Genomic DNA, 62,073 nt, shown 5'->3' on the forward strand with positions numbered 1-62,073 from the left:
TAATATACACAATATGTAACTACAATATAAGGCAAGTCCATGTAATATACACAATATGTAGTTACAATATAAGGCAAGTCCATGTAATACACACAATATGTAGCTACAATATAAACCAAGTCCACGTTTTACACACAGGACATGTGACACGAGCACGGTCTGCGTGGCGTGACACTGACACTGACTGTGTCTAGGACTGTGATGTTCTTCGACAAATGAAGAACCGGAAGATGAATCTCTGCACTCTCTTCCGCAGCTTCTCTCTGTAGGGTGTCTTCGTCTCCACCTACACACAGGAAACACTACTTCAGACAATGTGCTCTGGGAACCAACGACTGAATTGCTCTTGGAATCGTGTTTCGTTTCTGTCGTATAATTTCGACCATTAACGCCTAGAGATATCCATGTTGATGGGCAGGATGCAACAAGTTTTGGGCACAGGGTTCCGTTGTGCAAAACAACCTCAGCGCTACGACTGTCGTAAGTCTATGTTAAGGTATGGGAGCTACGATCACCTTGGCGCTTAGGTCGCTTTGTACAACGCCACCCTAGTATCCGGGATTTCGATATTTTTTTTTATTTCGCTCCATTAAAAGGTAAAAGTAGGACGTTTCTTAACCTTGTTGAAATACTAAAAGGATTGCCCTGCCTTACTCACTGATGCCGCCTGAGGGCGATTTCTTGAGAATCTGGAGCCGAGTTTCCCTGACCCTCGCCAGGCTCCACCACGTGCTCTGATGAGAAGAGGAGTATCTTTTTCAGTGGAGACCCGTGAAGATTCCGGGGTAGAATAGGTCTTCAGCAACCCATGCTTGCCGTAAAAGGCGACTATGCTCGTCGTAAAAGGCGACTAACGGGATTGGGTGGTCAGGCTCGTTGCCTTGGTTGATGCATATCATCGATCCCAGTTGCGCGGATCGATGTTCATGATGTCAATCACTGGATGTCTGGTCCAGACTCGATTATTTACAGACCGCCGTCATATAGCTGGAATATTGCTGAGTGCGGCGTTAAACAACAAACAAACAAACAATTTTTTTCAGAGGATATCTTCATGACGAATATAACATCACTGGGTAGAGGCCGACCATTTGGTATTCTGGGATTTTACCCACAAATAGTAATTGGAACAATCTTCCGAAAAAAATTAATAAAGTCTCCGGTTTTTACTGGGTGTCCTGAATAAACTGTGCTGTGTCTCCACTACTTGTCGCGAAGCATTTAGTGAAATATATATTCGGTATACAACTGAAATAGCAGAGGTGCTCGGGCAAAGAAGCTTGTCATCACTTGGCGACCTCATGGACTATGGCACGGACATCACTGTGGTCACCTGAAACCGGTTCTTGAGTCTGGTCAGGAGAGAGTCCACGCCCAAGTTGCTTGCGACTTTTTAAACAGAAACATGAATGTTGAAAACTACCACACAGAGAGATGTCTCTTATTGTCTATGTACCCGTGAAGATCCGGGGTAGAATAGGTCTTCAGCAACCCATGCTTGCCGTAAAAGACCACTATGCTTGTCGTGAGAGGCGACTAACGGGATCGGGTGTCAGGCTCGCTGACTTGGTTGAAGCATGTCATCGTATCCCAATTGCTTGGATCGATGCTCGTGATGTCAATCACTGAATTGTCTGATCGGGACCCGAATATTTACACACCGCCGTCATATTTGAACTCGAATGTGCGTACGTGCGTTCGTGCGCGTGTGTTTGTTGGCTCTTAGGGGTAACGGTCCACCTAGTTGTCTAAGGCGCCGCAATACGCTGTGCAGAGTTGCGTCCCTTGGGCATGCCGGAAACCTATGGTTTGGGGCTCGAATCCCGGTTTGCCCCGATTATGTTTCCAGTTTTGTAAACACATACCCATGCTCGTGGGTTTCTCTAAAGTAGAACACGTCTGAGACCTGGTCACTTCAAGCTTTCCTCCCGCATTAAGCAGACACGTCGTGATACGACTGCAATACTGTTCAAACCGGCATTAAACCCAACTCACTCACTCTTAGACTGTTAAGTCACATTTTATAACAAATTCACTTTGTAGAGGTGGTTCTGGTAAAACACGAACAAACTTGAATAGATTCAACGAATATTTTAGTGGTTTTTTTTCTGCGTTTCATAAACACCTATGTTTCGAGGATGTACTAGAACAGTACCGACTCGAGTTTGTTAAGAGTTTTTAATCAGACAACTGATTTTTGTCTCTACTACAAGAGGCAAAATCCGAATTTCATAAGAGGGCAAAACTGTTATAAACTGAAAAGTGCATAGCGACATTTGAATAGTACCGCGGCGTGGTCATGGTATAGAGAATATCTAAGTTACCATTCTATAACTTGATTTCACAGAGGGTAATACTTCATTAAATTGACAAATGCATGATATTTGAACAGTAAGTTGGCGGGGCCATATCGAAGTTACCATTCTGTAGCTTTATTCAATTCTGAGGGGGGTACGGGTGGCACCGGACAAATGATGGTCCCATAGTGGTAGGGGCCACGGGTGGACCCGTCATCTAAGGCGCCGCCTTTCGCCGTGCAGATTTGCGTCCCTTGGGCACGCCAGAAACCTATGATTGTGGGTTCGAATTCCGGTTCGCCCCGATTATGTTTCTAGGTTTGTCAGCACCATACCCGTGCTTGTGTGTTTCACCGAAGTGGTAAACGTCTGAGACCTGCATCACTTCGGGATTTCCTCCCACATTAAGCTGACACGCCGTGATATAACTGGAATATTGTTAAAAGCGGCGTTAAACCCAACTCACTCACTCACTCTCTATTCTGACTTGGCTGTGCTGACTGCCTTTCAACGTACACGTATTTAACCCACATTACAATTCCCTATAGTGACCTCAGTGACATTGGTTCACCTGTCGTACCCAGCCTTGAACTTTATAATGGTGTTGCTCTCTTTGTTAACGAGAATGAGTCAATAGAAACTCTATATCTCGTATTCAAGGATAGAAAGTAGGGCGATACTTCGGGGTGTTGACCCAGTGTTTCGCGTTGAGTAAACGTGGCTTTCTTTTTGCAAAGTCGGCAATCTTTTTTAAACGTATCCCATCTGTATGTGTCTTAGTTTTGCATTAACCATACTTATTGACTGAATCGAAACAAAATAAAAAATGTCATTTGTCATATATGAATAATCTGACTTTATTTTCTCTTGTTAAATTATTTTATGATTTTACCAGTAAATGCGCTTCCCAAAGTTATCTGCCCTTCAAGCACTTGCTACCGTTAGATGGCTCTGACACCATAGCAGCCGTACATTTCGCCGGTAACGCCAAGATTTTCGGCTAATCTACCGAAATGGCAGTGAATCTTTCGCTTCGAGTTGCCAAAAAGGTGGCACCATCAGTGGTACAAAAGTAAGTAGATATTGTGTGTTATATGCGTAGTTAAACAGAACGTCATTGTCTCGCCTTGACATTATTGACCCCATTACCCTCTCAATGTCATTCTCTCAGCTGATCCTCGAACAGCCTATGTGCATTTGCAAGTGAAGGTTACAGTTAAAGTTTCTAGCGTTAAATTATACTATTCCGTGATTTGTTCACTGCAGTAGCGATTTGAGCCCTGGTATTATTTTTGATTTTCATATCGATCGTACACATCTTGCAAGAGCTTGCCTTGTGTTTATTGAATGTGCGTAGATGCTGAGGCCTCGTACTCAAATCTCGATATTGATAGTTAAGACTACAGTAGCCCCGACCCAAATAAGCTCAGGTAAACCCCAGCATATGGGTATGCGTAGTCCTGCACCATGACCGTGGAATATATTTATTTTATGAAAAAATAATATCTAAAAATGCATACAAAAGCAAGTCTAGCCAGCTCAAGAAATCAGCATAGGGATTTTTTAAATTATTTTTAGAGTCAAGAAGGATATTGTGTAATATAAGATTTCAGAGACTGAATGTTAGTCTAGGGTATGCGTGTTCACCCGTATGTGTGATTGGCTTAAAAGTAAGGCAGTGCTCACCTGAGATCAGAGAAACAATTTCTTTCACTAGATGTTGAAATGTTAAAGGTCAAAGCAATTTATTACTTGGGTGTCACTGAGAGGGGGTGACTGGCGTTTGGATCACAGTCAGTAATCTTCCAACTTCCTTGCCAGTGATTATTTGAGTCTACACCAGAGAAACTGACCTGTTGATATTCAGAACAGACTACTGGGGCACAGCAACCCTCAGCCATGTCACAGAAATTAAGTTCCGAAGTGGGGACCCAAATACTGCAGTCTACTCGAAATTAATACTCCATATAGAATAGGTCTTCAGCAACCCATGCTGGCCGTAAAAGGCGACTGTGCTTGTCGTAGGAAGCGACTAACGGGATCGGGTGGTCAGGCTCGCTGACTTGGTTGATGCATGTCATCGATCCCAATTGCGTGGATCGATGCTCGTGAGATTAATCACTAGATCGTCTGGTCCAGACTCTATTATTTACAGACCGCCATCATATAGCTGGAATATTGCTGAGTGCGGCGTTAAACAACAAACCAACAACCAACCTAATACTCCATGACCACCTGTTCCTATGTATGCAGGGATTGCAGTAATTTCAGAAAAAGTCATACCCCTAGAAAAATTGTATCCCTGGAAAATTTGTACCCCCAATAAAAAGAAAAGCTGTACCCTATTCAGTATTTCTAAGTACATCTTTATAAGGTTATTTTTGCTTCCAATTAATGAATCATACTTTTGTTTAGGTTTCTAAGCATCTTACGTTTTCAAGCACCCATGTTCATTGTGATTTCTTACGATTTGTGTCCAGTTCATTCAGTCTTCTTCGTTTGTCTTCACTCCAGTTGCCCATCAGTAAGCAGATGGACTTTGGGGGCACATGGTCTGATTCCTTTTTGAGAAAAGGCACAACATGTAAAATTACAATCTCTTCCTACCCTGTATTGAGACATCTATGCCAGCCCTCTATCATGTGTCTATGTCATTATTCGTGCTGATGTTTGATCCATACACTGACTAGTTGGCGCCTGCGAGAAGTTCTGTTTGTCTGGGCCCGGCGTCGAGAAAAGTAGATGGCTGCACCTTACATACAATACATAAAGCCATTATGCAATGTATCGGAATGAAATAATCATCACTTTATATACCTTCATCAGGTATTCTTGTAAAATAAACATCTCCATCTCAACTGCTGAAAGTTTTTTTTTACAGATTAGCATCGGTTTATAGTTAAGTCCCATATGTTAATCTTGAAATAGCTTTGTCCCATCAATTTGGTTTCACTTGACAAGGTGTTCTAGTTCTCTAATCTCCATCTCAGTGTTTTCATATACAATAGCATCGGTTAGAAGATTGTTCAGATCACCTATCGCCCCTATGCATTTACATTGATGGACTCTTCCATTCAAGTCAGGTCGCTCTGTTATTGAGATCGAAGTCTAGTCTGTGATCTGATTACCTCTGACTGACCAGTCAGAATTAAGTAATTTCCAATTTCATTGTACAAATATGTTTATCTTTAAACTTTGTACCCAGAATTAGTTTGACCATCAGTGTCAACTTTTCACAAATCAATAGGCAGTATCTCCAGTGACACCACCAATCTGATGTAATCACTGTAAATCATTAAATTAATATGAGCAGGAAATCAATGCAAAAAATGCAACCTTCAGTAGCTCGCATAAAAATAATGCCACATTTATACTATGCACTTTGCCTGTCAAGTTCGCTAAACTCTGTTTGTGATTACTTATTTCTTGATGCCCAAAACACTTGTAATTAAACAAAACAGCATTCATACATGAGTATTTATTCAATCAATGTATGAATGACATAACATACAAATACCTATAACACTACAAGCACTAAGCGGGGACGTTTTGTGAATTCTGCTCACTGTCAGATGTCAACAACTTTGATTTTGTCACGCTTACACATGCAAGACAGTTTCTTGGCCACTTCATCTTAAACAGACAGTACGTCAACGGTTCTGTGTGTTTTTAAATCATACATGAAATAATTTCCAAGTGTGACATCACTCGCCAATAGAGGCAAATTGAAGAGAAAGCTTGTGTGTTTTCTTACGGCTGAGTTACAAGATACTAATTGACAGCTTGATTAGATTAGAAGCCAGTGCTAAGCAAAGCCTAGATTACAGTATAAATATACCTCCGTCACATGAAGCCAATCACACTCCTACCCAGGGTCCTTTATGGCCAGCCAAGTACCTCTGTCACATCCTCACATCTTACAGTCCGTTTATCTGTTTCAGTTATTACGAGCCTACACCTTTAATGAATATACGCCATATTTACGAATATATCCCAAAACATGAAAAACTATTTCCATTTTCTCACTGTCGTAGTTACAGTAGTATATCTATATGGTTATACAATGAGGGTGCCTCGCATTAATTAAGTGACACATTTTAGTGTTGGTGCTTTTGCTCGCATTATTTTTGTGACACATTAATTTCATAAATTTACATTATTTAGCCTTAAGTCAGTTATTTTGATCAGTCTATGGTTCACTGGTCAGCTTATCTAAATGTTATGCAGACCAAATAGATGTGTTCACATTCCTGAACATTGCTTAATACATGCTTAAGGCAATATCTTTTTTTTTAAATATGACAGCCCTGATCTGACAGCCCTACACAATAGAAAGGTGGAAAGATATTAACTTTGAAAAGAAACATATTTATTATTCAACTGAATTTTAACAAACCACAAAAACATTGTGCATACCACAATATGTTAAACAAGAAGACTGATGTGATCAGCTTAACAAACAAACACACACATAGCAACAGAAACAGTTTTGAAACAGAACCAAAATTGAAACGTCTCTTTGAACATATTATGTTGTATGTTTTTCCACATATCATTCCTACTGACAAGTAGAGGGCCAGCTATTGATGAAAAGAATAGGCCCTCCAAAATTCACAGAATCTCACTAGCCCAACACAAGGAGTGATTGATATGTTCTGAGTCTCACATAGAAACATTTACCCTAATGACATAAAAATGATTTATCGTTCAACAACTTTCTTACACTGTTTCCAACGATGTTGGAGAGATATCATGGATTTAGTCCAAGTTTTCTTCTCTTCTCCAAGTCCTTCTCTTGGCTGTCCAAAAAGCTCCACAGTTGCTATGACATCATCAGGGGATTTGAATTGGGTTCCCGCTGAAGCTTTCTTCATCATTCATGTTTGGGAACACATGAGAGTCTGCTGGAGCCAGATCAGGAGATCAAGGAGGGTGCCGAAGGAGTTCAAAACCACACTCGTGGTGTAGCCATGGCAGTGACTGATTTGTGCACGGGCGCATTGTCCTGATGGAAGAGCACATCTTTTCTCAGTTTCCCACGTCTCTAAGTCTTAATTTCATCCCATAATTGCCTCAAAAGAGCAGCATAATATGCTCCGTTTATTATCTGGCCTTTTGGAAGATAATCCACCATAATGACACCATAAGAACACGGAGGTCATGACTTTTCCAGCTGATGGGACAGTCTTTGCCTTCTTTGGTGGTGGTTATGTCAAATGCTTCCACTGTTATGATTGTTGTTTGGGCTCTGGCTGGAAGTGGTGAACCCATGTTTCATCCTTAATCACTAATCGTTGCAAGAGTCTTTTAAGGATCAGCTTCAAACAGAGCTAGATTATCATGAGACATGTTGTCCAGGGTGCCGTTGTACAAAACAACCTTCTTGCTACGATGATCGTAAGCCTATGTTAAATTATGGGAGTTACAATCATCTTGGAGCTAAGATACCTTTGTACAACGGCACCCTGGTGCCAATTTGATCAGATGTCAGAAGCTTTGGAACCCAAGGAGCTCATACTTTCTTTATTGGGAAAGTATCTGTGATAATAAGATATGTTTAGTTTACTCTCTCCCAGTGTTTGACAAAAAAAATTGCCATGCTGTCATCAGGACACACAGACTATAGAAGCTGTAGGCCCTGACTAAACTCTTCAGGTCCTCATTGAAGAAACTGTAGCTTATTGTGAGAAATATATTGACGCATAAATTTAATGCAGGCCTTAAGGACCAATACAAATTTGAAACAACGGGCTCACCTCAAGCTTTACCTGCCACAGGCCTATGGAAGGCACTTACTTCGAACAATGCTCTCTTGTGAAATGCCTACTGAACTAGCAATATGACGCGTAGTCATTCGCGGTCGGTCATGAATTCTCTGGACATTTCTGTTGCTGATGGGACAGATTTTCCAGGACGGTGGTTGTATTAAAGGCTCTACCTGCCACGCTTAAACATGGTTGACTGTGCTGCCTACCTATTTACAGTGTTACAAGAAGGAGCACCTTTCCTAGTGGTGTACCCATACCTTCATATGACCCGTGAAGATCTGGATTAGAATAGGTCTTCAGCAACCCATGCTTGTCGTAAAGGGCAACTCTGCTTGTTGTAAGAGGTGACTAAAGGGATCGGGTGGTCAGACTCACTGACTTGGTTGATGCATGTCATCATATCCATATTGTATGGATGTCACATACTGGATTGTCTGATCCAGACTCGATTATTTACAGAGTGCCGTCATATAGCTGGTATATTGCTGAGTGCGGCGTTAAACAACAAACGAGTGAACTTATCTTCATGTATGGCTTTTGGTGTTAAATCCTTTTTCTTCAAGTACTTGATCACTGCAGATTCCTCAAGTTTGTCAACTTTCCAAAGATCACAGACCCCTGCTTATTTTCCTGACAAACAATATGCTGAATTGAAGTTTTTGTGGATATACCTCAGTGGCATCATGTAATGTTGACAAAAAACAATTTCACTCTCACACAATTCCTTCAATCTGAGGCTCAGGACTTATTCAGTGAACCCTTGTAATATTATAAACAGTACAACATCAGTACAGACTGTCTACTGGCCCACCTGGCATCTGACCTTTAGTACCAGCATGCCCCCTGATATTTCTTTTGCCATAGGCTAAAAGACCAGCAGTTAAGTCAACACTGATTCCCACTCCCAGCAAGCAGTACATTCATGCCACTGATATCACTTTCCTTGTTGGGGATAGAATATTTTATACATGATGATTTGGTTTCTGTTTCCCAATCATTTTTATCAAAGCAGTGTTTTTATTGCATGAATATATAGTGCTCGATGTTCTAAGGTTTCAGTTTCAGCCCTTAAGTCTGTACATGGTAACCGCCTCCGTGGTCTAGTGGTTGTGCGTCCGCCTGGAGAGCGGAAGGTCTGGGGTTCAATCCCCGGCTGCGGCATACCAAAAGCCGTTAAAAGATGGTACTTGTTGTTTCCCTGCATTAAGAGGCTAAAACAAGGACTGGTCAGCTCAGAGTCAGTATGCTGTGTCGGAGTGGGGTATTAATGTTAATTTGCAGCATGGTATCTCAGTGAGCAAGCACTATAAATCCGCATCAGTCCGGACTAGTACAAGCATCCACACACACAAACACGTGCATGCATGCATGCCGCTATATAAGTTCAATAATCTTGGATGCGAACTTAAACCCCATTTCACCTCACCTATACATAGTAGGGTTGGCATATTGATACATAAATTGAATTGCAATTTATCACAATACAGAGAGCTGTATCATGATACATATTGCAATGTGTTTTGGGACCTAAATTATGAATATTTATACTGTTCAGAGTTTGACCTTCAAACGGTCTGCTTCTCTCAATAATCCAGACTTCAGATTGCGGTATGGATTTTGATAGTATGGATAAATGAGACTACCAATTACATCATAAATATGGAATGTTAATGTGAACAGCGTGAAGCATGGGCTGTTTAGATAGGAACATAGTCCATCCAAGTTCTCTCATAATAGTATATGATTATATATTAGTTCTTCTGTGATTGTAGTGGAAAGTATCGAAACAAGGGTTGGATTGCGATATGTTAACATCAGTATTGCAATTTACCGGTATACCGGTTATATCGCACACCCCTAGTACATAGTATAGTTAAACAAATAATGAATGGATAACGATGAGATTGAAGGACAAATGACTGAAAAAAGCCATACCAAAATCTGTTATATTCCAGCCTAAAGTGCCCCGTTCATACAGTGATGACTCTGTCAAGGTTCTTTACTCAAACATGGTAGCCCACAAGTTCAGTTTAATGACACATGACAACCCATGCTTGCAGTAAAAGGCGGCTATGCTTGTTATAAGAGGCGACTAACGGGAATCAGATGGTCAGGTTCACTGACTTGGTTGATGCATGTCATCGTGTCCCATTTGCATAAACGATGTTAATCAAACATTTTTTGCAAACTTAATGTCACTGGCTTCTGAAAATAAACGTGCCTGGCCTAAGTTATTTTTATTTTGTTTTAGATGTATCCCAGCAAGTTCAAGCTTACACACGAGCACCGAAAAGAAAGCAAACAAACCACATGTGTCAACAAGGCCAGCAAAGTACCTTATCAATCACTCCAAGGTCCGAGGGATGGACATTCTTAGGAACCCAAAACTGAACAAGGTATGGAGACGTTTCCAAGTGTTCAACCAAACTTTTCAGGGATTTTTTGTTCTATGTGACCATTGAACCCAAGAAGATCTGGGTTAGAATATGTCTTCAGCAACCCATGCTTGTCATAAGAGGCGACTAACAGGATCAAATGGTCAGACGTGCTTCTTGGTTGATGCATGTCATCGTATCCCAATTGTGTAGATCGATGCTCATGATGTGAATCACTGGATTGTCTGGTCCAGACTCAATTATTTGCACATCGCCATCTTTAAGCTGGAATATTGCTGAGTGTAGTGTTAAACAACAAACAAACAAATGTTTAAAGTACTGATATTTCCCTTACAGCATGTTTAGTAATCAGTACAAGTGTGTGTATGTCGTGGTTTCACTGGCTTTTTCATGTTTTGGTTTTATAAATTTTACTTAATGTCTGCATTTGCTTCCTGTATTGCTTATACTATGAAAAAAAAGAAAGAAGGTCCCTCAATTTTGTTTAAAACCTAATTTCAAAGGATGCTATGTGAAACAGAATTGATGAATAAATTGGTGGTGGTCCTTTTAAGGTTCTCATGTCAGCATTAACTTCAATGAATTCACATAATTTTAACAGTGCAGGTCTTGTTTTCTTAGGGAACATCGTTTTCCCTGAAGGAACGCCAGTTGATGGGAATCCATGGACTTATTCCGCCAGCAGTCAGAACGCAGGATGAACAAGTTGTCAGAGTCATGACAAACTTCTACAAACGAGCAAATGACCTTGACCGCTATGTGTACCTGACGGCCCTGCAGGATCGTAATGAACGCCTGTTCTACCGTGTGTTAACAGAACATACAGAAGAGATGATGCCCATCGTGTACACTCCTATCGTTGGTCAGGCTTGTCAGGAGTATGGTGTTGTGTTTCGGAGACCTAGGTAAAAATTAAGGCTGGTGCAACTTCATATCGTATTTGTTGTTTGTTGATTAACTCTGCACCCTGCAACATTACAGCTAAAATGACAGCAACCTAAAAATAACCAAGCCTGGGCCAGACCATCTTTCCAAGACAAGAGCATCCGCTAGCTTATTTATCAATCCTTGTCACATCAAGCCCACTTTCCTGAAACATTGCCTCTGCCATATAGCTTGTCAAAGTTCTTTCAACAATTAAGCAAAGACAAGTATTTTCTAAGTCTAATCAAGTTTTAAATCAATTCGCCCAAGTACTGTGTGATGATGAGAACAGTCATTAAACATGACTGGTACTCATTCATAAGAAAGTAATATACTGCTGCCTGTCTTTGTTGACACAATTATTTCTATTCCATCTTTTAAACCCCTCAACAATTGCCTTTGTTTGTCTGTCAGGGATGAAATTGCGAATGTTTTCGTTATCTGATTGACTTAGGTGTCGTAAATGGTAGTTGCCATCTTTGAGAAGTCACACGAGCTAAGAACAGCAATCTGATAGGATATCGTATTTTCATTAAAAGGGACACAACTCTTGATATACGTGAGGTGGCACCATGATCGAGCCAAGAAAAGCTGGCTTGATGTGTCAAGGGTAGAAACTAGGCTTTGAATATAGGCTTGTGGACAAGCTTGCCTCGGGAAGTTGAGGCCAGACAAACCATATATTGTGAGTCCCACACTTTGAGGGTATGATGCAGTGTTCGAAATACCTGCCTGCCCGACCGTCCGAGACGGGTTGATTTCAACTCGGGCTGCCAGATTTTCAAATCCCCCTGCCCGACGGTCGGGTTATATTTCATATGTGAAAATATTCAAAATATTTCCCGATGATAAGCATTAATTCACATGTAAAGATGAATGATAAAATGTAACCAAAAAGAAACCCCGTTAGCTTATCCTGAGAAACATATGATTATAGTGGGCAGGCAGGTTTTGGTCAGGGCTGGCAAGTATTTCAGCTAGCCAGTCCTGTGGTCTGGCTGAAATTTTTGTGAGTTTTATACCCTATATGATGGCATGCTATCAACCAAATCTGAACACTCGATCTAAAGATCAGCTTGTACGACAAGCATAGCCTGCTGGGAAACCCTCTCAATCCAGCAGAGCCCACTGGGGTTATATGCAGTAGATTGATAAACAAGTACAGGAGTTGAAAAAAATTGTAAACCAGTACCCAAAAACAGATTTCAGCCGACATGCTTACCATGACTTCTTTCCTATATTCATGCCAATAGCACTGCCAACTATGACTGTATCCTTTTACACAAGTTTTCAAGAATGATTTTAGGAAAATGATGAATCCTTTTTCCATGTTTTAGGGGCTTGTTTCTGTCAATCAATGACAAGGGCCATCTGTATGAAATGATCTGTAACTGGCCAGAGAAAGACATTAGGGTGAGTGATTATTTGTTACGCAATTTTCAAAAATGTGTTATTCAGAGTTATTTTACCTGCCTTTTTGAGCTCACCTGCCTTATTTAGTTGAGGAATGTCCAGAATACATAACAGGTGACTCTCAATCCACCTGAAGCAGCTGGAGTCTTTGATGATGTTTTTTTAAACTATTGTCAAATTGTTCAAAGTGTGTTTTTATCTTTTGGTTTGGCATGTAATGTGTTGTCAAGTGTCAAAAAATACTTCATTTCCATTCTTGCTCAATCTTTATCATAATATTGAGGAAATGTTCTTAAGGCATGTTAAGGCAAAGTACCAACATTCCTTGTGTGTAACAAAGTAGAAAGAGTCGGTAGAATTTTTTATTGTTCGTCATTTTTGTTTCCAAACCACTAAAGTGTTAAATTTAATTTTAATAGCCCCTCCAAGGCTTCAAAACCTTGAGGTCTTTCCTAATTTACAGAATCGGGATGAAACCAATTGCTTGTCATTATGGCGGGTTACCTCAAAAAGTGCAACTTCGAAATTGAAAATAAACAAAGTGTGAAACCTTTGTACATATGTGTACCGGTACATACATGAAATTAAACTTTTACACAGTCTGTACAATGTTTTAGAGCTCAGTCAGTGATCAGACACAAGAATATTTCAATGTTGCATAATAAAATTCCTTTTTTTTTCAGGCAATTGTTGTTACTGATGGTCAGCGTATCTTGGGTCTGGGTGATCTTGGTGCTTGTGGGATGGGTATCCCTGTGGGTAAACTGTCACTGTATACTGCCCTCGGTGGAATCCCACCCGATCAGTGTCTACCCATCACGCTTGATGTCGGCACAAATAATGAGGTGAGTAAAGGAGGGAAACAAAAGACTATTCCTCTTTAACATGTTTATGGGTCCTTTTCTGATGAAGCCGTTAAATTGGTTATAAGGATACGGTATTAACCTTCTAGTGCCTCACAAGGCAGCTTGGGTTGTATACTCCCCAGGGAGCTGAGAATGAAAATCGAGTGCACACTGATCCAGTGACCGGGAAATAATGTTAACGCTTTGAGCATGCACCTTGTGTATGGAGTAGAGCGCACACATTAGAGTTCACACATTATTATAATGATTTTATGGAGATTTGCTGCAGACTTGAGATTGAATATCAGCCTCTGAGCAGGTGTTGTTAAACCGTTGATATATAATTTGTTTTTAAACAGGCAAACTATAAAATTGTTTTTCAACAGCCAAAAGATACATTAGACATTTGGTAGGCTACTTCTGGTATATCTCTGACATTTTCCCTGAAAGTGTGTGAATAAATTGGGTTTAATCCTGCTTTGAACATGATTATATTTATATGATGGTGTCTTAACTGGGTGAAGATTTTGTCAGATCTTCATGCAGATCCAGAAGTATCAAATCGGAGTAAAAGATCTGATTTGAATGGGATTGCAATAAGTTGGACCATGTTGACCCATGTCCTTACTGGCCCATTGACCACACCTACATTCTGTCTATATCCATTGGGGGCGGTCGGGTAGCCTAGTGGTTAAAGCGTTCCCTCGTCACGCCGAAGACCCGGGTTCGATTCCCGACATGGGTACAATGTGTGAAGCCCATTTCTGGTGTCCCCCGCCGTGATATTGCTGGAATATTGCTAAAAGCGGCGTAAAACCATACTCACTCACTCTATATCCATTGCAGAGATACCACAACGATCCCTTGTACATCGGTCTTAACCAAAAGCGAGTGACTGGAGAAGTGTACGATGAATTTATTGATGAGTTCATGCAGGCTGCAACACGGAGGTAGGACATTCAGCAAGGGATGAGGACAGTTTGTTACAGAAAAATGATCATCCTTGTAACATTGCATGACTTGGATAATGATCATTTTTTTATCCTCAAATTGGTGATTATTTTGTTTTGTTGGAAAACTTATGACTGAATCATGTACCTGTGAATTTAAATGAAAAAAAATTATGTCTTAGAATAACTAATTGCAGCCATTTATTTAAGTGAGTATGTATTTTTTGTTGAAATGGGAAAGTTTAAGCCATTATTCAATAAGTTTAAGCTAATGTGTTGAGAAAGGGAAAACCTTGGTATATCTTTATGTACGGGTTAGCTTAAATATATGCCCTATTGTGCCTTTATGGTGTGGTTTTACAGAGATGGTTAAGAAAAACGGGAGATGCCATCAACCTTGTTGAAGGTCTGAATTTGTTATGTGGTTTCATTTGTTTTAATGCCAACTAGTACGCTAGATCATTAAAATAGAAACCAAAGAGGCTGTGGTCCTGTTCCACAAGGTGATCTTAGCAGTCGGGTGATTATAACTCCCATACTTTAACATAGACTTGCGACATTACGAGTGCTACGATCGCTTTGAGGAAGAGGACCTTAGTGAAACAAAGAATATTGGTGTGATGATTTCATAGGATCATATGTCACAAAATGAAAATCTCTTTTTATAGATACGGACAGAATGTGTTGATCCAGTTTGAGGATTTTGCTAATCAGAATGCATTCCGCTTCCTCGAGAAGTACAGGCACAAATACTGCATGTTCAATGATGATATTCAAGGTGAGAAAAGTCTGAAGTATGTACATGATAATGAGTCAGTACAAGCTTCAAGTGGGTCCCCATTGAACAATTGCTTTACTGCTCAGATGAATGGCAGGAATTGTCTAGATCATAGCAGTTTGTGTCCCTTGGCCAACCAGGATCTGCAGATTCACTCAGGCTTATTATACCCCACCACGAGGTAGAAGGGGGATATAGGAATTGGTGCTGTCAGTCCGTCTGTTACGTCACGTTTCGATTCTGGAGCAGAACACAAAAAACATCAGAGATATCTTAACCATACTTGGCACACATGCATTTTGATTGTTTGGGATTTTCTTAAAATGTATTTTTCGAGTTTCCATGGTAACGGCTTTGACCTAGACTGAAAATGGCGGTAGTACACCATACAGTATTCCTTTACCAAACTTGGCACATAAATAGGTCTTGTGGTAAACTGATGCCTTTTGATAGTTTGGGATTTAAAAAAAAATTTTTTTTAGAAATTCCATTGCACCAACTTTGACTTTGAAAATGGTGGCTGTGCTCATGCCTGGAGCGGATCTTGAAAACCGTACAATATTTCTTGCCTTGCACACAACCAGACATGTCATATTGGCGGGGGATATGAGTATTTAAGTATTTAAGTAAGTAAGTAAGTAAGTAAGTATTATAAGCTTCTGTATCTGTGGACCCATGAAGATCCGGGGTCTTCAGCAACCCATGCTTGGGTGGTCAGGCTCACTGACTTGGTTGAAGCATGTCATTGATCCTAATTGTGTTGATCGATACTCATAATATGAACCACTGTATTATCTGGTCCAGACTCGATTATTTGCAGACCGCCGTCATATAGCTGGAATATTGCTGAGTGTGGCGTAAAACAACAAACCAACCAAACCAAATCTGTATCTGTATCTGTGGTACTGATAAGGCTGAAAAAAAACATAATCTTGGTAATCAGGCACCGCCCGCTTCATCACAAAGTCCGCCCCACGTTTCATTTTTATTTCCATTTAAAAATAACCAAATTCCAAATTCCAAATCCAACAATAGTGAAATACTGTATTCCACTATTTTGCTCATCAATGAATATATTGATGTAGGGAGGCACTGTCCCAGGTTGATTGTACACAACTTTTTATTTGTCCACACAACTCTTTATTTGGGTACATACTATTCTCAACAACCCCCCCAAAAAAAATTCAAGAAAAAAAGACACCACCCGCATGCACCATATTTTCAAAAATCATTGCCTGAGAAGTAATTCTTTTATTTTATTAAGCCTAACACCCACTTTTAAAGTGTGTTAGTTTTTTTTGCCATGATGACTTTGCTCTTTTAGGGTCTGATTCAGCCAATACGTAATGGTTGATATCAAGTCAATGTGATATGTTGTTAATAAGATATTGCTGCAAATTTAAGGCGAGAATTCAACATGGTGTTTGTGACAGGAACTGCATCTGTGGCTGCAGCAGGAGTGTTTGCATCTCTACGTATCACCGGGAAGAAACTCATAGACAATACCTTCCTGTTCCAAGGAGCTGGAGAGGTAATTTGAATATTCCTTGTTTACTGCAGGGGCCAGTGGTTGACCATGCTGTTATTAGTTCAGAGCTCCAGATAAGCTTTTGGTGTTGTGGGTATTTTACCCATGCATTTTAAAATCATTGGGTATCAGTAATTCTATCCGGGTATTCAAATTTTTGTTACCCACTGTTTTTTACACATGTGGGTATTTAAGTTAAATATTTAAAAACACTATTCATCTAGTTCCTGCAAACTGATGTCGTGTGGGTTCGAGATGTTTATAGGACTCAAAAATACCACGATACTTCCACAAGAAAGTGTGATGGCAAATGATCATGATGTAACTGTCATTGTGGAGTTTGGCAAGGTTGACGGAATGTCCGTTTATAATTTCAAAATAAGTTGCTGATTTGCTAATCGAATACGCAGGGTTACTTCACAATATTTTGATGATACGCACAAGTTTTATTTTTGTTGCGTATCTGTAATGTTCGTTGCATATTTTACTTTATGGATTTTACTTTACTGCGTATTTCTGCATTTCTGATGTGTATTTCACGCAGATACACAGCTTATCTGTAGCTCTGTAGTTTACAGAGTTCTCCCCCTTAGACTTACCAGGATTTGCAGTTCATTGCCTCTAAATCAAGAGTTTGCCCTGGTTAGGATCCTTGGTGTGTCAGCACATATCAGTGCTCAGTATGTTCGTGAAAGTCTAAGACCTACTTCACTTTGAGCTTCCCACATTACGCTTCACTATGATGTAACTTAAATACTCTTCAAATGCAGACTCACTCACTCCTGATCCATGAATCACTTGCAATGAATGAGACACCTAAGAACCTATCATTAATTATGTAAGAGGTCCGACTGGAGCGAAAATGACAAAAAAGACATGCTCCTGTAATTAATGGTCTGCAGTATTACCGGTATATCGGTAAATTGAGGTTCATTCTTTCAACGATACATATCACAATATCATTTTTTCATGCTTGATATATCAGGTGATGTACAATAGCAGTTTTTATTACGTGTTTAAAGTTGATACATATTTGTCAACTATTTATCCTATAGTATTCCAATCTAGGGACCCCTTGAATCTTTAACTTTTAACATTAGGACAATGACAAGGACCCATCGACTTTCATGGTGAATTTGGCACACTGATATGAAGATGTCAGCATTCCTTCAGTGTGTGGTGATCTTCTTGCAGGCTTCTATAGGCATTGCCTCCCTCCTGGCTCTGGCTATGGAAGAGGAAGGGGCTACCAGAGAACAAGCACTCAGCAAGATCTTCATGGTGGACTCTAGGGGACTTATTGTCAATGTAAGCATTATGAACTGGCTTTATGTTTGTGTGGATATTTAGCATTCATTGGAACTATTTATTCTTCATTTTTATTTGGAAAGGACTAAATTGATTATCAGATTTTCATCCCTGTCTGCCTCACTACCAAAAAGGGTTGGAATTTGGCCCCAACCTACGCAGGTCGTAAGAGGCGACCAAATGGATCGGGTGGTTAAGCTCGGTGACTTGGTTGATTGCGTGTCTTTGTACTCGGATGGCATGGATTGTTGCTCACATGATTGATCACTGCTGGATTGTCTGGTCCAGACTCTATTATTTAAAGACTGCTGTCATATAGCTGGAATCTTGCTGAGTGTCGCATTAAAAATTACATGCGCGCATACACACACACATTGTCAGTTTAGTGATATGGACTTATCAGATATCACTACCAAAATGAAACCAAGGATTGACACTTCTTAAATGAAAAATTTAATATGAAATATATAATATAGGATGGTGCATGACTTTTGAAAAGTGGTGAATTGATGTCATGTCAGTGGTCTTTTATTTATAAATTCTAAACATTTCATGTGTTTGTTTTGTCAACAGAACCGTCCTTCAGGGGGTGTTACGGGACACAAGAAAGATTTTGCCAAAGATATCAAACCCATGACGTCTCTAGAGGAAATAGTGACAGAAATTAAGCCAACAGCGTTGATAGGTAATGACAGTATTCTGATAGGCATGGCCAAAGTGTAAGGATAATATAACAACTTCAGATAATATTATATCACTTTGACATGTTGTAGCCAGTCAGGGATGTAGAGTGTATTGTAACCCCTTCAGCACGTTGACAGTCTTTTCTAACAGGGTAATCTTGGTAGTAACAATAGAAAAACTGATTTTAAAAGCTGAATGGATGAAGGAATGTGGTAACCACGGCAACTAATAGAAACTAACTGTTTTAGTGCCCTATTCCTTAAAATGATAACATAAGCAAACCCCTTAAAAAAGGGAAAATTTCTACTAGTCCTTGTAGATACCTTAACTCAGGTCAGTTTGGCAAGGACTAAAGGACAAGTGCCAATTTCTAACGATGACACGTAGGTACTGGGTACTTAGTTACTTGCATGAGCACTCAAATCAATCTGAAGCTATGCATTAACATGGTACTGTGTAGCAGCACTATTTGATATCACTTGTGTCCTTTTTTATCTTTGCTTGTCTTAACATCTGGGGCAGTGGTAAAAGCGTTCACTCATCACGCTGAAGACCTGGGTTTGATGCCCACATGGGTACAATGTATGAAGCCCATTTGTGGTGTCCCCCTGCCATAATACATGTGTTACTCAAAGCAGCATATTACTATACACACTCACTGTCATAAAATCTAGCCATCTGATTGACCAATCATCATCTTGTAAAGTCTAATGAATCTTCTATATGGATGTAATGAGGTATTAATGTTGAATTTGGCTTACTTGTCAAAATTCAACCTTTTTGTAATTGAAGTTACCATACTGGGGATCCTGTGGAGGGCGCAAGATCTAAATTTCACTCCAACAGTAGAAACTAAACATTTTTAGTGCACTCGTCCTTGTAATGATAACATATAGCAAAACCCTTAAAAATGGCAAATGTTTTACTCGTCTTAAAATACCTACTGGGCAGTTTTGCAGGGCTACAGGACTAGTGGCAATTTCAAACTCTGCACTCAAAGTTATTTTGCTGAAGAACTCATATGATTAGTCTGTTACATGTGTCCAAAGTCGGAAGCAAATGTCAGTACAAATTCCACAATGAAAAATGTCCCAATTCTATTGTTACAGTTATAACTATGGCTTTGTATAGGTGACTTGTACAGTCAAGTCCCGTTAATCCAACATTGTTGGTTGCATATGATAATGTCGGATTAACGGGTATGTCGGATAAACGAAATTAGGTAGTATCAACATTCGTGATTGAAAATCGGACAGGTGACATATATACTGTTGCCTAGTTACAAGAGACTTGAATAAATAACAAGACCTCTCCACTTCAGGAGCTGCCGCTGTTCCCGGAGCTTTCACCGAGGCCGTGTTGACGACCATGGGCAAGATCAATGATAAACCAATCATCTTTGCTCTCAGTAACCCAACGTCAATGGCTGAGTGTACTGCAGAACAAGCCTACACCTGTACAGAGGTACACAGCTTATTTCAACCATTACTTTTAGAATACATGACACCTTTTTATGATGAAGGAGCAGGAGAAGAAACCCTGAAACATTGTACAAAGAATATTGCTATCCATAAAAAGGTGTCATGTATTCATGTTCTCCCAACTTCTAAATGCCTATCAAAAACTTCATCCCTTATATGTGTTGGGAAAAAACAACTGTGATCAAATACATTGACGGATAATTGAAACTTAAGAGTAATTATAATCATATGGAAGATGGCTTTATCAATCTCATAAAAATCAGATCTAAGTTCTCGCTGCCTCTAAACAAAGATCTCAACCGTTCTCGAGCTTTACGACAGTTGTTTCAACCTGGCGACTTCCATTTCAGACTACGCTTGAAAAATATGTTGACACAGTTCTTGATTAAAAATATTAAAACTGAACAAACGAACAATCCGGAATGTCTAATATATGGTTGTGATTTTATGGCAGTGCTTCCCACGTACTGTGCAACGCTTCCTCCATTCAAATGTTTATCCGACGGAAGCGAGAGATAGACGATAATTTTGACAGAATTAGTCGTAGGGTCCGTAACTGTCGTGCGGAATACCCCGTGTTAACGTTTTCCGGGTTGCATGACACTTTCCGACTGTCACTTTATGATCTGGTAAGCGATGCTTTGATTGGTCGGATGAAATGTCGTTCTGAGATGGTAGACATTTACATCCCGTAATGAGATGTCCTCAGATCTTTGTTTAGTGATAGCGAGAAATAAGATAGTGATTTTGATGAGATTGATGGCTTTATAGACTGATCACTCTTTCATATCCACAATAAATTAGTTGTCAAAATGGAGGACATTTTGATGCCGATTAAATGCATACTGGGCTCCAGTTGAAGCCACCTTTTTACTTTGTCTTTTGAAGCTTGGTTCATGGACTGGTATCAATCAGTTGTTTATCACTACCACTCAGTGACTTGATTTGACCAGTTGTATCATTGCCCTCTGTGTTGTCTGGTCCAGAATAATTAGAAAATATGGCTAATTGTGACAAAAAAGAACATTGAATCACTCACTCACTCCATGGGGGTAATTGGGAAGCCTAATGCTTACAGCATTCGTTTGTCACGTCGAAGGACCGGGTTTGATTCAATACAATGTGTGAAGTTTATTTCTGGTGTTATCTGCTGTGATATTGTGGGGATATTGATAAAAGTGTCGCAAAATCCAGCTCAACAACTGGTCCTTCCCGAGGCAAGAGCTTCAAATAGCCTTTTTATCAAAATCCTGTTTCCACCCTTACCACATCAAGCCCACTTTCCTGTGCTAAATGTGATTGGACTATCGCACATATTGATAGTCCAAATAGAGAACGTTTCACATTATCAACATCCACAACTGGTACACCTTAGTATGAAAGTGATTTACCGCAGCCTGTCCTGTCTTTGGTGACACAAATATGTCTTTTTCATCTTTTAAAATCTGATTGGATATCACATTTTCATTACAAGGGGCACAACTCGTGATCTATGAGTGGTGGCACCAGGGTCAAGCTAAGGAATGTGGCCCTGATGTGGCAAGGGGAGAAACTTGGGCTAGTGAACACTCTTGCCTTGGGAAGATGCAGCTGGTCAAGCCAACATGGCCAAAGCAGTTTTGAAATAGCACTTACGGGTGGTCCTGGGGGTCCTTATTAATTTTACTCCTGGAGTTATTAATCCCCTAAATTTGAACTTTCATCATTTGTATTAAAATTATGACCTTGACCATTTTTGTTTGGAATACATCATGACAAATGCTTGTGTCCTACAGATTGTCACCATTGCTTTGTGTCGTGGGTTGCAGGGTCGATGTGTGTTTGCCAGTGGCAGCCCGTTCCCAGCTTTTACTATTGGGGGCAAGACCCTGTACCCTGGTCAGGGTAACAACGCTTACATCTTCCCAGGGGTAGCTCTCGGAGTCATCACCTGTGGGGTCAGACACATCCCTGAGGTTGTCTTCCTGGCTGCTGCTCGGGTAAGTCTGTCCAACCTTATACATCATGTGGCCCATTTCTTATTTTTCTGTTCAGGGATTCGACTGACTGGAGTCAAAAGACACATTCAAAAAATTAATATGAAGTGGTTTTGGCCACAATAATTTAATGTAACTTTTATTGTATGTTTGTTTTCTGTAACGGACTGGCCATGGTATCTGTGTACATCTCCTGTTGGCAGAAGTGACTCACATGATCCATGAACATTTGGTAGGAAAACATGTAGAGATTGTCTGTATCTGTCAGTGCTTTGGGAAAATAAATTGATATGAGGCAGATGTTTGGTAGTGAGGCTGGTGGCAATAAAAATCTAAGAATTTAATATGCTTTAAATTTACGTTCATTTGCCTTACCAGTGCCTTACGTTTTAACTGAATCACTGGTAGATTGGGACAAAACGTGTGCACAGCTGATTGCTATTTCCGGCTTAGTTTACGAGAAAATACAAACGGTCATCTTAATCTCTGCATATAAAACAATGCCTTGGAGAGCAGGAAATACATTTTAACCGGCAAATCATCACAACTAGTGATGTTTTATATCAAATTTCATACTTTTATTGACCAAGTTTGTTTGCCTGATTATTCACCTGAATTTGCTGAAGGGATAGAGATCTACTATAACGCTCATCAATTATTTGGACCCCGAAGGTAGCGTTGTTGTTGTTTTTTAAATGTCCAGACAGAAAAATTTAAATGTCTGGTAAGCAATATTTTAAACCGGACATTTGAGATTCCCAATCGGACATGTCCGGCACATATGACCGTTTCCGGACCCCTGGGGCCGTATTTATCAAACAACTTAGTTTTGGCTTTAAAAAAACCTTAAGTTTCTGAAAAATTACTTAGCCAAGTCAAAAACTTAAGTTGGTATTCACGAAGCGTCTAAGTAAAAAACTTAGCTAAGTCTGCCGTGAGAAACTAAGTCGATTTCACCGAATGCAAACACGTGATCACTAAGGACTATCCCAGCTATTTTTAGCCTACCAGTGGAACTCTTTTCACTAAGAGAGAGAAAAACGTCATCGGGGAATTCCCGGACAGCGCAGACGATAATAAACACCGCTGCGAGCTCCAAGATAGGCCCACGCCATGACCGAAGACGCGAAAAAGAGACGGCCAAACTTTACCAAAGAAGAATCGTTACTACTAGCAGAGCTGGTGGCATCAAACAAGGTGGTGCTTGAAGGAAAGTTTGGCCCCGGCATCACCTCCTTGAAGCGACAGGAGGCGTGGCAGGTACGTGAGGTAGTGAGTGTTTTTTTACTGTTTTTTTGAGAGGTTTAGCTGCTTACATCATTAATTTTACATACATATGTAGCAGACAAGGCCGTAATGCGTATCAAGGAATGCATGTGGTCGAATAATAACCAAGACGTTTTCCAACCTTCCATCATCACACTTCGTAAGTCCAGTACCACGGGAATGATATATTTTGGTCATATTTACACAATGAGACCCAAACAATTATTTTCGTCTTTTTCAAGTTGCACTGTGGTTTGTTTCTTCATCGGGGTAGGCCTATTGTCTGTACCCCTAACAACTTTTACCCAAAATTTTAGGTGATTTTGAACCCAAACCAGTAGCCTAGATCTATGTCATTTTGTACTCCTTTTGGGGCATTTGCATTAGCTTCTAAAGTATACATTAGTCCTAGGCCTCATGTTAGTATCCTAAAGTTACATTACTATCACTTTCATGTCAAAAGCATACAATTAAGTTAGTTTAACTAATTTAACAATAACTTATTACAGGGTCAAGATGTCATTTCCATATCAAGACCAATCAATGTGTTCCTATGCATTAATTAGTAATAAATATATTGTGATGGATCTCATACAACCTCGATCTAGTGCTGCATAGTCATATTATGAACTTGATGAAATGTTATATTATGTAATGCACATATACTCTTGTTTACAATATTAATGTAAAACATATATGACAATATACTGAAATATGAATAATATTATTTTCTTAGTAACACAGTCCCATATAATTTTGGGTCTAAACAGCTTTGCTAAAACTGGGCTTTGGATACAAAATATGATACATATCGCAATACTCAGTTCATGATACACTATGTATCACGATACATAATTCACTTCAATTTTTATATTTCAATGGACATAAAAACTATTAAAAGGCTTAAAACATCATGAATAATTGGTCTCATGTTTAAAAATAAAGATATCTCTTTTCAATCAGTACTTTATTTCAGAAATCAATTTGAGTGTAATACCACAAGGACAGAAATTAAGTCTTAAAACTGGGTACAATGTACAGTGTGCATATAGCATGATTTAATACTGACAAAAATTATTAATGTAATTTGATGTGTTTTTCATTTGAGTTGTTATGTTTATATTGCAGATGATTACAGACACCCTTAATGCAAGCTTAATGCACAGGAGGACCAAGGAGGAGGTTGAAAAGAAATGGAAAAACCTGAAGAGCCAGTCAAAGAAAGCCTTTTCTAATTTCAGGCAGCAAACCATTGCCACTGGTAAACATACTTATGGATACATTAGTTTAGTTATTAAATAGTTTTGATAAAAAAGGTGACCTAAAATGATATAGTTAATGTGAAAGTGGAAAAAGGATATTGTCATCCCTTCACAGTTATTATTAAGACCTACATTGTAACTTGTTGCTGTATATTAAGAGTATAATTATACCAACACAAACCTATCTCAATGTTTGAAGGTCAAAAGAGTACTTGTCTCTATATTGTGTTGGTTTTGTGATAATATGTTTCTAAATACTATAACACCATTCACACTATAACCTATACTGCTTCTTGCACTTACAGGAGGCGGTCCACCTCCCATCCCTGTAAGTCCTGTCACAGATGCAGTTGTAGAGGCCATAGGGAGGGACAACATGTCTTTGACAGGAATATCCAACTCCTGTGATTCGACGGCCCTACAACTGCTTGATGTCATGACATCAAGAGAGAGGTACAAATGACATAAATGTTGATGTTGATATTGTACTAACATTATTGCATCACTTAGTATTTCATGTTTGTCAGCTTTGTTACATACTCCCCAAAATATATTTATGAAATCAAAATTTAAAGTATACTTCTTTAAAGTTCTTTCCCAATGTGTCTGCAACAGGCAGTCAATTTGCAATTATTGACAAGTCTCTGTATAAAAGCAAAACACAAGGCTCCGAATACACAAATAATGTATATATATTTCTTTCAGCGGTGAAGTTGAGGACATGGCCAATGTGTTCAACGTGCCAGAGAGGACTTGCCAGTGCCAGAATCAGACTTCTATGGAAGCATTAAACAAAGAAAAACTTGTATTAGAAATTGAATGTTTAAAATTAAGAAAAGAGTATCTAACAAAGAAAATTTACAAAGTAGAAGAATAGACTGTAAAGCTCATGTCACGCAAGTGGGGACCGACCATTTGATATTTGCTTGGGGGTAGGGGCTAGTATTATATTTTGTATCAAGATTAGATAGATTTTCAGCTACAGACACAGATATCGCTTTATTTAAAAATATGAGCTAAATGTTTTTAGAAAAACACCTTGCAACAATGTATTTTTCCCACCCGCCCCCGAATATCAAATGGGCTGTCCCTTAGGAAAATTTAAATTAATACTAAGTGCATACTTAGAGTAATAGTAATAGTAGCAGGAAATAACTTACATGGAAAGTAGGTGATTGCAAACTGTTCCCGATATCTCAACCCTGTTGCTGCAGGTGCAATGGCTGATAGACCTTGCATCTGTGCCCTTAGCTGTCCGGATTGGCTGTTTCCATGTACAACTGGCATAGGCACATTCCTGTCTTTGCTGAGGTTATGCAGCACTGCACAGGCAGTTATTACCTAGAAAAATGTTTAAAAAGCCTATTCAATACCCTTTCATGAACTGATGTGGCCTTAATCTAATGACAAATATTTCTAGAATGTGTTGAATTTGACAAAGAGTGAAATGTATGGTCTGTATTTCAAATATGTTATACTATGTACTGTTTGATCTCAGATATATTTGCCTAATTTTTTCCCTTAAGCTAGATATAAAATAAGTCAAAAGAAAATGAATATTGAACATCAATACAGATACAGATTATGAAATTGTGTTGACTTTTTTTACAATAACACATGACAGTGAGTGAGTGAGTGAGTGAGTTTAATGTCATATTGATGAAATGTTACTGTCTTCATTGAATAAAAAATTAATGTTCACCGTATTTTGTTTGTTTATTTATCAACCTACAGTATATCTAGTCCTGACAATAATAATGTGAAAAAGAAATAATTCCATTAAAGTGTAAGTCTATGAAGACTCTCCATTTTTTACTGAAATTGAATAAAAAGAAATGAAAACATTTTCTAATTTCTATACCTTGCACGCCTTCTGTGGGGAAAGTCTGATTTCCCCATGTAAAACATGAAACCGACGTTTCAGCTGCCCAATTCCCCTCTCCACACAACTCCTTGTTTTCTTATGTGATCTGACAATTGCAATGAATAATCATTATTAGCAGATAATCATATAAAATTTAAATTGGGAGTATAAGAAAAAGAAGAACACATTTTGCTATGTTCTCAGCGATAGAAACTAACATTTTCAATCCATTGGTCATTATAATGACAACATATTGCAAACCCCTTAATATTGCTGTTTCTTGTTATGTGTGTGGTTATATTTCATAGAATCAATGCTTCATACTAGTATGTTTTCATACATAAAAGAGAAGTGAGATAAAATGATTAATATTTCTTACTGATGAATACATAATCATACATATTTTTTTACCTGATTTGCGACTTACATAATTTTACGACACTTAAGTAGGAATTAAACGGAATGATACTGAATAATACTTTACAGCAAATATGTGTAACTCTTCCATTCCGTTTTTAGGTTTGAGATAGTATTCTACCTAACCAGGGGAAGTCACTCTATTGCTGAGTGCTCGTAGTGAACTGAACGAAGTAATATTTATACCTGTTGTAGTTTGTCTGTGGTCCTTGGAGAGGACGCAAAAATGGTGTTAGGATCCATCTCCGACAAGGGTAGCCACTGTCTCCAAGCAGATGACAACTTACTGGTAGCTGGTTCCCCTCAAACATCTGACATAACCCACTTGTTGTCAAAATGCGGGAGTCGTGTGTTGAGCCAGGCCAACGTGCAACGATGTCGATTATATGATCGTCGCTGTCAAACACTATTTGTGTATTTACACTATGGTAATTATGCCTGTTGACAAATTCTTTCTCATTGACTGATGGGGCCTGAATCTGAATGTGGGTGCCATCAATTACCCCAACAATACCCGGGAAATTGGCAGTCTGATAGAAGCGCTGTTGATGGCGTCTTATTTCTTGGGGTTGTACAGGAAAGGTAACAAATCTACGAAGGATACGGTGACTTGTGAGGGAGTCAAGCGTTTGGAAAATCACCCGAGATATAGTGGGTTGGCTCAGACCATGGTCATCACCGTTACACATTTGAAACTTGCCAGTGGCAAGATAACGCAAAGTAACAAGCACCTTCGTAACGCAGGACACGGCACAGCTCCGCTGTGTTATAGGACTCAACTCCTGCTCAAGGATATCACAGATATAAACAATACTGTTCCTATCAAATCTGTACCGCTGTATCAGTTCATTGTCATCTAATGAATGTAGTATATCTCTTCTCTCATTAAATAATCTTGAATTGCGTCTGGCAGCCATTTTACATGACTTAAGTCAAACATACATGATTTAAGCCTAGCAAGGTGAGTCTTAATAGTTAAGTCAGAAAATGACAAAACTTAAGTCTAAGTCTTTTGATAAATATGACTTAAGTTTTTCCACTAAACTTAAGTAAAAAAACAAGAAAACTAAGTTTTTTTAACTGACTTAAGTTTTATTTATGACTTAAGTTGTTTGATAAATACGGCCCCTGCTTACCACTCAAAGTTCGAAAAATTATCAGAACTCCAAAAAATAACTTTAATGTAATTTTTTAATTTCCTTCTCTAAAGAAGTTAAAGAACACCCGATTCTTTCAAATTACAATAGTTCATCTGTCATGGCAATAGTTAATCTGTCATGGCAATAGTTAATATGTCATGACAATAGTTCATCTGTCATGGTATGTCATGTCATGACAGATTAACTGTAACAATATGGAAGAATCGGCTGCTCTTTTACTTCTTTTGAGTAGTATATTTTCTGCAATGATCCTCAAGTAACAATGATCTCTCCCTTATATCAGAGCTTGGCCAAGATCGTAACCGACAAGGATCTTGAGGAGGGCCGCGTGTACCCTCCGCTGAGCAACATCCGTGAGGTGTCCGTCAAACTGGCTACCAATCTGGCAGAGTATGTGTACGCCAAAGGTCTAGCCTCCACCTACCCAGAACCCAAGGACAAGGAGGACTTCATCAGATCCCACATCTATGATACCAACTACGAGAGCTTCGAGCCCGAGACCTGGGATTGGCCACAGCAGTGAGGGTGCCTGAGTGATTAGAAGATAATGGTCATGGTTGATGGTAATGTGATGACTTTGTTAGGAATAGGTCATTGCCAGAAGATGTAATGAGTATTTTGTAGATGAGATATGTTTTGTATATTCGATATTTTAATAGGTCTAAGCAGAGCTGACGCTATTGCTATACTTAATCTATCTCGCCAGAAATTTAAGAAATACAGCCAAAGAACTGTCCTAACATTCGTTGAATAATTCTTTGGAAGTAAGTTTTAGCTAGGCTAAATATTGGGTGATAGTTTGTTCTTGTTTGTGGAGTTTATCCAAACAAATATACATTTACTTTGATCAAATTTTATTTTCATATATATCCTCTGATATTTTTGCCACATGAAGGTCTTTAATCATAATTGTTAGCATATCATTCTTGATTTTTAAAAGTTCTCGAATATTTGGGCCAACTTGATGTAAATTTTCTGTGTCTGTTAATTATAAAGGGAGGACAGTCTTCAATGGAATTTCCACAATTCGATCAAAACTACCCTAGATCCCTATATATTTGATGTCCACATGAGAAGTTCCCACTGCTTTCCTTTAACTGTTTTGCAGGCTTTTTATAAGCACTACCTCAAGGAAAGTTTTGCAGTAATCAAAATCATTTCATCATCGTTGTCTCTTCTATGATACTCATTGCTCCAGTTTTTATGGGCTCAGTTTTGCAATAGTTTTATAAATGCTAATATGAATTTGATGAATATTAAATTAATATTGGATGCTAGGAAACTCATCCATGTCATTGTCTAACCATGACCAAGACAACAGCCATGTCAGGACAGGTGGTCATGTAGTGGGGCGTTCTAAATCAAACTTATGAGATTAAAAAGTCTATGAGTGGAAATATTAGAGGAAGATACTTTGTCTCTCATTTTAAAGTTTTATTCTTTTTCTCCAAATATGAGGTGCAGTTTGGTCTTAGATGCACATATGATGCTATGTGTATTCGGATTTCAATGTGTAGGATTATTCCATAATTGTCGAACAGAGCTTTATCCAGAGCTGTACCTGGAATAATCTTCCCAAAGTAGCTAGTACCTTTAGGTATGATCCAGTCACTGTGTGGTTCAACAAATTCTCTTACCCACTGGACCAATCCCAGTGAATATTAATCATGACCCACCATTCCAAATCAAGGTTTATTTATTTGTCTCATTCGATTATCTTTAAGAGAATGTAATGTTAAAAAGTTTCATCAAATTTCTGTGATCGTTAAATATATTGATTACCTGGAAAAATTATGTTTTCGAACCCTTCCAATGTACCGTCAGGTAAATGAGACCTTTGGGGAAAAAATAATTTCTTGACCAGCCATGTTTATACATTAGAATATCCTCATATCTAAAAATCATAGCTTGAAGTTTTCTTCCATTTGTAACCCGTCCTGGGTAAAGCCCTGTCTTTCTATCAGAATAACAGCTGTGATGTTGAATATTTGGTCTTTCTAGCGCTCAAGATGAACATTAATGGGATCTTGTTCATCCTTTATATGGCATTAGTTACTTGTCTTAATGGTGTGTGTCTGTCAGTGGGGATTTTCTACTCTGTATCCTGGTTAAGGGATGCTTGTTCTGTATCATTGTAGCTCATTGTCAAGGTTACCACAAGGAAGAGAATTTATGGATGTCAACTTCTTTACGACGAGGAACACACAGTTTTGGAGTATTTACTTCCTCCTTGACTTGTGTTTCTCATAATAAAGAAGTTGACATGCATAAATTCTCTTCCTTTATGTGTATCGCTTCTAAATGCCATTCATAGACTTGAAAGGTTACCATAGTTACCCTCTGTAACCGTTTGTGCTGCAGTTATATTATTCCACAACCTGATGTGTAAAACTGAAGTTCATTTTGAACATAGGAACAGGCTCTGTTGGCTATTGATTTTGGATCGTATTTGCAATTGTGTGAAAATTGTTATTGTTAACTTTATTTTGTTTGTAAATCTGAAATCTCATTTTGTTTTGACTTTATAGTTGTTCCTGAGTGTTTATTTGGTGAAGTTTTCTTTCAGACTTTTTCGAGAGGACACTTTGTTTTAGACATATTTATTTCTTAGAATGTGTGAAGCTGGAGTGGTCAACAAGTAAAGACTTATGTCAATGCCACTCCAGGGGACACTTTAAACCCATGAAATAGTTCCGGTGTTTTGATTGTTTGATGAAATGTACAACCAGATAACAGTATGCAGTGAATGTTCTCAAACTGTCATGCTGGGTTTTATACTCTGTTATTGTGGACAGGTTTTGTTGGACAGATAGGAATAGTAAAACTTGATGGAAAATAATCAAACTGGTGTTTTGGGAAATTCCAACATATTTGATTCTTTACAACATAGTGCTTTTCCACCGGATGGTTTTATTATTGTTTAACTGTTTGGTTGTTTATAGTGCCATAATATTAAGTTTTAACTAATTTTGTTAAAATCAATGTCAAAATTTAAAGCTTTATCAAAATGTTATTATATTTTATTGGATTCAAGATGTCAGGTTATATTAACCAGACTGTTTACTTCTGTTAATTATTTGTTTATAGCTCGTACAGCTGTAACTTATTTGTAAGAATCTCAAGAGGAACATTCTAGTATTGATATGAAATTAGTATTGTTCTAAATTTCAGTTGATCAGCTGATCTATCTTATAATTGTATTTGCTTTGATGTCAAGTTATGTACAACTCAAATTTTAAATGTGTTCTTAGAATGGGGACTGAGTTTCAGCTAAAAAAAAAATATCTTTGTTTTCAATCTAATGTGTAGACATTGACTTAAAAATCATGATCTGACATGATCTTATTTATTTCACTTGATATTGGAAGTTTACAATTTTAGAAAAGTTAATTTGACATCGTGAAGAGTAATTATTGTCAGCCTTTGTTTAAACTTCTTTGGACAGTTTACAATATATTATTAACATGTCTCATCATTGTAACACTGTTTACTTGTCAATTGTTGCTATGTACTAAAGAATAAGCGATCTACTTAAAATGAGTTTGAATCTATAGCAGGAAGTACGTTTTTCTGATTATCACTCAATAAGTATACATTAGTGACTCCCTCAAGGGGATATGTATTTCAATGCTCGAGGTGTAAGATGACTGCGCTGACTCACCTGCAGATGGGGACAGTAACCTACTTGTGCCACATCAGCTGCGAACTTGATGAACTTTACATGATGATGAAGCCTTGAACCTAAATTGAATCGACCAACGTCTGCATGTGGACATACAGGGTAGTTACTCAGAAAAACAAGCTGCTGAAACTGGACATAACACACTTGAGAGGTGTAATCTGATTTAATCATCTCAATATCTCTCTTTACTGATATCCTTTTAGATGTAAATATACTACTAAAAAAACTTTAAGGACCACCAAATTCTTTCATTATCTGCCATGACAGATTAACTATAGTTATGTGAAAGAATTGGGTAGCTGTAGTAATATTAAATAATTGGGTGGTCCTTAACTTCTTTTGAGTAGTATATATGTTGTACGAATACTCAGATGATTTGTTTTCTGTTGTATGGGGGTTATGTGTGTATGATAGTTACTCAAAGCTGTCATCAATGCTGGTATAACAGTGCCGTAGCCAGCCGGGGGGGGGGGGGGGGATTTTTTTTTATAGAAAACAGTTTTATTTGAATCATGAAAATACAAGTTGGGGACAAGTGATACTTGTACAAATATTTCCCCCCCCCCCCCCCCATGTGAAAAAAAGTTAACTCCGGCCTTGTATAATCTCAGATTTGCTGTTGAAAAATTCAATGTTATGTGTAAAGTTTATTTGAAATTTAAACAAGGGAATGTGCATTATCAGTAAAGCTCAATCTCTGAACAAAATTAGGAATTGGACCTTTATGTGTGACAATTGTATGTTGTTTACGTAATCCTATTTGACCCTCACAAAATTATATTATGAATGTCCAGGTATCTTTTAAAATGAATCTCAGAAATATTGTAGAGTTGTCTCCCTTCGACTGTGCTTCATAATGCAGCCGTGAGCGGTTCTATTAGGTCAGTTTTCCGTTTTAGAAATTCATTTTGTTTTTGCAGCTGTTGTTTTGGTGGTATCATAATTCCACATGGGACATTCACACACAAGTTGATCTGATTGTAACTTGTACAACAGCTTTATGGTCTTGGAATGCATACCATAGCTTCATCAATTCTGCTTTTGGCGGGGACTCCTCTCAATGTGAAACACAGATATTTATTTGGAAAGATATTTTTTACATTAAATATATATAGGATCAGACTGCTTGTAGATTCAAGGCTCCAGTTATTTTCATTAACTGTCTTCATTATTGATTATTATTGTTGTTTCAATTGTCATTAATTCAAACATACAATATCGTTTATTGAACATAAAGTAGTATCTTAATGAAGATCTTATTTTTCTGTTCTGAGATCAAAATGGTAAACAATATGACTTGTAAAACTATGTACTTACTCGTTATTCTAGTCTCTGTGAAAGTGCATTCTTTATTTTATCCACTCAGCATTGAAGCATGGCAGAGGCATTCAAGGTAAAAACCTATCTGATGCAGTGAGTATTGAAACATAAGAAACTGCCATTATCGAAATCATTTTCTCCATGTGAACCATTTTTAGTGTTCCATCAGTCAGGTTTGTTTTGTTGAGTTTGTGAGGTAACAGCACTAGCTTTATTGATTGTATGCAAATATTTATCACTTCCCTCTCATTGTAATTTAGATTCACAACACTTTGTTTCCACCCTATGAGATAATTAAATAATGAGTGTTTTTATAAACATCTGCGGTTTTGTTCTGATATATTCCATAATGTAAACGAGTGTCTCCAAATCATCAAAGTGACACCTGTCTTGAGGACAGGATGGAAATAGAATTTTAAAAGAGTTGGCGCAGTTTTTTGAATGTGCTGTCAATCAAGTCCAAGAAATCTGAAGATGTCAACAATTTATTATCAGTACATAAGACCATCTGTGTCGTGACTCTCAAAAAGCAAATATGAGTATATACTTCAACTAGAATGAGTGAGTATGGTTTTACGCTGCTTTTAGCAATATTCCAGCATTATCACGGAGGGGGACACCAGAAATGGGCTTCACACATTGTACCCATGTCGGGAATCAAACCCAGGTCTTCTCAGCATAAGGGAATAAAACAAGGACTGGTCGGCTCGAAGTCACAAACATTTTTTTCTTCACATTTTTATCCTTTAAAAGCAATGTGTTTTCTTTTTTTCAGCACTACAATCAAAATTCGAAATGCATACGTTCTTTTGATTGTGTGTTTAATACTATTAATGACTGAATGTAATATAAAATTATTCAAGTTGGGATACAATTTGCAAAGAAACGAATGTATTTCAATAAGGTATTTTATTTTCGTTTACGTCACTGGGGACCTAGTATGATGTCAACGCAACAGACGTGCATTCAGCTGACATGCGCTAGTATTAAAGGAAACAGTGTTCAACCCAATTCACACACTCACTAACTTGCAGGAGCGGTCGGGTAGCCTAGTGGTTAAAGCGTTCGCTCGTCACACCGAAGACCCGGGTTCGATTCCCGACATGGGTACAATGTGTAAAGCCCATTTCTGGTGTACCCCGCCATGATATTGCTGGAATATTGCTAAAAGCGGCGTAAAACCATACTCACTCACTAACTTGCAATGACTCGGGGGCACTGAGGTAGGGGTGTATTCGCCAAGACGCCGCGAATAGCTGTCAATACGACAGCGGATCCGAAGATCGTGTTTTTGAATCCTAGATTCGCCAGTACCAATCCCGTTTTCATAGATTTTACCAATGTGGTAAGTTGGTAACTGTCCATACGGGGAAAGTCAGTTGTGGAACATTACGCCATTTTGGCCAAGCTGAAAAGTCATAACTTAATGAAACGGAAAACGAAATGTGAAAATGATCCGACATGAACGTCTAACAGATGAAATAGGGTGAACGCATATTTGGTCAAACACATGCGCATTTTCAAAAATAAAGGAAATGGATTTTACCATGGGAGAGAAAGCACAACCTCGGTTCGACCAATCAGAGCCCAGAACGTATGTATGTATGTATGTATGTATGTGTACACGAGTGCCATCACATTTGCATGGAGACACGACTAAAACGCCACTAAAACGCCACGTATGTCTATCGATCTCTCTCTATCCTTATCCATATGAATATTATAAATAATAATATTTATAAACGTCTGTTTGAAGACACGCATGACACCACGTTTGCATTGAGACACGAAGTACATCACGTTTGCATGGAGTCACGAAGTACATCACGTTTGCATGGAGACACGAATGGTAGCACGCATGTAGACATACACGAGTGCCAACACCTCGGCATGGATGAGTGAGTGACAACCTCACGTATGTCTATAAAACCAAAAAAACAACACCCAAAACAACGTCTGTTTGTACTCGCGCTTGACATCACGTTTGCATGGGGAGACACAAAGTACATCACGTAGGCATTCCTACATCACGTTCATGTATGCCCATGTCGGTCCACCTTTAGAATTCAGATGACTGTTCCGCAACAACAGCGTTGTGGCGGTGGACATGACTATCCCCAAAACAGGATCGAAATCTGACCAATCAGTCGCCTGGGTTGTGGACCAATCAGAGGGCTCGCTCGGGCCGTTCTTGGCTCTGATTGGTCGAACTGGGGTTGTGCTTTCTCTCCCATGTTAAAATCCATTTCCTATGGAAAAGAAACACAAGGGTCGGTCCGGTTTGGAAAACCAGGGCTCAGGTCGGGCACCGTAACGGACCAATCGGCGCGCTACGTTTTGGACCAATCAAGAAGCAGGGTTTCAGTGCCTCTCCTATAAAACAAGAGCGAAGCCATTCACACTGCATTCTATGAGAGCATCATCATCATCATCATCATCATCATGATGCAAAACAACGTAGAGAATTGGGATATGGAGTTGGTTTCGGTTGAAAGGCTGCCGCTGGGACATGGAGACCGAAGCATTACCATCGCCTCCTCCATGGCAATGCGACAAGTGCCAAGACTGTCTTCCTGTGTATGCTCTTGGGACGAAGGCACGTGATGGCACATTCCAGTGCCTGTATTTCAACACCGTGCTGAAGGACACGTACATGAGGCGATTATGCCACACTAGTAAGTGTCCTGTGAGACGAAAGATGTTAGTCCATCCGTGCCTTTGCGCCACTGTTTCATCTCCGGGGTTTTCTGTCACTTCCGTTTTCCTGTCTGCTGCCGCTGCTGCTGGTGTTGTGAATGATTCAGTCTGTTTCCGCTTCCTGTTTCCCACAAGCTTTTCTTGATGTTTTCTTCTCCACCTCTTCACCATCACCACCAAACCAAAATCAAAGAACCCGACTCCCTTCCCTCCTCCCTCCTTCCCACCTTCCCAACTTCTCTCCTCCCACCATCTTGGAGGAGCCCTGCCGCAATCTTGGATGGGGAGATTGCCCTTCGAAACCGGACGTGCCCCCATCTTGGAGGCGCACGCCTCCCGGAACCGGACGTGCCGCTATCTTGGGTGCGGAACCGGAAGTGACGTCATCGTGATGTTACCATGACCCATAATGCCCTGCGCAGGTCACGTGACCACTGATGACGACCAATCAGAGGCCAGGAGCGGTCCTAGAGCGCTGCATCCACCTACTGCCGCGATTCGCTGTGCAGAGTTGCGTCCCATTGCATGGGCACGCCAGAAACCTATGATTGTGGGTTAGAATCCCGGTTCGCCTCGATTATGTTTCTAGGTTTGTCAGCACCATACCCGTGCCCGTTGGTTTCACCGAAGTGGTAAAAGTCTGAGACCTGCATCACTTCGGGCTTCCCGCCCACATTAAGCTGACACGCCGCGATATAACTGGAATACTGTTAAAAGCGGCGTTAAACCCATCTCACGCACCATTCAACTCCGTTGGGGTACGTTGACACGCAATCAACCAAGTCACGTGGTTGTCATATATGAAATCGTCGGGATAACTAATCCATTCACACAGATCAGTAGCATTTGTACTCAGGCGGTCAGATCATGGGTGCTTCATGTGTGTTTGTTTGTTGTTTAACGCCGCATTCAGCAATATTCCAGCTATATGACGGCGGTCTGTAAAATAATCGAATCTGGACCAGAAAATCCAGTGATTGACATCATGAGCATCGATCCACGCAATTGGGATCGATGACATGTATCAACCAAGTCAGCGAGCCTGACCACCCGATCCCGTTAGTCGCCCTTAAACGACAAGCATAGTCACCTTTTACGGCAAATATGGGTTGCTGGAGACCCCGGAATCTTCACGGGTCGGGTGCTTCATGATTAACGGGGAAACCGAAAGGGGTGCCGGGTCCCTTGTGCCGTTATCTCTTTGAATTTGGTCTATATTTTCGTTCCTCTTATTTTGTATGTGGAAATTAGAGAATATCCTATTAGCTACGAGGAATTATCTGCCCCAACATGTTAGCCCCGAGCCCCGAGCCTTTGGCGAGTGTCTTACAGCATTCGTTCACAAGCAACATAGGGGGCACGGGTGGCCCAGTCGTCTATAAGGCGCCGCGATTCGCTGTGCAGAGTTGCGTCCCTTGAGCACGCCAGAAACCTATGATTGTGGGTTCGAACCCCGGTTCGCCCCGATTATGTTTCTAGGTTTGTCAGCACCATACCCGTGCTCGTGGGTTTCACCGAAGTGGTAAACGTCTGAGACCTGCATCACTTCGGGCTTTCCTCCCACATTTAGCTGACACGCCGTGATATAACTGGAATACTGTTAAAAGCGGCGTTAAACCCAACTCACTCACTCACTCACAAGCAACATACATGTAATACGTATTTTTACTCCGAGTACGTTATTCTATATATTAGTCATTGTGATTTTAAAAAGAAAATGAAGAAAAAAGTATAAAATTTCAACTCTACAGAGACATTCCACTGAAGTCATCATATTGTTGAGATGACGTGTTATAAATCTGTGACGTCATGAACAGTATAGTGGCCTTGTTTTCTCGACAAGCATTGTGACGTCATATCGCTTCAACTAACCAATGAGAGCATTGAAAGTTTTGTTTGTTTGTTGTTTACGCCGCACTCAGCAATATTCCAGCATATATATAACGGCGGTCTGTAAATAAGCAAGTCTGCACCAGACAATCCAGTGATTGACATCGTGAGCATCGATCCACGCAATTACATGCATCAACCATGACAGCGAGCCTGACCACCCATTGCCGTCAGTCGCCTTTTAAGGCAAGCAGGGGTTGGATCTTCACAGGTCGAGCACTGAGAGATGGGTGAGGTGAAATTGGGTTTAACGTCGCGTCCAAGATTATTGCACTTATATAGCGACGTGCATGCACGTGTGTGTGTGGCTGCTTGTACTAGTCCGGACTAATGCCGATTTATAGTGCTAGCTCACTGAGATACCATGCCGCAGTTTAATAGAGAATACAACACTCATTCTCGTTAGATACCATTTTTACGAAACGAGTGGACTTTCAATGGTATCTGACCGAGCGAAAGCGAGGTCAGATACCATAGAAAGTTCACGAGTTTCGTAAAAATGGTATCTAACGAGAATGAGTGTGGTATTTTATTTATTACCCACGTTAAAAATATATTTAAGTGTAAATACATAACAACTTTCGTTCGTTGGCAGACCAAACTGAAACATTGAATATTGATATATGACCAAATATGGGCATTGTTGACATGTTTATGCATACGCATTAACAACATGCGCCTGCTGTTCTGTTTGCAAACAAACCAGCACTGACGCTCAAGATCATTTTGGAAGAAAGTCTTCAACTTATGGTAATTCAAGTGCCATGTTGTTAGTACGCAGGACACCGATAAGAACATTTGAATTGTCACATTAGCGCCGCGCTCTGAATATCGGACCAACAGTCGGTCACTCGCGCTGCCGGGGTCCCAGCTGTGCAATCAAAATGGTCCGGTTTCCTTGATCTATCAGCTGAATTTAAATCATGTTCGTACCATTTTGGAAGAGGGAAATCAGACAGTCACTGTTCGCCAAAGACATTCATGTTAACTGTACCACCCTATATACTAAAGACGTGAAAATCAACAAGTTTACTCAAATCTGCTTGCATGTCAGTGACAGCTTCGAACGATCGAAGGGCAAGGTCGCCACCGGAATAAGAAAAGACAACCGCGATCCACTCACAGCGTTTTACGCAAGAGATAGAGGATGTTATTGTTCACATTTGGGATGTTTGGGGCCACAAAATCAGACGTCAGGCACACTTCCACGGAGCTTTCGAATGATTTGTATCGGAACAGTTAACTTAAAGTGATCTGGTCGTGCTGTCGTGTACGTTCATTCATTAAACAACAACTCCCGAAACAGCGCCAAAAAATACGCTTTAAAGGGGACACCGATGGCACAACCGGATCATCCCAAGTAAGTCTCGATATCTGTCCAGATAATTTAAACAGACTTCATTTCACCACGCTTATCCTTTTACATTTTTTAATTAATTGAAAGTTGGGGACCCTCGCTCTATTGATCGGTAGTCGTACATTGTAAATCGATTTATAGATCTAGCTCCATTATATATAATATCTGTGAAGCTCTATGCATAACGTATATCGAATGCAAACCAAATTTGATGCGTGTGACTATCTTGTTTGGTTTAATAAAGTGTTTGTAAATATCTCTCGTTCTCATGAATTTCTTCAGTTCTGCCTTGTAATCGCAAAATGAATGACGTCTCGCGATTTTTTATGAATGAAAAAAGTAGTCCCGGTGTGACAGAGGTCACGGTTATCCAATCAAAACGAATAAAACAAGGTCAACCTTGTACGACACACGGTTGACGTACGGATTTAGTATCTTACCACCTGTATCTTCACCACGTGGGTAATAAACATGAATACCCCACTCAGACACAGTATACTGACTCCGAGCCGACCAGGCCTTGTTTTAGCCCCTTAATGCCGAGCGCCAGACAGGGTAACAACAAGTACCATCTTTTAACGTCTTTTGGTATGACGCGGCCGGGGATCGAACCCCGGACGCTCTCCGGGCGGACGCTCTACCACACGACCACGGAGGCGGTCGAGCACTGGGAGAACTACTGAAATGCTACATATAGATGACAAAACGAATCCCCGTTTTCAGTACGATGAGTGTATTTCAAAATATCTAACTAGCGAAGGGGAGTTTGAAGTATACGAGATCCAATAAAAACGATATCTGACGGGGGACTAGTGTAGTAATTTATGTTTTTACTTAATTAAACCCTTCATACCAGATTTGCTTTCGTGATCACCCGTGTCATTCCGAGATACCGTCTTCATGCAAGTAATATTACAGAATGGGGCGAGCTGTGACGAATGACTGGAATTCCACATTATCAAAATCCAACCAAATTAAGCGTAATATAATCTCACTCTATGTAACTTTCCAGATGGATGTGTGTGATAGTCCTGCTATGAGGACACGGATGTTTTAAAGATGAACAGAGACTGATTTGTTTTTTTACAAGTTGTTTACTTTTGCACGCTGGACATGTGCTCAATGTACACACCTGGCCGCCACGTGCATGGCACTCTTACAGGTGACAGCACCCCCTCATGCGTGGACTGTTATACTATGTGCATTGTCTCAGGCGGCTGATGCTTTCATATTCAGAATACCTGTAGCTTTATCACTAAAGTATCTAAAACACTATCACGCCCAAACCTTTATTTTATTAATTTCCATGCACATCGTTTCCAAACTGAACATACACAAAATTAATATTTCAATGATTGAAAAATCTCCCAATTGCTATTTCTAAAAAAACAGCTTTTGCACGGCATAGCATATATTATGGATCAATAGGCATTTTCAAAATAGTATCCTGAATTATTAAAGTGAGATGAATATTTAATCAGTTTCTCAAAAACGTTCTACTTCAGAGCGATTCGAGCGAGAAGATGCGGGTTAGAATAGGTCTTCAGCAACCCATGCATGCTTTGCCATAACAGGCGACTATGCGAGCTTGTCGTGAGACTAACGGGATCGGGTGGTCAGGCTCGCTGACTTGGTTGGTGCATGTCATCGTATCCCAAGTGCGTGGATCAAAGCTCATGGTATCAATCACTGGATTGCCTTGTCCAGACTCGATTATTTACAGACCGTCATCATATAGCTGGAATATTGCTGAGTACGGCGTTAAACAACAAATAAAAAAACAAACACAAACTGATTGAGTCCACAACTATAACTGTATAATTGTGTATGTCTTTAAGTTTCGTGTATAGAGCAAACACGAGAGACGGAGACAAGAAAGCGTAATATTCTAAAACACTTAATGAATCTCTGAGTCTGGATGCTGATGATGAAAAATCCCCTTTGTTGCGGCGTTAAACAACAAACAAACAAACAAACAAATCAGAGTGAGTCGTAGCTGTGCCGTCATTCCTTGAACAAAATCAAGGTCAAAGGCAGAGCTTAAGGCACAATAATTAAAAGAAACTTGACCAAAGACATTGATGCATACGTCTGCATCGACAAAACGCTGGGAGAAGGGCCTTACAAAACAAATAAACTCAAGCACGAAGTTTGGTATTAATTGAGATAAATAAATTCTTTATTATTTGGGCGTATTTAACATTAATATATAATTATGTTGGTTGGTTGGTTTGTTGTTTAACGCCGCATTCAGCAATATTCCAGCTATATGACGGCGGTCTGTAAATAATCGAGTCTGGACCAGACAATCCAGTGATTGATATCATGAGCATCGATCCACGCAATTGGGACCGATGACATGCATCAACCAAGTCAGCGAGCCTGACCACCCGATCCCGTTAGTCGCCTTTTACGACAAGCATAGTCGCCTTTTACGGCAAGCATGGGTTGCTGAAGACCTATTCTACCCCTAGAGGTGTTTTGATATTTAGCCCTAGCTATATGAAAGGGGTATAATTATGTGTACCCCTTTCATATAGCTAGGGCTAAATATCAAAACACCTAAATATTTAACATATACTTCTGAACGACCACGTGACACTGATGAGTACGTGCGGGTCTGTCGCAGAACCTTGTACATATCAAACCGTCTTACAAACGATGACGAGGTCACGTCACCAAGCAGCGTTATAACGGGGACATTTAACTGTGCACGTAGAGCGTACCCGCGACGTGTTAAGACTCGGCTGTCGCATATATAACGCTTGTACAGGTGTATCACCAACCTTGCCAAAATGACGACCGAGTGTCGAGAAACGTTGACAGACATTATTTTTGTTCCAAGTGAGTATATGGCAATGAGTTTCACGTAGAGGTAAAGACGATAGATTCATGAAAATTGACTTCCTGGTGGATGTACATTTTCTACAAGCTATATCGACAACTAGCTAGGTCACATCGACTCTCACCAGTCTCTTCGTGAATATACTGTGTGAAGAGACAGAATGGAATTCATTCTTGTGTTAAAATAATAATACGCTTTATCGGGTCATATTTAAGTACTATCTACTATGTATGTGTGTATTATATTTCGTGAGCATTTTCCCACGACCCAGTTAAGCAACATTCATGTAAGCATTTGTCAGTCGTTCATTGTCATATGATTTCTAACTTGATATTGATAATCATGATTATCTAGTAATGTTTGTGTTTTTTTTAAGAAAAGCTTTCCGGACTGAAGTTGTCATTTGGTTCGTCTTAGTATTAATATGAGTTTTGATCGTGGTTACAGTTTAATAAAAACTAGGATTTGGTTTTTTAAGGTCACGGTGACTCGGACAGTTGTTAAAATTAAGACAATAAAGATTTCCTATGAGTAGTGTTTAGTACTATAGCAAGTAGTATTTTCTTGATTGACATATTTTTTCTCACTTCGCAAACGTTTTCTGAAAACAAATCGTTTGATTTTGCATAATATATAACGTTTCTTTTACGTGTGTACATTGTATTGGTGTAGGGTGTGGGGTAGTAACGGCTACATGCGTATATTTATTATTTCTCAAATTTGAATATGATATGAGCATTTGACACAAAATAGTTTGTACACCTGTTAAAAACAATTCGTTTTCCGTAATGCATCGTGCATATTCCGGATAGAAACTACGTTCCTGCTTTTTATTTTCTATATCCGTCATGCGCGGGGATTGGAGAAGCACACGAGCTTCTGGCTATGAAAACACGGATTGTACGAGTGTGTCCGAAAGTCATAGGCTCAGATGAGCCTGAAACCAACGTTAATCAGCTGGTGCTAGCGTATCAATAAAAGGTAGATCTGTATGTGATAATCATCTGTAAGTAATAAGTGCATGGACCACGGGTATAGTTGCTACCTGAAGCATAAAATTTTATATCTGTTCACAAGGCCGACAAAGTCCTAAACTGGCTAAAGTACACACGGTAATTGAAATGCCCTAGAAGCGGTAAATCAGGAATCTGTTTTTATTGTCATTTGGATACTTATTGTCTATTATAGAACATAATATAGATCATATAGGCTATTTGCTTAATGTGATTTCTTAAATGATACAAAATCGTAGTTTTAACTATAAAAAGTATGAAGATAGGGTCCGTTTTCAGGTCAAGCAAGCCTCAACGCCTGCTCAAAGCAGGTGCTGTTTTCGGATCTACTGCAGATTATTTTTGCCTCTTTTTTTGTTCAAGTATCCAAGCGTGATTTACAGTGTTCACAGTGTTATTTTTACATTTATACGACCTTCTTTAAACTCACAAAACTTATTGAAGTCAATTCTGAATAATCTATTCACACCGTGTTATTAAAAAATAATCTATCCTGCCAATTGGTATGTGTTTTCTTTCTCTCTGTACTTGATGATATATACTAAGGCTGGGACGGGGTCTCAGGTCGGGGTCTCAGGTCGGGTTCTCAGGTCCTGAGTAGGACCCGGACCCGTGGTTTGTCAGGTGATATGTTGTTTAATGACAAAAATTATCTAGAACTCACAGGAACTCGATGATAGCGTGTATAACATAATATAATCGTATAGAGAAAACAATCACACCCCTCTATATACATAGAGTATATACGAATATATTATGTTATACAAGCTATCATCGAGTTCCTGTGTACCCGAGTGACCCATCCCAGCCCTACCACCCAGGTAACTGACCCCCTAATACCCTACATGGGTATCCGCTGTAAGCCTCAAGGGATGGGTACAAAATGTCCAGTTGGGATTAATTTGACCATAGCCCTGGCAAAATATATTCAGATACACATATAAAACAATCTGCTCATGCATACACTGTAGTTGACTGAATATACATGTCAGAAGGAATGTATTCACAGAAAAAAAACAATGCAAACATTAGTGACTTGTAGTTCTAGAATTTTTTGTCATTAAACAATATGTCACATGACTTACCAGGGGTCCTGGTAGTCCTGTGGGTACCCGGGTCCTACTCAGTACCCACTCAACCAGAGTACCCGAGTTACTCGTCGCAGCCCTATTGGAATGTGAGTTTTAATGGACCCGTGAAGATCCAGGGTAGGATAGGTCTTCAGCAACCCATGCTTGCCGTAAATGGCGACTATGCTTATCGTAAGAGGCAACTAACGGGATCGGGTGGTCAGGCTCGCTGACGTGGTTGTTGCATATCATGATGTCCCAATTGCGTGGATCGATGCTCGTGATGTCAATCACTGGATTGTCTGGTCCAGACTTGATTAACGATATCTAGAGACTGCCGTCATACAGCTGAAAAATTGCTGAGTGAGGCATTAAACAAACAAACAGTGTTTTAATGTTTATGTTTTCTACTTTACAGTGATGGCAGAGTGTGGTGTGAAGACCATTGAAGGCTTTGCAAATGATGTTGTGAGTAATTTAGAGCGAAGGGAAATGAAACGAGTTGGTGAAATATATGATAAACTTCAGAAAATGAAATCAAGTGATATTAGGAAGCATAAATTCAACTACTGGAAAGTTATGCAGTGCCTCGGGGAGGTTGGTATCGAAAAGATTATTCTGGCAATCAAAACAAACACTCTTCATTCTTGCCATTGTCATGTCTACTCCAATTTATTTGAAGCGATGAACCTCTTTTGTGAGTGTCTGACTACAGTGAACGTCATTAAAAGAGTTCTCTACCACAGACAGGCTCTTGTGCCAATTTTTTTTGAAGCTCTGAGACAGCCAAAGGAACCAAGGCTTCTGGAGAAAATGCTTGTTATCATGTATAGGTGTCTCATTGTTGGAAAAGAACCTCTGGCGGAGATGTACATGATGAATAAGATTCTGAAAGATCTTCATTCGATTGCACAGAAACAGCTTGATTTCAACGACAACTCGATAGATATTGTTGAATATTGTGTAAAGCTATTGTACGGGCTGGTAATTCATGGTGGTAAACATGTTCGTCATCAAGTGAGACATTCATCAGCTATTATTGCTGTCGAAGAGTACAAACACAGCCTTGAACGGAAGATAGATCCCAAAGTAATTCGCCTAACAGATCCTGTTGTATTGAAGTACTGCACAGCCCTCCGAATCGAACTGGATGGCGGGACTCAGCTTATAGACAAACAGTCACTACGGGACGTTCTCAAAGAGGAATGTAACAGTGATAATGGTCATGTCATCTTTTGTTCAGCACCATGTTGTCGCAGACAGTTCAATGAGGAAAGAGACCATTTTCGTTATTGTGGAGCGTGTCGACTCTCTCGCTACTGTAGCAAGCAGTGTCAACGGGAACACTGGAAGGTGGCGCACAAGGAGATGTGTCTCAAGCTGGAATGTTATACTCAAGATTCATGATTTATTTTTTTTTTCAGTTTTATACTTTTGATTTATTAAAGTCCATCTTCATGGCATGACGTATACTTAGACTCTTTGGAATGGATATATTTATGAGATAAATCTAGTGTGTTTTCAATTAAGAGGTTTTGAATGTAGATTTCATACATGTAAATATAGCATGAGGTTTTGTATTGAAAAATATATAGGTATCAAATCGAAGTTTGAAACCTCTATATTCAAAACAATGCTAGGTTTGTCTGCATTCTACCATTACAAAATGACGAAACAAGCGCAACCTCTTTGGCTACAGTGGAAATGATAAGTGATGTTTCATCAGTTGAACCTAATAATTTCATGATGTCACATTTTCCATGCTTGTCTTGTATGCAGCAGATTTTGTGGCTGATGAAGCAGTTCTGTCATCAGTTTGTGAATTTTCGTGATTCTTCATTGCTGTAACCAGGGATTTATCTAGACTTCCTCAGGGGATCATTGTTGACCACGAATGTCAGTAATATACCGGTACTAATAATTCCCAAATGGGAAATGAAAAAATTCATAATTCATGTGAATGTAGATATAAGCACTTTAAAAAATCCCAGTTTAATTTACAAATTTACACTTATCTCCCAATTTGGCATTTAGTTTGGAATCCTAGATAAATCCCTGTACAACATATTCTGGATTTATGCATTTTCTGATTACGTTTTTGAAACTGAGTGTCAGCTTATCCTTTAAAGTTTGCTGTAATTTGCTTTATATTTGCTTTAAATTTACACTTATTTCCCAATTTGGCATTTAGTTTGGAATCCTAGATAAATCCCTGTACAACATATTCTGGATTTATGCATTTTCTGATTACATTTTTGTCTCTGTGTTAGCTTATCCTTCATAGTTTGCTGTAATTTGCTTTATATTTGCTTTATATTTGCTTTATGTTTGCTTTATATTTGCTTTGTCAGTGAAGGTGGTCATCAGCAAGTAATACTTGTTCTGATTATGTGAGCATTGTCTGTTCATGCTGTCAGGTTTTAAGATGTATGTTTTTTTATTTTCAGGTTAAGTATCCTATAATTATGTGTTGGTCAGGTATAAGAACCATTGTATGTAGATTTAAGTCTAAATTGTACTGTGTAGTGTATAGTTGGATGCACAGTGCACATTGGGTTGATGTGCCACTTCGTGGAGCGCTACCTGTGCTGCCGATATTCATTGTCCAGAGTTGCATCCCTTAGGCATTACAGAAAGCTGATTGTGGGTAAGAATCCTGGTTCACCCTTATGTTTCTAGGTTTGTCAGAACCATACCCATGCTTGTGGGTTTCACTAAAGTTTTCGATTCCTAGAGGCCTGCATCACTTTTGGCTTTCAATCCACATCAAACTGTCAAGCCGTGATGTATCTGAAATACTATTCAAAGCAGCCTTATACCCTACTTACCCATTCACTATGTCAATACTTCAAGGGTATATATCACTACATTCCTCCATTGCCCATGAATATATTGACCCAGTATATCTTAATGCAATAGTCTACTGATATTTGATGGTCTTCAGTAATGTCTTCTGAACTAGCCCCTAAATGGCCAGGTTTCAAATTGAGGCCACCCTGCTAGCCCAAGACTATTAAAACCCAATGATGGTAGTCATCATTGACTAGTAGCATTTGAGAGCTACAACTCTGAACCAGTTCTCCAAGCTTCAAGTGTCTCCTTCAAGCAGGACTATCTACAAACTGAGGACCAGTGAAATGAGGGCAACACTAGTCCTCAGGATAAAAACACATCCGTGACATTCTATTGTTTGAGCACTCCATTATTTTTAAGGAATGGAGAGTTGTGTTCTCTGCTGCTGTTGCACGTGCTTCGTCACAAGCTGATTTTTACAATGCAAGTTTATGGCTCTTTAGAATGTTTGTGAAAGTGTAAGCATGGTAAGAGGAGAGATGTGTTTTTAGAAGGGGAACTTCCTTGTAACTCTCCATTTCTTAAAAAAAATGGGCCTCGGTTCCATTATTTATAAGGAATGGAGAGTTACTCGAACATTCACCTCTACCTAGTCTCCAAAAAAATAGAAATTTCTACATTGTGCATAAATTAGGGTTAGGCTAGACATTTTTTGTTTTTCGATTCACGTGCCTGCTGCCCATCCTGAAATGCAGCTGGAAAAGAAATAAAAGAAACAAAAAAGTAGTTATGTTTAGTATGTCTCCCGCTAGTAATATAGTCCCACTTATAGTTATACAATAAAAACTGTTATATATAAATTCCATGTCTACATCACTATCAGTGATTCAAGAGGCTACCTGCAGTTTGAACTCCAAGGCAGAATTGCTCTCATATAAATAAATAAAAGATTGACACAGCTGTTTATATCTATTTTAATATGGACTGACCTTGTGTGGGAAAGCTGGAATAAATCCATGAAACAAAATTTAAAAAGTGTGGCCTTGTGCTTAATTGAGACAAAGTTTTCATCTGTCCTCTGCAGTGTGCCATATTACATTTTGAGGAAGATAGTAACTAACTGTTTTAGTTGACTAGTCCTCATAATGATAACATGTAGCAAAACCCTTAAAAATGGCAAATACTGGTCCTTATGATACCTTAACTATTGGGCAGTTTGCCAAGGACTATAGGCGTGATAGGACTAGTGTCAATTACCTTTTCTTTCTCTTTTCTTGAGTTCTTCAACAGTATTTGTTTTTGATTGACTATGCTGCAGATGAAGATGTTCAAAATGTATTTGTCAGTTTGTGTGCTTGGACATTATGGTACAAACAAATGTAACATGCAGTTCTTGAAAGTGATGATCTATTAAGGAAATGATAATGATGTTCTGGGATTAGCAAGAAATGCTTGACATATTCTTCAATGTACAGTACATACAAATTTGGTTCAAGAAAACTGGCTTCCGTGTGTCACCTCAAGGCTTGTGTTTTAGGTTTTTATGTACTTATGTTTGTTTACCATGTTTACGGAGTCCAGAAATGATTGATTTTACTTAAGATATCTTTTGATATGTTTTATTATGTATACGTTCAAAAGTGAAATAAATTGTTTTACTGTCACATGGACATCTTCCCTAGGCAAGGGAGTTCACTGACTGTAAAAGTCCAGTTTCCACCCTTGCCGAACAAGGCTGGAATGACTTGGCTCGATCTTACCGCCACCAGCAGCTATTATGAGTTATGTCGCGTGTATGTCCCTCCTACTGACCAATCAGGTTCCACCTTTCATATCAATTGCAGTTGCTTTAAACAAAATGGGGGCGCCTAGTGAAAACAATCTGATTGATAATCAAGATCTATTTTGTAATAAAATGGGTTTCACTTTGCGAAGTGCATTAAATCGAAGCCCCTTGATTAAAAACCCGAAAATGGAAAGTTTCGGTTGAAGGCATGTTGACGGTACACATGCTTTGCAAATCCTGCAATCGACCAAAATCTACAGGGCAGTTTAGGAATCGGATGTCGGATTTTATTACACGATTTTGATTGGACTATGCAGGCTCGTTAGTCTAGCCAGAACTCAATAATTATAGTTCGACAAGGGCTCATGTAGTCAGTTAACTCCCTTGCCTCAGGAAGATGTCACATGGATTGATGAAACTCCAACTATGTGTTTTCCTCGGAGACTTAAATGCTTTCTGATACACACTGAAACAAATAAATTCATGTTTGATTTTCTGAAACAGCAACATGAACTTGATTGTCCAGGTGAGGTGAAATGGGGTTTAACATATTGCACTTCGTGTGTTTGTGGCTGCTTGTACTAGTCCAGACTAATGCTGGTTTTATGATTCTAGCCCACTGTGATACCATGCTGCAGTTAACATGAATACTCCACTCAGAGGCAGATAGCTGACTCCCAGCAATGTAGTCTATTCTATCCCCCAATGCCTAGCGCCAACACGGTACAACAAGTCTTCTATCTTTTAACATCCTTTGGTATGACATTTTCTGGGATTGAACTGAAGGATTTCCTCACACATCAAGCTGACACATGGTGATATAACTGGAATACTATTCAAAACGGGTTAAACTCAACTCTCTCACTCTGTATGCAGTGTTGTGTTTCCTTGCCAGGTTCCACTTTGGGTCAAGTTCAGTCCAGTTATGGGGATTTCTTGGTTTGTTAGCACAAAACATTTTTGGATTCTCCTGAAAGGAAACCATCATCCTTGTCTCTCCTCCACAACATGCTGACATTTCATAACTGACTCACTGGCTCGTCAAACCATCAGAGATCAGTTTGTCCTAAATAACACCAAGAGGCAGAGATTGATAACAGAAGTAATAAATTGTTACAGTGTGATAAAACTTATGTGAAAACCAGTCTCACCTGTGAAGATCCGGGGTAGAATAGGTCTTCAGCACCCCACGCTTGCCGTAAGGTGACTATGCTTGTCGTAAGAGGCGACAAACGGGATCCGGTGGTCAGGCTCCCTAACTTGATTGATGCATGTCATCGTATCCCATTGCGTGGATCGATGCTCATGACGTGAATCACTAGATTGTCTGGTCCAGACCGCCGTCATATAGCTGGAATATTGCTGAGTGCAGCCTAAAACAACAAACAAACAAACTGAGGCCTGAAAGCGCGAGAGACCACATCGATCAATGTCAAGACAACCGCCAGTCATCATAAGTGACTAGCCCATATGATGTCACGCCATGGGAACAAGCGGCGGAAGAACAACGAGGGACGCGTGGCCGAAGCAACTGCCGAGAACATACAGAAAGGGATATTTTCTAAGAGAATTCCTTACAAAAAAGAAGGATTAACAGTAGCTCCAGTCAATGCTCTGACTTGCCACCCTCAAAGGAAACATTCTGTTTGTTTGATAGATTTTATGAAGGCAATACAAAATCGGAGGAGGAACTGCGAAGGCGTATGACGTTTGGTCCCGTAATGAAAGGCACAATAAATTCGCAAGTTGAAGAAGAATTACACAGGGAGATGAACCGCAACAGCTACTTCTTAGATGCGATGTCGCCCGGAAACTACATGTTCGTCCTGCGATTGCTACTACATTTGCACAATCAAAGAACAAGAAGAAAATGACAGACGCAATTACAGGAAAACTGAACACAAACACTTCGTATCGTGACATACGCCATGACAAGTTTGGCCGCCTGCACCTTTCAGGTAAGAACTTATCGATGACATTCTATGACATGATCATGTCTGACGTTTATGGAGGAGTGAGCATTATTATTTGGTTCTGCGCCGCTTTTAGCAATATCGCGTCGGGGGACGCCAGACATGGTTGGTTGGTTGATTGTTTAACGCCGCACTCGGCAATATTCCAGCTATATGACCGCGGTCTGTAAAATAATCGAGCCTGGACCAGATAATCCAGTGATTGACATCATGAGCATTGGGGCTGGGACGGGTACCCACAGGACTACCCGGACCCGTGGTTAGTCACGTGATATATTGTTCAATGACAAATGTTCTCCAGAACTCTATTGTTACACCACAAGTCACTAACGTTCGTATGTCTTTCTGACTATGCACCCATTCCTTCTGACTTTTCATATGGTTGAATAAAGACATAACTTAAGCCAACTTCAGTGTATGCATGACCAGATTGTTTTATACATGTATCTAAATACGTTTTGCCAAGGCTGTGGTAAAACAATTCCCAATCGGACATTTTGTACCTATCTCTTGAGACCTACAGTGGGTACCCTGGTAGGGTCGGGTAATAGGGGGGTAGGTACCCGGGTAGTAAATTTGGACTCATCCCAGCCCTAATGAGCATCGATCCACGCAAGTGGGATACGATGACATGCATCAACCAAATCAGCGAGCCTGACCACCCGATCCCGTTAGTCGCCTCTTACGACAAGCATAGTTGCCTTTAACGGCAAGCATGGGTTGCTGAAGATCTATTCTACCCCGAAACTTCACGGGTCACACCAGAAATGGGCTTCACACATTGTGTCCATGTGGGGAATCGAACCGGGGTCTTCAGTGTGACTAGCAAACGTTTAACCACTGGGATAACATAGAATAACCCGAGATGAAACTTGTTGATATGAAACTGTTTCTTGTCTAAACAATTTCGAATCAGGGAGATTGTAGCACGTAAAACATTTGAATAAATGGCGTGGATTTGTGAATGAATGGAATGAGATAAAATTAGTCCCGTTGTCCAATTAACATTGATCTTTGTTTAACTGACCAATCAGCTTCCAGAATCATTAATTGCACACTGTGCAAATATAAAAAAATATTACACTGCATATTTTCGCCCATATGGGTTTTGTTTGTTTGTTTGTTGTTTAACGCCGCACTCAGAAATATTCCAGCTATATGACGGCGGTCTGTAAATAATCGAGTCTGGACCAGACAATCCAGTGATTGACAGCGTGATTAGGCATTCTGTGCCATGTCTAAGTAAGATGACAGGAAATACTAAAGGTTCTTTTTTGGCATCTACGACAGAGCAGTAGTATATTTGAATCTTGTTTCTATTTACATTTGTTATCCTCTGTTATAATATTCCTAATACAGGCCTCTGTAAAAATCAGACTCACTTTCGCCCCCACAACAAGTAAAACGTTCATTTCGCCTGGATGTCAAAACAATGACGCAATGAAATCCAAAGCAGATATTTCACTGTACTGCACTGAAAACGTTGAATGTCAAAAGTCCCTTGCATGAATGCGTGATGCGGATGCGACGGGGTGATTCTCTCAAATTTTGGAGGAGTTTCAAAGCTTTTTGCACATGGATTGTGGTGGTCTCAGCATCCCAGTTAATGGTTCTGCTCTGGCCCTTACGCCAGACGGGCTAACGACGACACCAAATGCATGGTGACAAATGATGATTAATGATCTAAATGAGACTTGCCGCCAGTCTATGTAACCTAACTGTCCCCTGGGTTCAGCTGACTGGCACTTTCTTGTGGCTCCCGGCACACCGCGCATAGGAGCCTTCACCTGCCCCTCTCCATCAGGCCCATTTGACTAGGACTTCTTGAGTGCACCCGGCGTAGATAAGTGCTTGAGTGAGTTGGGTTTAACGCCGCTTTTAACAATATTCCAGTTATATCGCGGCGTGTCAGCTTAATGTGGGAGGAAAGCTCGAAGTGATGCAGGTCTTAGACGTTTACCAGTTCGGTGAAATCCACGGGCACGGGTATGGTGCTGACAAACCTAGAAACATAATCGGGGCGAATCGGGATTCGAACTGTAGAGAATATCCCCCTAAAATATAAAGGCTATACAGAATGATAATCCCATGGATGTACAGCAATTCTATCCTTATTAAAGAGCAAATCATTATATGAAGCGGCGCGTTACAACCGGAGCTGAAACATTAGAGACCAACTCAGTATATAAAGTGGTGTGTCAAAACTGGACCTGAAACATTAGAGACCATCTCATTATGTGAAGTTTTGCGTCAGAACTGGAGATGAAACATTGGAGACCAACTCATTACATGAAGTGGTGCATTACAACTGCAGCTGAAACAAAAGAGACCAATTTATTATATGAAGCGGTGCATCGCAACTTGATATGAAACATATGAGAACAACTAATTATGTGAAGAGGCACGTTACAACTGGAGCTGAAACTAGAGATGAACTCATTATATGAAGTGACATGTCACAACCAGAGCTGAAACATATGAGAACAACTCATTACATGAAGTACCTCGTCACAGTTGGAGCTACAACACAAGAGACCGACTCATCATATGAGCTGAAACATTGGAGACCAACTAATTAAATGAAGTGGTGCATCGCAACTGGATATGAAACATATGAGAACAACTCAATACATGAAGTGGCGCATCACAGTTTGAGCTACAAAACTATAGAGACCGACTTATCATATGAAGTTGCGTGTTACAACTGGAGCTGAAACATTAGAGACCAACTAATATGAAGTGGTGCCCACAAATGGACCTGAAACATTAGACAGCAACTCATTACATGAAGAGGCGCATCACAACTGGAGCTACAACACTAGAGACCAGCTCATTATACCAGGAAGTGGCGCTTCTCAAATGGCTCTGACAAATTGAAAGACCAAAGCATTAAAATTGGATTTTGCACGTCTGAACTGGATCTAAACCATTAAAAGATTAAGTCATCGTTACTGGAGGTGGTATATTTCAATATAGACTGTACAGTCTTGATTTTGTTTTCACAATGTTCCTTTGGTACATTCGTCACCACTCGCCCCTTTCCGTAACCTGCAAAAAGGTTAATGTTATGTGCGAATATACGACAAACCAATCAGAATGCGCGCAAGATTTCAAGTTCTTAGTCAAAGAATCCCTCAGAAATAATTTTTGATTTTACATACGTCTTGCATCTAAAAATATACCAAAGACACAGTTACATGTGATCAATCATACTGTATAATTCCGCATGTCCCGCTGTGCTTTAAATTGCATCTGAAATATATATAATATATGGGGAAATATATGTTAACATTCAGGCAACGAGTTGACAACTGTTTTAGGTATGCCCGTTTGCGCTAAGACTAGCAAAATTGTCCATGAGAGGGGCACGAGTCGCTATTCGGCTTGTCCCGGAATAACACGAGTTGGTCACGAATGCCTTTGGTAGTGATACGCAAATCGTTATAAACCTCTACAACCGTTACTTGCCCGAACGGGTACACACCACAGAGGTCCAGAACTCCAAATCTTTGCACTGACTATTGTGCTAAATTAATGGTCAAACGGAGACAGCGAATCTCTTTATTTTAACCTGAAGCTTAGAGCTTTTTAATATCTATCAGTATATGTGCTCTAGAGATCAGACTTCCAGACGACCTCAGCTGACACTACAACTGCCTTTCTACGGTAACTGGGGTATCATTGGGTGTGGACAGCACCCGCAACTCATTCTTACACTTCACCATGAATGCGGAAGGTTATACTTTCTCCACTACTCGGATCATTTGGACCAGCAAAATACACCCCTATATCTACTGACCACATTCTTCACAGAGAAAGTCCAGCATAACATGGCTTTCTCAGAATGGAGCCCACATGACCACGGACAGTTGCAATGTGTAACCCATGTCCAGGCACCTTGGTCGTCTAGGTATAACCTACAATTGTAGAAGGACATGTTTACATTCAGTAAAAGTCTCTGTGACTATTGAAACTTTTTGAAGTTAAAGTAGCGCCGAGTTTAAACCATAATATTGAAAAACATTATTCTGACTCCGCACTTATGAAAAAATAATCTGCTTCATCTATGTGATGCGTCTCAACTGGATACGAATCATAAAATATCAGCTCCTTATAGCAGAAAGTGGTGCGTCAGAACTGGAGCTGAAAAGGTAGAGACCAATTCATTATATGAAGTGGTGCGTCACAACTGGACCTGAAACATTAGAGACCAACTCATTATATAAAGTGGTGCTTTACAACTGGACCTGAAACATTAGAGACCAACTTATATGAAGTGGCGCTCACAACTGGACCTGAAACATTAGAGATCAACTCATTATGTGAAGTTGTGCTTCAAAACTGGGCCTGAAATATTAGAGACCAACTTATATGAAGTGGTGCTCACAACTGGACCTGAAACATTAGAGTCCAGCTAGTATGAACTGGTGCGTCACAACTGGAGCTGAAACATTTGAGACCAACTAATATGAACTGGTGCGTCACAACTGGACCTGAAACATTAGAGACCATCTCATTATGTGAAGTTGTTCGTCACAACTGGACCTGAAACATTAGAGACCAACTCATTATATGAAGTTGTGCCTCACAACTGGACCTGAAACATTAGAGACCATCTCATTATGTGAAATTTTGCATCACAACTGGACCTGAAACATTAGAGACCAACTTGTATGAAGTGGTGCTCACAACTGGACCTGAAACATTAGAGGCCAACTCATTATATGAAGTGGTTCTTCACAACTGGACCTGAAACACTAGAGACCAAATAGTATGAAGTGGTGCTCACAACTGGACCTGAAACATTAGAGACCAACTTATATGAATTAGTGCTCACAACTGGACCTGAAACATAAGAGACCAACTAGTATGAAGTGGTGCACACAACTGGACCTGAAACATAAAGGATCAACTCATTATATGAAGTGGCGTGTCACAACTGGACCTGAAACTTTAGAGACCAACTTATATGAGGTGGTGAGTCACAACTGGAGGTCAAACATTAAAGACCAACTAGTATGAAATGGTGCTAAGAACTGTACCTGAAACATTAGAGATCAACTCATTATATGAAGTTGTGCTTTACAACTGGACCTGAAACATTAGAGACCAACTCATTATATGAAGTGGTGCTTCACAACTGGACCTGAAACATTAGAGACCAAATAGTATAAAGTGGTGCTCACAACTGGACCTGAAACATTAGAGATCAACTCATTATATGAAGTGCCATGTCACAACTGGATCTGAAACATTAGAGACCAAGTGATGTAAAGTGGTGCTCACAACTGGGCCAAAAAGATTAAAGACCAACTTATATGAAGTGGTGCTCACAACTGGACCTGAAACATTAGAGACCAACTAATATGAAGTGGTGCTCACAACTGGAGCTGAAACAACTGGAGAACAACTCATTATATGAAGTTGCGTGTCACAACTGGAGCTAAACGTTAGAGACCAACTAATTATATGAAGTTGTGCGTCAAAACTGGAGCTGAAACATTCGAGACCAACTTATATGAATTAGTGCTAACAACTGGACCTGAATTATAAAAGACCAACTAGTATGAAGTGGTGCTCACAACTGGACCTGAAACATAAGAGATCAACTCATTATATGAGATGGCGTGTCACAACTGGAGCTGAAACATTAGAGACCAGCTATTATGAAGTGGTGCTCACAACTGGACCTGAAACATTAGAGACCAAATAGTATAAAGTGGTGCTCACAACTGGACCTGAAACATTAGAGATCAACTCATTATATGAAGTGCCATGTCACAACTGGATCTGAAACATTAGAGACCAAGTGATGTAAAGTGGTGCTCACAACTGGGCCAAAAAGATTAAAGACCAACTTATATGAAGTGGTGCTCACAACTGGACCTGAAACATTAGAGACCAACTAATATGAAGTGGTGCTCACAACTGGAGCTGAAACAACTGGAGAACAACTCATTATATGAAGTTGCGTGTCACAACTGGAGCTAAACGTTAGAGACCAACTAATTATATGAAGTTGTGTGTCAAAACTGGAGCTGAAACATTCGAGACCAACTTATATGAATTAGTGCTAACAACTGGACCTGAATTATAAAAGACCAACTAGTATGAAGTGGTGCTCACAACTGGACCTGAAACATAAGAGATCAACTCATTATATGAGATGGCGTGTCACAACTGGAGCTGAAACATTAGAGACCAGCTATTATGAAGTGGTGCTCACAACTGGACCTGAAACATTAGAGACCAACTCATATAAAGTGGTGCTTTACAACTGGGCCTGAAACATAAGAGACCAACCAGTATGAAGTAGTGCTCACAACTGGACCTAAAACATTAGAGACCAACTCATTATTTGAAGTGGTGTTTCACAACTGGAGCTGAAACATTAGAGACCAACTACTATGAAGTGGTGCTCACAACTGGATCTGAAACATTAGAGATCAACTCATGATACGAAGTGACACGTCACAACTGGATCTGAAACATTAGAGACCAAGTGATGTAAAGTGGCGCTCACAACTGGACCTGAAACATTAGAGACCAACTCATTATATGAAGTGGTTCTTCACAACTGGACCTGAAACACTAGAGACCAAATAGTATGAAGTGGTGCACACAAATGGACCTGAAACATAAAGGATCAACTCATTATATGAAGTGGCGTGTCACAACTGGACCTGAAACTTTAGAGACCAACTTATATGAGGTGGTGAGTCACAACTGGAGGTCAAACATTAAAGACCAACTAGTATGAAGTGGTGCTAAGAACTGTACCAGAAACATTAGAGACCAACTCATTATATGAAGTTGTGCTTTACAACTGGACCTGAAACATAAGATACCAACTCATTATACGAAGTGGCGCATGACAACTTTAGCTGAAACAAACATGAGAGACAAACTCTTTACATGAAGAGGCGCATCACAACTGGAGCTACAACACTAGAGACCAGCTCATTATACCAGGAAGTGGCACTTCTCAAACGGTTCTGAAAAATTGAAAGACCAAATCATTTAAATTGAATTTTGCACGTCTGAACTGGATCTAAAACATTAAAAGATTAAGTCATCGTTACTGGAGGTGGTACATTTCAATATAGTCTATACAGTCTAGATTTTGTTTTCACGATGATTTTTTTGGTAGTGATACGCAAATTGTTATAAACCTCTACAAAGGTTACTTGCCCGAACGGGTACACACCACAGAGGTCCAGAACTCCAAATCTTTGCACTGACTATTGTGCTAAATTAATGGTCAAACGGAGACAGCGTATCTCTTTATTTTAACCTGAAGCTTAGAGCTTTTTAATATCTATCAGTATATGTGCTCTAGAGATCAGACTTCCAGACGACCTCAGCTGACACTACAACTGCCTTTCTACGGTAACTGGGGTATCATTGGGTGTGGACAGCACCCGCAACTCATTCTTACACTTCACCATGAATGCGGAAGGTTATACTTTCTCCACTACTCGGAACATTCGGACCAGCAAAATACACCCCTATATCTACTGACCACGTTCTTCACAGAGAAAGTCCAGCATAACATGGCTTTCTCAGAATGGAGCCCACGTGACCACGGACAGTTGCAATGTGTAACCCATGTCCAGGCACCTCGGTCGTCTAGGTATAACCTACAATTGTAGAAGGACATGCTTTCATTCAGTCAAAGTCACCGTGACTATAGAAACTATAAGGACAGCTCATTCTAGTAGGAAGTGGCGCGTCACAACTGGATCTGAAACATATGAGAACAACTCATTATATGAAGTGGTGAGTCACAACTGGCGCTTTAATACTAGAAACCAACTAATTACATGAAGAGTTGCGTCACAACTGGACCTGAAACATTTGAGACCAACTTATATCATATGAAGTGATACGTCACAACTGGAGCTGAAACAGAGATCACCTCATTATATGAAGTGGCGCGTCACAACTGGAGCTGAACCTGGACTGGACTGGATTTGGGGGTTTAACGTCTACTTCACAGTTAATGTATTTCGTAGACGGGGTAGGTGGGGAATGATAAATATGAATAATATTAATTATATTATATATATAGAGATAAATTACCATACACAAAAAACTATAACTGAGGGGGAAAGTCTATCTAATAACACCTATAATGTCTATAATGTTTTCATATAATGTATTTATAATTTTGTATTTCTTAATTTATTATTACAAGAGAGGGTAAAGATGGTTTTATGAATTTGGAACGCGAAATTATAATATGACAATATAATGTCAAATAAAAACATCTCCTACTACCCTTATATAGTATTAACGATGTAGTATAGCATAATGGGTTATAAATGTATTACAGATAAGCTGTAAATATGTGGCCTACTAAAGAAAGAAAAAGGGAATAAGAGCCTAGCCTAAGTCTATAATCGCTGGGATGGCGATGAGGGAGGCGATTGATGGCAGTGGCGGTGTTATTGTGTCCTTGACATTGACAGTTGGAAGGGTAATTGATGTTCTGCGTTAGTGTTATGGATAAGTGGAATTTCTTCTTTATTTATCCCTTGCGCCTTTTTCCCCAATAGTACAAGTGCAACCCCGTTTGCGAAACACGCGGAAAGCGCACGTTAAATCTCCAATTGTAGTAGTAGTAGTAGTAGTAGTAGTAGAAGTAGTAGTGAGTTCAGCATTAAGAATGAAATTGATAATGGAGTTGTATATTGCTGGAGGGTTGAATGGACTGAAAAGTAAGGAAATAGTGTGCTGATAGTGAGATGGGATAGAGTGACATAGTTGAGAGTGGAAAGTGCTATAAAGTGGACAGTGGTTAAACATGTGATCTAGATCTTCGGGAATCTTTTGTACAGTTACCATTTAGATGTCTTATTTGCTTAAATAAATTATAGTTAAGAGTTGTATTGCCACTGATAATACGAGATTTGATTTTATCTAAAAAGGTCGAATTGTTAAAATTGTGGCGTTTATAGATAGGTTTATGAAACATAGTCTTAATGCAGGTTAATCCAGTAGAAATTTTGAATTTTGATGGATTGTTTTATTTTAGATTTCAGCTCGGCTTTGGAAGTGTGAGATTAATGGATGGGGATGGATGAATTATGGCTATTTTAGCTGCTATGACTGCAATGTTGTTGTTACCAGGTGTGTTGAATTGGCCAGGTAGCCATAGTAGACTTATAGATTTATTTTCTGATTTTAATTCTGAAATGAAATGGATGATGTTGTTTACTAATTCGGATCGGTTTTTGGAATATTTGTTTTAAATTTGTTTTAATGAGCCAAGAGAGTCTGAAATAATTAGAAAGTTTTTTGTTTAAGGGTTTTTACTAGATGGAGGGCTGTAAGTATGGCTAATAGTTCAGCAGTATTAGTATTAGTATAATTTTTATGATGATAATTAGGGGTTATTGGTTTGGCCTGGTCTACATAGATACCTAGTCCTGTGTTATCGTTCCTATCTTGTGAGGCGTCAGAGTATATGTGTGTGTGTGGGATGGCCAGTTGGTATGTATGTGGTTAAATATTAATGATGTTTTGGTTTTTTCTGTATAGGGGAGATGTTGGGGTGTGTGTATGTGTGTGTGTGTGTGTGTGTGTGTGGTGTGTGTGTGTGTGTGTGATTTCTTCTTTGTTTATTTGAAAGCCCCACTTAGGAGACCATTTTTGAATGCTGTTAAGTGCAGACTGTATTTTGGTTTTAATTAGGTTTAATAAAGATGAGGATGTCCAGAAAGAAATGTCGTCTGCAAATTTTGCTGTTGATATATTATTGTTTTTATATTTTTTGGAAAAAAATGTCATCAATCATGAAATTTAATAATGTCGGCGACAATATGCTACCTTGTGGGGTGCCATTTTCTTTTTGCAGTGGGTAGTTACAGAAGGATATAGATTGCGGCAACTATGAACTGAACTATTTTGTTCATGTTGCTCGATGGTGAGTTTTGTGCGGAGATCTTTGTGGTTTGGGTTGGGGTGGGGGGTGGAGGTGTGTGTGTGTGGGGGGGGGGGGGGGAGTGGGTGAAATGAGCCGAACGATGAGTCTAGGGTTTGGTCCGTGAGTGGATAAAAATTGTCATTTTGATGATCAGTTGTGTAATTGTATGAGTGGATGGTTGCTGGTTTGGGGAGGTCTGATTGTTTAATATTTTTGTTGAGTTTTAGGATATGTTGTTGTTTGATGGGACATGTATTTTGGTTGAATGTGTGGCCTTCGGCTTGGCAATTTATGCAGTAGGGGGCCAAAGTGAATTCTTGAATGGGATGATTTTGGGACCCACACTTGGGACATAGGGGGTGGTTCTTTTGCAGTTGATTGATTTATGGCCGAAAGAGAGACAGTGTTGAAGGTGTAGGTTTTTTTCTGATGGGGTGGACTTTAAATGTTAGTGCGCCGAAGGTGATGTGAGTTGGGAGTGTTGTTGTTTTGAAGGTGATGAAAACTGTTTGTGTGACTGTTCTACCTAGTGATGAATCAGGAAGAGTAATTTTGAAGCCTCGCCAGCAAATGTTGACATATTTAAAGTTGATATTAGACTTTTTGAGGCAAAGAGAAAATTCATTGGTTGAGAAGGTTTCATTTAGTCGGGTGGTTGAGTAAGCTAAAAAGGCAAGAAGGATAAGTATTTTGTTAGCAGTTGGAGGGGGGGGGAGTTTCTTGAGCACATGCTTTTTGGGGTGTTTTGTTGAATGTCTTCGGGGGGGGGGGGGGGGGGGGGGGCGTGCTCTTTTGTTGTTTCTGTTTGTTGGGGGGGGGGGTGTTTACTGATGGGTTGGGAATATTTCAGATGAATCTTTGACAAAACAAAATTCCAAGCAAACCAATTGCCATATATATTGAATCTAAATTCGTGTTTTTTTAAATCTTTGAATGCAAGGTAGATGTCGGTCAATGGGTGCAGGGGCTCAGCAAAATTTCACCTTGTGAAGATTTGTTGATAAAAATTCCGAAGGAAAAAGTGACACCTAACCTCACCCCGCCCTACTATGACACTGGTACTAGGTTTGCGGTTGCTTACAGCGGACGAAACAACTACCCTCGTCGGAGTAAGACGGAGCTAAACTCGTTTTTATTTCAATGAATACTAAGTTTTATTGATATTAAACCAACAGTTTGCAGATTTCACAAAGAAAACAGCATGTGCTGATGTTACTACACCTTTCATAGCGGAGCTGGACAAGCAAGAGCTGCAGTGAATGGTTAAAACGGTCATTTCGCAGCAAATACTCTTTATGTATGCATATGTTGTTGGCCAAAGAGGTGGAGGCTTTGGACAAAATTCTCCTTGTGAAAATTTATTGAAAAAAATAATTCGGGGTGTGTATACCGTGCACGAACG

General features: G+C 39.6%; 3 protein-coding genes across 6 annotated transcripts; all 3 read left to right on the forward strand.

Moving 5' to 3' along the window:
- The first annotated feature begins 3,230 nt into the window (after positions 1 to 3,230).
- On the forward strand, positions 3,231 to 32,565 carry LOC124139021 (NADP-dependent malic enzyme-like). The gene is made up of 13 exons (XM_046505986.2): positions 3,231 to 3,369; positions 10,317 to 10,461; positions 11,083 to 11,366; positions 12,723 to 12,798; positions 13,482 to 13,643; positions 14,490 to 14,593; positions 15,262 to 15,371; positions 16,805 to 16,902; positions 18,094 to 18,207; positions 18,781 to 18,892; positions 20,213 to 20,355; positions 22,181 to 22,351; positions 28,601 to 32,565. Exons 1-13 carry the CDS (start codon positions 3,311 to 3,313, stop codon positions 28,838 to 28,840), a joined length of 1,818 nt encoding a protein of 605 aa, XP_046361942.1. The 5' UTR covers positions 3,231 to 3,310; the 3' UTR covers positions 28,841 to 32,565.
- Positions 23,143 to 26,577, forward strand: LOC125372818. 3 transcript variants are annotated; one of them, XM_048383469.1, is made up of 4 exons: positions 23,143 to 23,620; positions 24,743 to 24,875; positions 25,182 to 25,329; positions 25,582 to 26,577. In XM_048383469.1, the coding sequence occupies exons 1-4, from the start codon at positions 23,462 to 23,464 to the stop codon at positions 25,751 to 25,753; spliced, it is 612 nt and encodes a 203-aa protein (XP_048239426.1). In that variant the 5' UTR covers positions 23,143 to 23,461; the 3' UTR covers positions 25,754 to 26,577. The 3 variants fall into 3 exon arrangements, with proteins under 3 accessions (XP_048239426.1, XP_048239427.1, XP_048239428.1); XM_048383470.1 differs by having other exon boundaries at positions 23,143 to 23,617; XM_048383471.1 differs by having other exon boundaries at positions 23,144 to 23,608.
- Positions 32,566 to 41,939: 9,374 nt separating the features above from the next.
- On the forward strand, positions 41,940 to 49,194 carry LOC124139022. 2 transcript variants are annotated; one of them, XM_046505988.2, is made up of 2 exons: positions 41,940 to 42,107; positions 44,610 to 49,194. In XM_046505988.2, the coding sequence occupies exons 1-2, from the start codon at positions 42,059 to 42,061 to the stop codon at positions 45,596 to 45,598; spliced, it is 1,038 nt and encodes a 345-aa protein (XP_046361944.1). In that variant the 5' UTR covers positions 41,940 to 42,058; the 3' UTR covers positions 45,599 to 49,194. The 2 variants fall into 2 exon arrangements, with proteins under 2 accessions (XP_046361944.1, XP_046361945.1); XM_046505989.2 differs by lacking the exon at positions 41,940 to 42,107 and adding an exon at positions 42,942 to 43,089.
- Positions 49,195 to 62,073: the final 12,879 nt, after the last annotated feature.

The sequence above is a fragment of the Haliotis rufescens genome, unplaced genomic scaffold, assembly GCF_023055435.1.
Source record: "Haliotis rufescens isolate VD_foot unplaced genomic scaffold, xgHalRufe1.0.p SCAF_49, whole genome shotgun sequence".
Lineage (NCBI taxonomy): Eukaryota > Metazoa > Mollusca > Gastropoda > Lepetellida > Haliotidae > Haliotis > Haliotis rufescens.

Coding starts and splice junctions, on each gene's coding strand:
- LOC125372818 (XM_048383469.1), top strand. CDS start 23,462: ATGACCGAAGACGCGAAAAAGAGACGGCCAAACTTTACCAAAGAAGAA. Junction 23,621..24,742: donor CGTGGCAGGTACGTGAGGTA/GTGAGTGTTTTT, acceptor TTTATATTGCAG/ATGATTACAGACACCCTTAA. Junction 24,876..25,181: donor GCAGCAAACCATTGCCACTG/GTAAACATACTT, acceptor TTGCACTTACAG/GAGGCGGTCCACCTCCCATC.
- LOC124139022 (XM_046505988.2), top strand. CDS start 42,059: ATGACGACCGAGTGTCGAGAAACGTTGACAGACATTATTTTTGTTCCA. Junction 42,108..44,609: donor AGACATTATTTTTGTTCCAA/GTGAGTATATGG, acceptor TCTACTTTACAG/TGATGGCAGAGTGTGGTGTG.
- LOC124139021 (XM_046505986.2), top strand. CDS start 3,311: ATGGCAGTGAATCTTTCGCTTCGAGTTGCCAAAAAGGTGGCACCATCA. Junction 11,367..12,722: donor GTTGTGTTTCGGAGACCTAG/GTAAAAATTAAG, acceptor TCCATGTTTTAG/GGGCTTGTTTCTGTCAATCA. Junction 13,644..14,489: donor ATGTCGGCACAAATAATGAG/GTGAGTAAAGGA, acceptor TATCCATTGCAG/AGATACCACAACGATCCCTT.